The sequence below is a fragment of the Globicephala melas genome, chromosome 2 (assembly GCF_963455315.2).
Source record: "Globicephala melas chromosome 2, mGloMel1.2, whole genome shotgun sequence".
Taxonomy (NCBI): domain Eukaryota; kingdom Metazoa; phylum Chordata; class Mammalia; order Artiodactyla; family Delphinidae; genus Globicephala; species Globicephala melas.
This window is the reverse complement of record NC_083315.2, coordinates 25,443,831-25,508,801: the sequence shown is the minus strand read 5'-3', so window position 1 is coordinate 25,508,801 and position 64,971 is coordinate 25,443,831. Positions and strand designations below refer to the sequence as shown.

At 51.7% G+C, this 64,971-nt stretch overlaps 2 protein-coding genes across 2 annotated transcripts; one reads left to right on the top strand and one right to left on the bottom strand.

The window, feature by feature from the left end:
• Positions 1-4,983: 4,983 nt before the first annotated feature.
• On the bottom strand, positions 4,984-5,427 carry LOC115842197 (calmodulin-like). The gene has a single exon (XM_060293689.1). It carries the CDS (start codon positions 5,425-5,427, stop codon positions 4,984-4,986), a length of 444 nt encoding a protein of 147 aa, XP_060149672.1.
• An 8,693-nt stretch (positions 5,428-14,120) lies between these two features.
• On the top strand, positions 14,121-19,491 carry CALML3 (calmodulin like 3). Its single transcript, XM_060293509.1, has 3 exons — positions 14,121-14,186; positions 18,112-18,166; positions 18,737-19,491. Exons 1-3 carry the CDS (start codon positions 14,121-14,123, stop codon positions 19,489-19,491), a joined length of 876 nt encoding a protein of 291 aa, XP_060149492.1.
• The last annotated feature ends 45,480 nt before the right edge of the window (positions 19,492-64,971 follow it).

The window sequence follows — 64,971 nt, the reverse complement described above, 5'->3', positions numbered from 1 at the left end:
CCTACCAGTTACCTGCCCTGGAATCTATTTCCCTCCTACACCGAGAGGGAAAGAACTTTGTGATGGTTAACTTTAATGTGGCATCTTGGCTGGGCTAAATGGAGCTGGGGAAACTGTTAATGGGTGCGTGTGTGAGGGTGTGTCCAGCAGCCCTGAGCATGTGACCGGGTTCAGCAGATTTCTCTCCCCATTGTGGGTAGGCATCACCCAATCCACTGAGGGTCCCAAACAGAACAAAAAGGGAGAGGAAGGGCAAGTTCACTCTCTGGTTTGAGCTGAGACATCCACCTTCTCCTGCCCTCGGACATGGGTCTGGTTTGAGCCTTCAGACTAAGATCAGGACTTACCCTGTCAGCTCCCGAGGCTCAGGCTTTGGTTTGGACTGAACTACGTCCCCAGGTCTCCCGGGTCTCCACCCACAGCAGGCAGGTCCTGGGGCTTCTCTGCCTCCTCCGTAATGCATGAGCTGATTCCTATAACAAATCTCCTCGTGTCTCTACAGACCCTACCGGTTCTGTGGCTCTGTTTCTCTGGAGAACCCGAATACAGAACAGCTGGGATGTTATCATATGCGGACTGTCTTCATGGTTCTTAGAAGCCGGGGCATAAGGTGCCCTCTCTCTCCAGTCACACATCTTCCCGTCGAGTGTGAAGTTGTAGAGATTCCTTTTCACCCCATCGGCAGCACGGGAGCCACCTCCTCCCTGCAGAGGTCATGCCTCTTGTGGGAGGGAGCCTGCCAGGTCTCCGGGCATCTAGTGCAGATGGTGGGAGGGTTTGTACTAAACCAACCCCAATCCAGAAATCCACACGCCCTGAGCTCAACGGGTTTACAATCTAGGGTAAATGTTGATGAGTTTTATTTTGTTATGTGGGGTCCTGAGGAAGGAGACTTGGCCTTGTTCACAAGGAATTACAATACGAGATGCACTTTGAGAGACTCATATTAGAGGGAGATGTTTAGTATATGTTAAGGATATGTTAAGGGTATATGTTAAGGATATATGGGTATATATGGGTATATGTTAAGGGTATATGTTAAGGATCCACAGCATGCTAGGTCCTGTTCGGGAGGGCTTCCTGGAGGAGGAGGCATTTGATATGGACCTTAGAAGGCCTGTCAGGAATAGATATAAATTAAGATTTAAAAGATACAGGGACAATTCAGTGAAGAAAATGTATTATTTAGTATATGGAATTTGAAACATCTGTTTTGACCAGAGGTAGCATAATTCATTAAAATTAATGCCTGGAAGGATTTGGAGGAATTTTTGCTTTAGTTGAGATTAGTTTTGTTTTCACCAAAGTGGTTTCACCCCAACCAGTTCCCGTAAATGTATCAGTTCAGTTCTGCTTAGCCAAATGTCAGTTTTGTGTGTGATTCACATTCCAGGCACTCGGGGTGAGTGTCGGCTCCTGTTTGCAGGACAGCAGCGAACAGGTCAGCTCCGCTCTGCATCCACGCTGGCGATGAAATGCGACTGTTCATCTCTGTCAGGTGATCGTTCGATGTTTAGGTGAACTGACAGCAACTCAAACAATTTCCAAGCCACAGTCACACTAAAAACTGAAATATCGAACTAAACAAAACTTCAGAGAAATATTCAACAACGGCTAAGAACATCTTATCCAATGTGAATCCCTGTAATCCTGTGAAGTGTCTTTAGAAATAATTTTCTGGGAAATTGGGAAATACCAGCAAGCGGACCATTTGCAGAACTAGTCTCAGCAAATGGATTTTCAGAGGTGGCTTTCGGAGCCCCTGGTTTCCTGATGTGACCTCGAGCCGCCTTGGCTCCTGGGAGGCTTCTAGCTCGCTCTCCTTATCCTCTCGGGGTCTAGATGGGGCAGGGAAGCTTCAGGACTAGGGGCTGGGTAACCTGGGCCACCCCCCCCACCACCACCAAGGTTATCCAGGCCCCCTGGAGCCAACGTGAAGCTCTTTTTCTGTCCCCTGCAGTGTCCGGTGTAAAGAGAAAGTCACTAAAACACAGGCCGGCAGATTTAAGAAGATGGTGAAGCCCTGGTCCCCACCAGACCCCTCCCCAGGGCTCCTTCCTCCAAGGGTGGGCCCACCGGGACGCCCCCTGGAAAGCAGCTGCGGTCCATCCAGGTCCTTCTCTCATCCGAGGCCTGAAGTAAGTCACTTCCTCTCCCAGACCCCCAGATTCCCGTTCTGTTCCCCAGGCAATAGATGAAGAGATATTTTTGCTGCTTTCTTCCTGCCTTGTGGCCCCATCGAACACTTTTCGGCAACAGCTCGGCAGGGATGAGCCTCAGGGGTCCCACCTCTCACCCCAGCCTGACCCCCACCTCCCTGGACTGCTGGTGGCTTTACCTCTCTCCTTCCCTCTGTAAGTTCTAACCGTCCATGAACTGCTTGCATTGTTCTCCGTAGAACATATTTTACACACACGAGAATATGGAGAATAAAGTAACATCCCTGTATTAGCATCCTAGAACCAGGCAGCCTAGGAAGCAAAACCTGGAGGCATTGATCAAGAGCCTCCCGGATCCCTCCTCCTCCTCCAGAGGAAGCACCAGTCCTGAACTTGGAGTTTACTGAGTAGTGTTTTTTTTTTTTTTTTTTTTTCTGTACGCGGGCCTCTCACCGTTGTGGCCTCTCCCGTTGCGGAGCACAGGCTCCGGACATGGCTCACGGGCCCAGCCGCTCCGCGGCATGTGGGATCCTCCCGGACCGGGGCACGAACCCATGTCCCCTGCATTGGCAGGCGGACTCTCAACCACTGCGCCACCAGGGAAGCCCCCTGAGTAGTGTTTTTAAGGAAAGAAAACCAGTTTTATACTCCACAGACTTGAGCCACTGTCCACAGAGCTTTGGGCCTCATGGGACAGTAAGATGTCAAAATTAATGTTGGGCACTTGTGGAATTCCCCACACTTCAGAGGAAGTACGTGAAAGAAAAAAAAACTCACAAAACTATCACTTATCATCATAGTCACTTCATGAAAGAAAGGACATTTAACACAAACTATAGAAAGAGCATATTCTCAGAATTTAAGAAACTGAATACATTAGGTTCGTCAAAACGTCTTTATTTTTCTTGTTTCCACACAGAGCCTGGAACACTTCCTCCTGGACCGGCCTGGCATTTAGGAACCTCTCATTTAGAAACTAACTTCTATGACCTGCGTCCCTAAGAGGATGGGGACTTTCTTGGCGGGGGGAAGCACCTGGGGGAACCACCCCCATCCAGGATGGGTGCCTGCTGCTGCCACCGTCCCCTCCTCTGATTGTGCCCCACTTCTGTCTCCCGTCTTATCTCCTCCAGATGCTCCAGCCCCTCCCCCCCAGAACCCTCAGGGACAGGAGCCTCCTGCCTTTCTTCTCTGTCTCCCCACCCTCCAACCCAGGCCCAAAGAAAGGACTTCGGCCAGACCCTGAGTCAGGGCTAGGATGGACGGGGCAGCCCTCTGTGAGGTCACGGGAGGCTGAGTGACCCACTGAAAATGTCCCCAAATGGAACAACTTCATCGATACCATAGCTGCACCTGGGTAGCGTGATACCGCTCCCACTGCACTGGGACAGAGCTGTCACTCACCCGCCCACGTGCCGGAATGAGGGGGATGGTAAAGGGCCGGGCAGGTATTTTGCAATAACTCCTCAGGTAAGCGGGTTCTGCCTCTCCCCACCCTGCGCTGAGAACCTTTGCCTTGGCTCTGGCTAGGATGATTTTCGTTGCTGTTTTTTTTTGGTTTGTGTTTTGTTTTGTTTTGTTTTTTTCTTTTAGCCGTGCTGCATGGCTTGAAGGATCTTAGTTCCCCGACCAAGTATCAAACCCACGCCCTGGGCAATGAAAGCACAGAGTCCTAACCACCGGCCTGCCAGGGAATTCCCCGGCTAAGAGAGTTTTTTAAAAACACAGCAACAGCACAGAAACCCAAGTTCAAATGGTACCTCAGCTTGACGCGGGGGGCGGTGCTGCAGGCAGACCCTCGTCTCCCATCTCCATGTTCTGGACTCCCCCCACCCCTCCATGGGCGCTCCCCAGCCTGGGAGCCACTTCAGAGCCCCCCACCACAAAAAGGCCCTGAGAGGCTGCAGCCAAGGGGTCTGGGGGGGCCCCTTCCTCCCTGAGCCGTGTCCTCCTCAGATCTGACTGGGAAACGCCCCCCCAAGTGCAGCCCCCTGCCCTTTACCCATCACAGCACCTCTCGTCCTTCCCGTTCCCACCTGTCCTGCCCTCCTTCAGGTGGGGCAGGGCCGGTCCTCCGGGGCCACCACCTTCACTGTAGAAGATCCCATGTCTCAAAGGCAGGACAAACACACGCGTGCGTGCACGCGCTCACATATGCACGCATGTACACACGCATCTTTTTCTTTTAGCTCGAGCCTGAAGAACAGTTGGCTACATGCAAAGGATGATAAACTTCGTTTGTGGTGCAGGTATGTCCCAGCCCTTGGTCCAGGCTCCGGCCTCAGGTCCTGACCAGAAGCTTAGGCAAACCCTCGGGTCCCCTCCATCCCCCTCCATCCCCCTCCATCCCCCTCCATCCCCCTCCATCCCCCTCCATCCCCCTCCATCCCCCTCCCACCCCGTGGCGCTCACCAGCCTCCTCGTCCACGGGCATCAGACGGGGGTCTACTGGCCGTGTCCCCCACTAGGGCCAAGTGAAAGAGGGAGAGGCTCAACAGAACCCCATCATCTGGGGCCCTTGGACACCCCCCATTCAAGCGCAGTGTCACCACCTCGAAGCTCAGATCCCTTTTATTCCAATCACCACGTCACTTTGGGGTCCTCACAACAGCCCTGCGAGGTACGGAGCACCCCCGTCGTACGAGCACACGAGGTCTCGCCGGACAGAGAGCAGATCCCGGGCCCAGGAGAGGCCAGGGGTCCCCACGGGGAGGCCCCTCCCACCCACCACCTAGACTGTCCCTTGGCGTCCCCGGCTCAGAAGCCGGGCCGGACCCCGCAGCAGGCCCGGCGTCAGGCAGGAGGGGGCGGCGGTCGGGAGGCTTCACTTCAGCATGAGGACGCGCACGAACTCCTCGTAGCTCACCTGCCCGTCCTGGTCCACGTCAGCTTCCCGGATCATGATGTCCAACTCCTCCTGGGACACCTCCAGCTGGGCCATGGCCTGCTTGAGCTCATCCATGCTGATGTGGCCGTCACCATCCAGGTCAAAGGCATGGAAGGCTGTCCTCAAGTCATCCTCTCTGGCCCGGGCCTGAACCCCCTTGGCTATCACTGCCAGGAACTCCTGGGAGCTGATGACACCATCCCCGTCTGCATCGTCCCTGGCGATGAACCCTTTCAGCGCGGCCTCTGACGGGTTCAGGCCCCGCTCCTGCATCACGGCGCCCAGCTCCTGGGTGCTGATGGCACTGTCTTTGTCCTTGTCGAACCTGTGGAAGGTCTCCAGGAACTTGGCCGCCTGCTCTTTGGACAGCTGCTCAGCCATGTCTCTCGCATCTTCTACAGAGCTTGCTGCCAACCCGCCCAAGGGGCTCACGTCAGAGCTGGGACAAGCGGCGGGACCGAGGCTCTGTCGGCATGAGGACAGAGCTCCAGCGGCAGCCTTGCCACAGGATGGGAACCTCTCCTTTTCTGAAAATCCGAGCAAAGGGAGCAAGAAGACTCCCTCCCCACCCCACGTCCTAGGGTGAAATCCTCCTCCTAGGGAGGGACAGCCGAGAAATGCAGGAATTGGAGCGGCCGGTCTGCCCAGGAGAGGTGGCAGGCACCCCGGGCCTCACCTACTCCCGATGGCCAACCACGGCACCCCAGAGGCTTTTGCCCATGTGACTCCCACAGGGACCCTGGCCAAGCTGGGGAGGGGGGCTCAAGAGGGATTTCCCAATTTTAGAGACGGGTGGGAAGGGGAGAGGAGCCTCCCTCAGTGGACATGGCAGACACTGGAGGAGTGGAAGGGCTGTGTCCAGCGTTCCTGTGCTCTCTCGGGGCTGCTGGCCAGCTCTCATCCCATGGGGCGGGGCTGGTGGAGGGCAGATGGTGGTAGAATTGAGTGGGATTCTCCCAGAATGGCACTGCGGGCGTCATCGCCCTCCAGCCCAGTGTGGCTGGCAGATCCTTAGGCGGGGATGCGGCTGCCTGCCTTTTTGCTTAGGGAAAGCGGGGAGCCAGTTGCATGCAGAGCCTGGTGCACAGGTGGTGCTGAGACTTGTTTATTAACTGAATGTTCAAAGTGTGATTTCAGAGCTGAGGAGAAGCCTTCCTGTCCCTGCAGAAGACTCCTCCTCTAGCTCCCCAGTTTCTCTGATTCCGTTCTATTAAGACCAGGGTTCTCTACAGAGACACCAGGAAGGAGGGGACCCTTCATTTACGATCTCAGAGGGGTCCTGCCTGGGAGCTGCGGGAAGACTGGAAAGCACTGGGCTGGAGTAGGCAGCCCCTGAAGATGCCAGGGGGTAGGAGGATGTAGAATCGGGTGGCTGAAGCTGTGAACTTGGCCTGGCTCGTGGGTTTACTAAGTCAGCCCCAAGCGCAGAAACCCGTTTAGGAAACTCCCTGGACCCATGGTCTTACCTGTTTCATCGCTGCCCACTGCTCTGTGTAGCAGAGTTTAGATCAAGAGCTCGGGCCGTGGGGACCCTGCAGGAGGAGGGGCATCCCCTTCCTGGAGGATGTTGAGTCCCCTGCAGCTGTGACAGGACGGGTGACCCCCTCCAGGGCGGCTGGGTGAGCCCTTGGGGCGGAAGAGGCTTCACGTGCAGTAGCCGTGTGTCTGTGTGAGAGTGACGTGTGTGCATGAGTGTGTGTTGGTGGGAGGTGTGCAGGCCTCCAGAGCCAGCGCGAGGGCAGGTGGCTTCAGCTTCCCAGGGCCCTGACCCGGGAATACACGCCAGTGCGTCCACTGCTGTTTGGGTTTTGTGGGTGAAATACCGAGGAACCTGCAGGACAGGTCTTGGAGGCTCCTCTGCCTCCCCCGACTTGCAGGGACCTGCCCGTCCCTCCCCCTGTGCCAGTCTCCCCGGGGACGGCCCTGCCCTGCCCTTGCCCAGGGAGATCCACCCCGGGAAGCGAGAGCGGACACCGTGTGGGAGTCGCTGTCATCCCGGGAGACTAACCCTGGCTCCGTGCCCTTCTTCAGGCCAGTAGAGATGGCGGGTGATCGGGCTGCCCTCCCAGGAGCCCTGCTGGGCCCGCACCCTGAACACAGGGCTCCCACCGAGGCCACAGAGCAGGTGGTTGATCACTGCCTTTGGACCCAGGAAGCTGTGGGTACGGGGCTGGCTCCCCACAAGGCTGGGGCAGGTAACTTCGCCTCCCCTGTGGTAGATGTCGGGTCCTGTTTCCCACCAGCCATCTCATGGTTCCCAAGCTCACCCACCCTTATTGTTATCCCGCGTCTGAGCACCACCGCCCTGGGTCCCTTGAGCATCTTGCTTCCAAAGCCTGTACATAAGCCACAGATACGTTTCCAGGTCTCTTCTTGGACAGATGTTTAATTATTAAAACCATCTACATATTTGCAGTGATTATCCATCACTGCAATTTTCCCAACCGCCGTGGTTCACGGTCTCACCAATCCAGACGCCCTTTACCTCTCACCCCTAACTCGAATCTCAGCCTTCTTTTTCCTCTGATGGGATTCATTCCTACACCCACCTCCTCTCGTAACTCTTTTAACTCTTTTACATTCTAAGAAGTGGCCCTGAGGCTTTTGTCTTATCTACACAGCTGGTGTGTCTCCTTTCCATCCTCCCTCATCATAAGACCCTAGGAGCCCTTTCTATGCCACCATAGCTGTGGTCTCTCTGCCACAATCCTGTCCAGCCAACCAAGTTTCCTAGAAACAGAATGTGTTTCCCATACTGCTTCTTTCTTTAGGGAAATTGCTCTTTCCTGCTCTGGAGCCTCGTATCAGCTTTAACTGGTCGACAGTGAGGGAGAGCTCTGTACATGATACAACACGGCCCCTGGTACTCTGCCACCCTCGGGGATGGGTTGATGAGGACCTTTTGCATCTGTGTTCAGTGATGTCAGTTGTCACCAGCTTTACCCTTTCCTTGGACATCCATCCCCGCCTGTCAACACCTCATTGCCTAACCTGGTAGAGCCACGCCTATGCCTCTGCCCCATTTATCTGGGGGAGAGGGTGACGTTCATATTCACACCTGAGCTCCTGTGTGCCAGGTGCCATGCAAAGGGCTCTAAAGGGTGATCTCATCTTGTCCTCACTGTTTATTCCTATGTTCCAGATGAAGCAACTGAGGCTCAGAGAAGTCACAAAACAGGTTCATGGAAGAGCCGGGAATTTGCATCTGGATTTGCCTAACTGCAGAGCCCAACCCCTTCTGTCCCGCATCACGCATCACGGCACAGCTCAGCTTCTGATAACCGACCTTCACACGCCAGCTGCTGAGGACAGCCAGGCCCTGCCCCCGCAGCCCTTGGAGCCCTGGTGAGAGCTGGCAGCCAGGCTCGACCACTCCATCAACACCTGACTGCATGAACTGTGGCAAAGCACGGGCACAGCTCTGCTCAGGGACCTGGCTTTGCTCTGGCAGAAGGGCGGGGGCTGTGGATTGATGGTAAGACCAGAGACGAGCCTGAAGGAGTTGTGTTTCAATCCCCACTCTCTGCCTCTCACCAAGTGCCTGGCTGGGCGGCACAGCCCAGATGATGCTGGTTACCTGATTCGAGTCAGTTTTACAGTTTCAATTAGCTAACTGGGTCAGTGGATTTGGTGGTACACAGGCGGTTCTCAGGACTTCTCTATGAAGCCCTTGGAAACAATTTTACCGAGAACGCCGTCATTTTGCAACATCCTTTCAGCATCACCTGCCGCCGTCAGTACTCATTAAGTCTACCACTGTTCTCCTATCTTCCGGAACATTGTGTGACAAGCTGCCCTCTGATCTAGCTTGACCTCCTCTCTATCTTGAGACCCTCATCTCTGGCTCCGCAGATTCCTTTGAACTTGAGGTTTTCCCCCTAATTTTATTCCAATTTCTTCACCCGTGTTAGTAATGGCTGTGCTTGGTGAACAGGTGGAAACAATGCAGGTGTTTTGAAGATCTCTAGCCTTTAACTCTCCTTTCATAGCTTTCTTCACTTTTTAAAAGCATGCCTGACCACTTTCTGGCATCTTGAAAAGAGAGTGGAGCTTTTTCTCCTTCCTTGGTCCTCCGTTTTATTATAATTTTAACATCCTTCTGTTCTGTTCTGGCCGGAGTTCTCCTTGTCCTGCTCTCCACGCCCTCCCCCAGATCCTGGCTTGACTCGCCTGCTTGATTCCACAGCCCGCAGGATCAGAAAAGGCAGGTGTTTGCTGTTATGTGATTCTCTCTTTTTCTTGTTCGTAGAGCCTGTCATTTATACTGGCCCATTTCCCTTGGAGTATATTCCAAGCTGTTATCATTTACAGTGAAAAGTGCTCTAAACCAGTTCTAAATATTGGGTTCACGGTTTTTTGTTTGTTTCCTCAAGCTACACCACTTTCCCCTGAGATGCATTTGCAATTCCTTCCTCCAAGTGGACTTTATTTGTATCTAGAAGCCACGGTTTTGGAACACCCTGTTTCATTTTTAGTAAGGTGTTGGGTGGATTGGGGCACAGCCTGGGGGGCCCTTTCTCTTACTGGCCACCATGAAGAGCTCCCCCCCAACCCAGAGCACCCTCCCCTTCCCCAGCACTTCACGTGTCATGCATCATCCATGTCCTTTCTGGAATGAAAACAGTGCCCGCCCAGGGTCTTCTCTCCCGAGGCTTCCCTCCGAAAGGTTGCCTTGGCCTTCATGCCATCAGGTCTAGAGGTCAGGGGCTGCCCAGGCCCGGGGATGCTCTCCAGAGCTGACCACAGAGCAGCCAGCTTTCCCAGCTGCCAGGAGGCCCGTCTCTCCTGCATCCAATTGGTTACAGAGACCACACAAATGTTGGTTCTGCTAGCGCCCCACTAGCGAAAATAGCGATTCCAGCTTTTAGTCCCTTCTCTCCCAAGAACTCAGATCAGGCACGAAGCCTGTGGTCTGGGTGAGGAAATGGAGGATGGAGGGGGTAGTGGAGGGTGGGGTGCCAGGTCCCCAGACAGACCCTGCACTGAGCTCACCCCTCCTGTCTCAACGTCCCCAGGCGGGCACATGGAGGGCTTTCTGTTGGTGGCTCTCAGAGCCAGGACTGGACCTTGGTTCTCCCTGGGATGCTGGGACCACACAGTTGATGACACAGCGTCATAAGCCCTCTCGCCCCATCCTCCCCATCACACAGGCCACGTGTGGCACCAAGCCCGCCCCCCACCCCCGCCTTCACCCAATTCCAGTCGGTCACTCGTCCCGGGAGACCTGAGTTCTATCCCAGCACAGCCGTGTGACCTTGGTCAGAGCCTTTGTCATCCATTCAACAGATGTGCCGGAGCCAAGCTGGACCTCGAGAGCCTGCAGTGACCAGACACTCTCCCTTCCTCCAGGGAGACCGGGGCTGGAGAGAGATTCCCTCTGCAGCTGCAAATGCCCTCGGGTCCATTCCCCAAGGACAGCCGTCCTGGGCAGCACCAAGAGGACCTGCCTTGGAGCCAGGAGATCCTACTGCGAGGCCCATTTTTGTCCCTCACTAAGCAGTAGTACAGACCTGGGTAACTGCTCACACTTGATGGGTTACAGTGTCTGGAAAATGAGGGTGTTGCACTGGATGGTAGCTTTCAGAATTTCATTAGCAGTTGAGCCACGTTGCAAATGAAATCTTACTCGTATGACAGATAATCGTTAATATTCATTGGGTTCTTACTGTTCCAGCTACCCTCCTGAACCTTCCATGCATTGACGCACAGTGCCCTGGGCCACGCTGCGCCCAGTTTACAGGTGAGAACCGTGAACCAGAGAGCTGCAATTTGCCCAACACAGATGAAGCAGTTAAAAGCAGACTTTCCTGCTTGGCGGTGGGGAAAGGAAGGAAATCGAGTTGCTCCGCTTCACCTTCTCCTGCTTCCTTGGCGTCTCTGGAAGGACCTCTGCAGAGTCCAAGGGTCTCCGAGACCAAGTTCAAGTCCACTGGATGAATGACCTCAAAGGGAGCTGGAACTGTGATTTTCCAAGCCACTTTGCTCCTTCTGATGGCTTGTCCAGGTGCCCAGCTCACGCCCCAAGCCTCCTGCTTCCTCCACACCTCACGGGCTCACCATTAGGTACACGCATTCACACATGAAGGCTTGAGCCTCGTGCATGTCCTCGCGCACGCGCGCGCACGCACACGCATCTTCCTGTATTAAACACAAAGGTTTTCATCACCACCGTAAACTTCAAAGGCTTGGAACTTGGAACCAACACCTTTCCAGCCTCCTAGTGAGTCCCAGACCCCTCGGGGGAGAGCAGCTTGTTCTCCTCAATGTAATTAGCACCACCGCCACCCAGCCCCCCACCCCCTCGCGATGGGGACTTAGAGGAACTGACGGGCCGCCTTAACCACTTACCAAGTGCGTCTTGATATCAAAAGATTTGTAGCACGGAGTTCTAGCGCCTCCGCAATAGCAGTCCCTGTCATCATTTCGGTTTGTCAATTTTTTTCAAAACATCAGATAGAAGTTTGAAAGGTGGGCGGGTCATACACGTGAGCCCTGGCCCCTCCAGCCTGCTCTCCTCTGGACTCTGCCCCGGGGCCAGCCCGGAACCCCTTCCCCTGCCCACGGACAGGGCAGGCAGTGAGTGACTGCAGGACGAGCTACTTGGGCAAGATTACTGAGCCCTCAGGAATCACAAAACATCGTCCTTTTCCCAGGAAAGCAGACTTTGACTTGTTCGGCTACTTTTATTGTGAGATTTAGCACCGATGTGCTTTGGTTTTTGGTGATGGTTTAATCCTGAATCAAAGTGGCTCTCAGCAGTTAAACACAGGCCACTTTATGTCCCTGTGTCGCCTTGGGCATGAAAGCACGATGAGGCCCCCAGAGACTGAGGGTGCAGGTGGAAGGATTAAAGGCAGGTGGGGCCCCGGGGTGTACCCTGGAGGCTGACTTGAAGACCAGACGCCTGGAGAAAGCAGCAGGACCTGCCAGGAGGACCCACCAACCCAGGAAGACCCAGGAAACGCTCAGAACAATCCAGGCCTTTGGCTGCCTCCGCACTCGGCGGACTTCATTCCGCAGGTGAGGCCTCGAGTCATAAACGCAAACCACCCGGCAGCGTGTGATCCCTGAGTAGGAGGCACAAGGCAGTGCCTGTGTCCTGGAAGATGACGTACCTGGTTATTTGTCAGACTTCAGTTCAACGATGCACAGCTCCGATCCCAGATCAGTGGTCTCCTCCCTGAACTGAAACTGCAGCCCAGCCCGGGACAGGCCTGGAGGAATCTTGATGATTCACACAAGACCAAGACTGAGCAAACGTCATTCTCAGAGCTGGCTCAGGCTCTGAGGCTGGAATGGCCTTCGGTGGGAGGTGAGAACGGGCCAGGACCTCTGGTTCCCACACAAGGAGCCCCCCCCATCCCCCCAGCTGAGAAGACCCTCTCCTGGCAACGAGTGTGACTAAGAAAGCATTGCTTTTCCCGTGGTCAGTGGAAGTCGGAAAGTAGAGCAAAGCGTCGCCATCCCCTCCCGGCCTTGAAAAGTAAGAAGCAGTAGAGGAGCTGGTCAAGAATACGTGCGCGGTACAGAGGCCACCGCTGTCCCCAGGTGAGCCTGAACTCCACTGTCGGTGTCTCATCACCACGTCCCGTGTTTGTCTTTGTCAGTCTTGTTGCTTCTTAGACTGTGAACTGCAAAGATCCCAGAACAGCAATGCAAGCTGCATGCCCCCCACAAACCCAGGTGTGTCTCATCATTTCTGGGAGATTTAGGGATGGAAAGTCAGAGGTAGGAACTTTAGCTGCTGAGACCAAACACCCCAAAGACAGCCTGAGACGAGGGATAGCCCTGCACTCACCCTGGGAAGAGTGGGTTGGAATCGGGGAGACCCCAAGGAGCTATTGGGAGTTTCCAGATTGTCCCTAAAGCCACAGGGGAGAAGATGGAGGCCCTACCCCAGGTCCTTGGGCCACGCTCCGCTTCCCAGGACCCTCTCCCACCTCCGTCCTGAGCCCTTCCTCCGCCTGGTCCCTCTAGATTCACACTAGTCGGACATTCGGCTTTGAGGGGAGAAGTCCGCTCTCCGCTGGATCTGCCAGGCCTCATCACCCTGACTGTGCTCGGGCCTCTCTAAGGAGCTGGGCCAGCATCCCATAATAAAGAGCAAGTCGGACAAAAGTGCCAGGTAGCAGACGGCTTGCAGGGAGTTGGGAGGTAAGTCCATCCTCCTGAGGCCCAGACAGCACGACTGTGTGCATGGGGGCGGGGTGCACCTTTCTAGCATCAGTGCAGGGCTGTGAAACTGGGGAGAAGCCACAGGTGGAGGTACAGAAGGTAAAGCATCAGCAGCTGCTCCCAGGGGTCAACACAGAGGTCACCCATCCCCACAGAGCCACTCGGGAAACCTGCGAACAGTAAGGGGAGATGACAGACCACACAGTGGATAAAGTGGGCACCTGGGCAAGAGCATCTGAGGCACCCCATGGGGTTTGAACCACAGGGAAGGGCTTGAAGAGAGACACGGGTCCAATCCTCTTGCAGGTGGAGGCAAGGCGGACCCTCCTGTACTCTGTTCATTCAGCAAATATCTCCTGGGCGCGGGGGCCATCCTACCGCAGAGGGCTTGGCAGGGGAAGAAATCAGAAGCAGCCTTGCCTCTTGTGAAAATTACATGGGAAGAAACAGAAAGGAAGCAGGTCCACGGGCAAGATCAATGTAGAAGTAAAAGTTATGAAGAAAATAAAGGAGAAGAATAAGACAGGAGAGGGATGAGGTGGAGGAGGGTGGTTAATTAGAAGTGGGCGGTTGGGGAAGGCTTGGCAATGAAGCGCTATTTGACTTTTGACTAAAGTGAAAAGAGAGAGCGGCCGCTTGAATGTCGGGGACAGAGTGTCCAGGCAGCTGGAGCAGCTCGTGCAAAGATACCAAGGTGGAAATCAGGATGGGAGTGTTCAAGGAGCAGAAAGTAGGCCAGTGTGCTTGGAGCAGAGTGTTGTGGTGATGTGGTCAAGAGGGCCACCGTAGGGAGTTTGGATTCTACTGAAACCCAAAGAAAGCCCATTATAGCGTTTCAGCAGAAAATGACATCACTGAAGAATACCACAAAAGGGGAGACCCATTACGAGTCTGGGGCCATGGTCCTGCCTGGAGATGACGCGGCCTGGCGCAGAGGATGTGTCGAGGTGAAGCTGAAAGATGGGGTATGAGGTGTGAGAGAAAGGGAGGAATTAGATGTGGCTCTGGGTTTGGTTCTGAACAACCGGACGGGTTTTTTTTAAGAGATGGGGAGATTGAGGGGAAGCAGGTTCAGATGAGGACCAACGGCTCCACTTTGTCATGTTAACTTTGAGGGTCTCTCCAAACATCAAATGCAGGGGCTCAGTTGGCAGGTGGATCCCCAAGGAGCTTGGCAGGAGGGCTCTGCACCAGCAGGTGTGTCCCAACATTTCCCATAATGGAGGATACCTACTGCGCGTGAGTCCCCCGCCTCCCGAGTGGGTTTTCCAGGTGCCGAGTAAGAAGGTCTAAGACTGAGTTGGGGAGAACCGCGAAGACAACAGCCACAGGCGGGGAGCGGTAGGAATTGGAAGGTCTAGGTCCTGAGTTTTCAGCCTGCTGGTCATCTGACCTTCATGCATTTGCTAGTTCTCACATCCTTCATCTGTAACGTGGAGACATGAGACAATAGGAATGAAAGTGCCTGATACATGCTTGCTACAGAGTAACTGCCCAATGAACAGGCAGTTGACCCATAAATATTCCACTGGAAAGGTGTACTATGCTCTGAGTGTTTGTGTCCCCGCCAAATTCATATGTGGAAATCCTAACCCCCAGGTGATGGTATTAGTTGGCAGGGCTTTTGGGAGGTGATGAGTTCCGGAGGGAGGATCCTCCATCAGTGGGATTAGCGACCTTAAAGAGAGTCCAGAGAGAGCCCAGGTCCTTTCCATCCAGTGATGAAGGACACAAGAAGTCTGCAACCTGGAAGAGGGCCCTCCCCCCGCCAGGCCTCCCCGGGGCCTCAGACTTCCTGACTCCAGGACTGTGAGCAATAAGTTTCTGCTGTTAACAAGCCTCCCCGGGGTGGCATGTTGTTATAGCAACATGATAACACTAAGACAAGGTGTTTGCGTTTTGCTGGGGGGAAAGGAAGTAGATAAGTAAATATTAGGGCTGGTGAGTGGCTGTATGGAAATAGGGGGGTGGGAGAAAAAGAGGGAGAGAGAGAAGGAGAGAGAGAGGCCCGTGGCCACACCCATTCTAGGAGGGCACAGGAATGGAGCTGGTTGAAAAGACTAAGCATCCCAATCTATATCTTTCTCTATAGCGCCCAGCAGGAGAGGCACAAATTCTGTTTAACAGAAGCTGTAGTAGCACCATTTCAGGGGGGAAGGCAACACCCTGGGTCATCTGCTCTTCTAAGGAAGTAGCTGCAGCAGGCCCTCCCCTGTTGTGGGTCTGTTGAGGTCCTTATTAACACTATACTCTGTGAGGCCAACCCCGCTGTTCCCACCAGGGTCCCAGCATCCTCGGTGCCTCTCACCTCCAGCCCAGGCAATTCTACACCGGGTTCACTCCTGATTCTCAGCTCTACCACTGTGGTCCTCCAAGTGTGTTCCACGGATCTATTTGAGGGGAGGGTGTCCCCAGTACCCTTTCAGGAAGCCTGGGTGGTCACAACTATTCTCGTAACACCAGACACGGTTTGCCACTTTCACCGTGTCAGCTTTTTGCACTGAGCTCAGAGCACTGGTGGGTGAAATCACCAGCCCCTTAGCAAGAATCAAGGCTCCTGTACCAGCAGTCATTATAGCCTTCACCACCACATGGTCTCAAGTTTTTAAAAAGCCAGCTTCATTTAAGAACGTTCTTGCAGAAGTAGTAAAATTATTATTTCAACCCTTGCGTGCACATCCTTAATACTCTGCTGCGTAGTCTAGTATGATTTGTTGTAAGAAAAGCACTTGTGTGCATACGTAAGTCACAAGGTAAGCTTTTTTCATGGAACACCAGTCTTTGGGGAAAAAACAGCTGATAGACAAACTGCGGTTACTCAGACTTGGTATTTGGCATTTTCTCAAAAAGCGATGAAGTGAGCCTAGCACTTCAAGGAAAATAACTGACAGTATTCGTTGCAATAATAAAATTTCAGCATCCAAATGAAAATTAGAACTTTCTAGATTTTGTATTTGCCACTGTGAGCTTGAGACTTCCCAATACTTAAAGACTTTTCTAATGGGATTGGTGGTAATATTAATGAATGTGATTTTTTAAAATTATACATGCAATGATTCAACATGCAGAAGATCTGCAGAACTCAGGATTTTCCAAATGACCAATGCATAGCATCACAGAATCATGCATGAGTAAAAGATCCATTCAAAGCACAGGAGTGAGCGATGGATTTTAATGGAACAGGATGAAAAGTTCGTTGGCATGGTTTCAGAGTTCACACTACAACCAACCTTTAAGAAGCTACCGCCTGTCAAATTTTGATATGGTACCGACGAAGAATAACCACAGTTACCTGAAAGGGTCATTAAATGCTCTCTCCTTTGCCAGCTGTGCATAGCTGTGTGAAGCTGGATTATCATGCACTTCACATCAAAACATCTTCCCACAGATCAAGTGCGGAAGCAGACATGCTTTCATAAATCCAGGCATTAAAGAGATTTGCAAAATTATGTTTTTAGGTACCACTCTTATTTTTTATACAGTGTAATTAATTTTTTTATAAAACTACGTTATTTGTATTGACGTGTAATGGTTTTTTTATTTGTTTTTTAAAAGTTATAAATACATAAAAATATATTTAAATATTTTAAAATTTTATTAGTTTTAATTTCAAACCCAGTAAATATTGACAGACATTTTAAAAAGCTCTTTAGAGTCCCCAGTAATTTTGAAATGTTTAAATAGGTCCTAAGACCACAAGTATATGCTGGAGGGAAAGGAATCAGTGCACTGAGAGGCCGCAGGGGGAGAATACAGAAGCCTAGCAAATTAAAAACATTCCCTCTGTCATAGTTTCCTAATCAGCGAGTTGCAACAATTTAGTTGTCACAGCCCTGTGCCTTGTGAGTCATGAGCAGCTCTGTTTAAAACCCTTACTGAGCTCCCTTTCAACGTGTCTTTTTGAAGAACACAGGCCATGACCCAGAAACCTGCAGATACCTGTTGTCCACTTACCCTTTGTAGGTGAGGCAGGATGCAGTCCATCAGTGGGACAGTGTCAGGCACAAGTTTCATCGTGATGCTGGCCCTTGGCTCCCCAGGGCGCTGTCAGCTACACGCCGTTGTCCAGTGGTTCTCCTGCTCCTGCCCTTGCAGCATTTCATGAATACATCCCCCCAGCATACGAATTTGAGGGGAGACACATTAGGACTAAAGCATTCAGTTTGTCATTTCTTTCTTTCACAGGTCATCATCTAAACCCAACCCAAACTCAAACTACAGACCATTTGTTGAAGAGACCGTCTTTGCTCCATTGTCGAAGCTCAGGTGACTCTCTTGATAGGGGTCCCTCTCTAGGTTCCCTATTTGGTTACACTGATCTACTTGTCTGCTCTCCAGCCAGCACCACACTGCGTGGATCGCTGCAGCTCGACAGTAAGTTTCGAAGTTGGGCAGCATCCGGCCTCGTTCCTCCCCTTCCGTCCTTCGCTGGCTCCTCTGGGTCTCACCACTTTGGATCTGCATGGATTCCCACAGGCAAAGCCACCTCTTCTCACTCCGTAGCTGGTCCTTCCCCGGGCTTCCTGGGAGTCGCGCTCCGAGCGTGTGTGCCTGGTGGGCATCCCACTTCACCTTCTCGAGAACCTCCTCTTAAAAACACCCCTTTCTTCAGCTCTGTCCATTCCCATTCCCGAAACCAGAAGCTCAGACTTTCAGCCATGGCCTTGCTAAAATGTGCAGGGGTTCCCATGCATTGGAGGATAAACGTGAATTCCTCTCGCCTCTGACAAATCTCGCTTGTCTTCCTTTCTTCATCTCCCGCTTTCTCCCCTTCACCCTGGGCTGCAGCTGCACCAGCCTCTTTTCTGTCCCTTGGCCACACCGAGCCTCTCCCACCTTTGGACCTGGAACCTGTTGGCCTCCGCCTGGAAGGCCCCTTCTCCCCCTCAGGTCACCCTTGTGTGCCACCTCTGCAGAGAAGACTTCCGCACCCATCGCTGCAGAAGTACCCTCCCACCTGCTGTCCATCACCACCCTTTATTTCCTTGATAGCATTTATTGAAAGTGTCTCATTATCTTGCTTGTTTCTGTTAGTTTCCTCGCTAACTAGCTGTGTTGTGGTTGGAATACATATGAGCCTCTGGAGGATCTGGGGACAGCCTGCTTCTATCTAAAGAAAAAATATTTTTCTTTTCTCCTCCTCTGAAAACCCTCTTGGGAACCCTAAGGTTTTCAGACTTCGGAAACCCAAGAAAAGGAAAGGGAGTTCTTTTCAGGCAAAGACAACCTCTGTTCTTCCTCCTGCCAAAACCCTCAGCTGCAGGCAGGGAAGAGCTCAGAGCCAGTGGTTTCACTGAGTGGAGGGTGTGAAGACTGGGGGGGGCGGGGGGATTCCGGTAGGCAAACCCAGAACTCATCTCTCTAGAGGCTGTCTACCAGCCTCTCTGGAGGTGTCCCCACTGGTCCCGGGGACTCTGGGCGGTGGGGAGGAGAGCCCAGCCTTTCCCAGAGCTGCTGGCGTCAGTGCAACTAGCCGGCCGGCCCACTGCCTGGGCCTGGACTCCTGTTCCAACAGGACCTGGACTTCAGGCAACCGCAGGGCCGGGCGCGTGCACGGTGAGGGGCATCCCAGCTCCTTCTTCAGCACCAGCAAGTCAAGCCGGGGCCAGAACACCAGCCGCCGGCCCTGCACCTGGCCACCTCCCGGCGCCCGGCCACGTCCGTGTGCAGGACCTCCTCCCCGCAACGGTCAGGGCCAAGCAGCTGACCGAGGAGCAGGTGGCCGAGTTCAAGGAGGCCCTCTCCCCTTTCGATGAGGACGGAGACGGCGCCATCAGCACGCGGGAGCTGGGCACCGTCCTGCGGTCGCCGGGCCAGAAACCCACTGAGGCCGAGCTCCAGGACCTGGTGGGCGAGCTGGACCGTGACGGCAGCAGCACCGTGGGCTTCCCCGAGCTCCTGGGCCTAATGGCCCGTAAGGTGAAGGGCAGGGACGCCAAGGACCAGATCCGGGAGGCCTTCTGCGTCTTCGACAAGGACGGCAACGGCCTGATGGGCACGGCCGAGCTGCGGCACGTGATGACCCGGCTGGGCGAGAAGCCGAGAGACCAGGAAGTGGACGAGATGATCCGGGCGGCGGACGTGGACGGGGACGAGCTGGTACGCTACGAGGTGTTCATGCGCTTGCTGGTTTCCAAGGGCGGCCACAGACCCACCTCCACCCCCACCCCCATCCCCACCCAGGGTGTCCGGGCTCTGCACGTGGCGCCGGGGGACCTGCCTCCGTTCCCCCGGCCCCTCCGGGCACTGCTCCTCCGCTGGTTGACCTGATCCAGCTGTCTGTCCCCCTTTCCTCTCCTCTCCTCGTTCCTGCCTACCTCCCCACCTTCTCCTTGCAGGATGACACAGGCCGCTCCCAAGCCCAGCAAACCCCAAATGTTCCATCCCTCGGGAGCAGAAGCTCAGGGATGTCCCTGTGCACCGACCAGGGCAGGAGGATGGTCACAGCCTCACTGGCCGCTCATGCCCCAGGGAGGGCGCGGTGTGCCCTCCGGGAGCCCTCCACGTGGGATCCCTAAAGCGCACCCGGTACCTCCATCCGCTGCGGACCAGGGCCCTGGGGCGAGGGGCACTCTTGGAGGCTGACAACCAGGGTCTGGCCTCCTGAGAAACACCACCTCCTTTCCCCGCCCCCGACTCCCCTGCGCTCTCTTGTTCCCTTCTGTCTCTGTGCCAAACCGCGGCGAGGTGATTTGTCTCTTAAAGCTGGGAGTCAGTTGTAACACGTTTGTATTCACCTTCTTGGAGGGAAATTTGAAAGGGAGAAAGAGGCCACAGGGGAATAAAGAAAACGTCTGTTTTTCTCTGGTTCCAGTGGAAATGACCCTTGTTAAGTTCAGGGTTTAAAAGAGGCAGGAATCTCTCTTTTTGTGCTTTTTGGAAGTGCGGTGAAATCTTGTATTGATGGGCGTAGCGAACAGAGAGGAGTCTAGGCAAGGTAAATCTTGAATATTTATTTCAAATAAAATGGAGAAGTTGGCAGCAAAGGGTGGTTAAAAATCCATGTAGAGCTTCTAAGATCTGAGTCGATTATGGTGGGGAAGGAACAGTGGTCTGTGTTCATGGATTTCTTACATTCATGATCGAGTTGTTGGGAAGTGCGGTTTGAAGAAAGTCAGGGCTGGAGAGGGCCCGTGTGGTGCAAAAGCAAGAGACAGTGCTTCCCGCGTTAAACCCTGGCTCCCAGAGGTGGCATCAGATAACCCCAAGGCCGAAGGGGCTTGTCGGAGATTATTTCAGTGTTTTCGTGGGGTGGACACTACACCTGGGGTTATCAGAGAGGGCTACCAGCCCTGGGACAGTCACAGAGCAGCTGGCCCATCTTGACAAGTCCTCTTTCCTGACGCCCTCCCCACCATGCACGTTTCCTCATATGTAAAGGGAAGAGCATGGGCTCTGGGGCCGGACAGACTGGGAATGTAGTTATTGTTGCCCTGCCGACTGGGCCCAAATCACTCGTCCTCCCCATGGTGACAGCTGACACTCTGGCGGCCCTTCCTGGGCGCCGGGCCCTGCTGTGAGCACACTGCCTGTGCAGTGACTCACTACCACCCTACAGGGGGCCACCCTCTGCAGCTTCCCTGTCTACAGATGAGGAAGCCAAGACACCGAGAGCTTAAGAAAGCAGCCTGTCCCACAGCTGGTAAGGGGCAGAGCTGGAGTTGGATGCAGGTCTGTGCCCCTGATCTCACTCACAGCCTCCCTAGAGCTCCATGGCCTCCACCGTGACCTGATGATGAGAATCGCGCCTCCTCCAGCACTTGTGAGGATCAGAAATCATCTTAACATGCCTGGTATGCAGTAGGTGCTTAATAAATGACAGCTACCATTGCTATCATCCTTCCAGCACCAACACTCTGTATTTCCACCCGTCGGAACAGTCCAAGGGAAAAGCCAGGGTCTGGTTTGGGAACTGGCCCCGGCAGGGCAGCTGCAGAACCCACTTCGTGCAGGAAAAGAAACCAGTGCTCTGACCGCGGGGCCTTGCAGGCTCGGCCTCTTTGGGCTCATCCTTCCACAGCCTCAACAGTCGGGGGTGGCTGAACTCCTGCAGGTGCAGGCTTGGGAGCAAGCCCGTAAGAGTGGACGGAACGTCTAGGTGCCATGAACGTGGCTGCCCCGGTGCCATGAGCAGAGACCCAAGCCTGTTGTCACCTCAGAGGCTCAGATGTGCATCATGGTCCCATCTGCCAAAAGAAGCACTGACGTCATCCCCAGGGACCTTGTGTCTTTCATGGAACGTGTGCTCAGTGCTGCGGGAGGGAAAGAAGCAGAGGTAAGGAAGGGGAGGTTCCAGGTCTCCCTGCACAGTGTCCACGGGTCTACAGTTGCCAGTGTGGGCCTGGCTGGGGAGCTGGCATTCAATCCCCTCTCTGCTGGTGGGTGCCCTGAAGTATGGGGACCTGTGTGCCTGCCAGCACTTAAGCTGGAAGGGGTGAGGTGTCTTTCTGCATCTCTGTCCGGCCTCCTGGCATCACACCCGGAACCACCCTGCCTGCATTTAACTGGCTTTAGAACCTGTCGTGAGAACCCCTGGGGCCAGGGCAGGAACACAGCTGGTGTTGGAAAGACCTCCTGTCCCTCCCGTGGGTGTGCCGGTGACACCCAGAAACCAGGCTGCGGATGAGGGGTCTGAACAGACTGGAACCAAGATGACAGTTTCTCCCCCGTCCCCAGAGACAGCAGAGCCCCTCAGACCACCACCTGCTGTTTCCAGTTTCCAGCTTGGCTCTCGTGACCCGGAGCACTGGGGGGAGTGCATCCCATGGGGGACCGGCACACACAGGTTAGTGATACATGGGCCTCCCTTCTGCGTGCAGATGGGAATCAGGCAACAAGGCTGAGGGGACCACAGAGCTGAATGTGCCCCCCTGGGTTTTACTTTCCTGACACAATTTTTTTTAATGTTTTCTGTTGTCCTTTCTCATTCAAGCAAGGCCATCAGCCAGCTCTGCCACGTGGCTGGATGCTCTCCCAAACTGCTAGGTTAGGGACAGGGATGCCAGCCAAGGGGCGCACAGAGGGTGGCGCTCTCTGAATCTGGGGGTCCCCTGCCTTGGTCGGTGTGTCCAAACTGCAGTGGGTGCAAGTCCTTCACGGTTGCTGACAGCCAGGCGAACCCTTCACAGTGCCCACCTCCATGCCGGGCACCGGCCACTCCCACTCCGGGTGTCCCGTCGTCACACCTGGGCCTCGGCCAGGGACTCGGGCTCCTGGGGCACACCCGCGTCTGTCTTCAGCCTCCTCTCCACCCCCCTCGCCACCCCCCCCCACTCCATCTTCTTTTCCTTCTCCCTCCCCACAGTGCCAGGACTTGTGCTGTCCCCAGACACCTAGATAGACGTTTTGTTGGTAAAGTGCAGTCACCGTATTGCCAGGTGTAGGTCCTTGGCCTTGTTGAGTAGGACGGGGCAGGGGGGAGGGAGGAGGTTGGGAGTGGGGCCCTGAGGACCTGAGCGAGGAGTCCAGGCCTGCAGAGCAGCCTGCGTTTCCGGAACAGACTTGGAGCAGCCCCTCCAAGCTCAAGTTCCCTTTTCCTTTCAGTCCACGAATAACTGGACTTAACCTCCCTTCATCCCCCAAAAAGGTGCTTTCTGACTGCAGCTCAGAACATTCCATCCATCCTTGGGGAAGGAATTTATAAATATTACCTCGGCTTCCATGTGCTTTCGGCAGGCCTGTCATAAATCAGTGCAGGGCTCCTGGACCTCCCAGGCTATATAAAGCCACTCTTCTGCCTCCTGTTTCCAATTTTAAATCAAATACAGCTCAGCCCCGCAGGCTCCTGCGGATTCCAGGAGCCGCTCAAAGTCTCCCCAAACCAGCCTGCTAAAAATGACTCCGTTGTTCCCCTGGAGAAATTTAAAATTAAAACTCACGTGTGGGGTGGAGACTGCCCACGATGAATATGAATGAGGAATACAAGATGTGTTTCTCCACCAAAAAACAAAGCAAAAAAAAACCTGTCTCTGAAAAAGGTCTGGGCCCTACTCACCTGCCAACCTCCCCACCATCCTGCCTTTTGGGTGCTTGTTTCTATAGCAACCAGGTTCTCAGATGCCTGGACACCCCGTCCCCCCACCCAGAGGGGAAGCAACCGGTTAAAGGCCTCCCCTAGCCCTCTGACCAGGTGCCAGGGGCTGGGGGGCTGGGGCACCTTCCGCCAAGCGTGGGGAACGGAAACGTCTTGGGGCTAGTCCTGGGAGACGCGCTTGAATTGACCTAGAAAGGATGGCGGGTTTCCATGCCCGGGGAGACAGTACCTGTGGAGACAGTCAGTGAAGGAATCTCACACCGTCCCCTAAGCACCTCCTCCACTCTTCCCACCTTTCTAATGGCCTCAGAATCTCCAGGGAGGGGAAGGAGCCAGGCCCTTGGTACAGAAGGAGGGGTGGCATCTGGAGTCTAGCGTCAGGTGGGCCCAGGATGTCCTGGCTGGTCACCTGGTGCTGCCCTGCAGGCTTGGGATAGCTGAGCATTGGTGGAGGGACCCCACCCTCCCCCACCCTCCTCCACCCGCCACGGGGAAATGGACCTCGTGCGACACTGCCAGCCTATGAGTAAAGCTCATCTCCCTGGACACTGAGCTGGCCCATCTCTCATCCATCACGTGCCCTGCAGGCTGGTTGGGAGGGCTCCCAGGATAGATGTTCAGGTCTCACTGAAGGCAGGCTTCCATGCCGAGACCGGACGGTGTGAACTGCTCACCAGGCATTGCATTTTCAGCTCCTTAAATCCTCAAAACAAGCAAGTGTGGCAGCTGCTTTAATGAGCCCATTTTAGAGAAGATTGAGGCCTCAAGAGTCTAAATAGCTTCCCCCAAATCATGCATCTAGTAAATCAGAGTTTGAACCTGGGTCTGACCAGCTCCAGAGCCAGCATCCTTCCCACCATCACAGAGAAGCTTCTCGGAGCAAGCAGCCTGAGACTGACGGCAGCCTGACCTTGCAGAAGTCTTGAGGCTCCAGCAGAGCTGCAAAAGGCACGTCGATGGGAAAGGCCTGCAAGTGGGAACAGCTGCTGGGCAGGGTGTGGGCAGCCAGGACGCAGAGAGAAGACAGACATCAGCTGGTGTTGAGGGAGCCATGAGAGCCGCTGTGCCAGCGCCTGGATGGCTGCAGAGGGAGTGTTGTGAAGCCTCCCACAGCACTGGGCCCTGCATGGGGTCCTCACCGCGTGGCCCCCCACCCTTGCCCAGGCACTGGAGGGCAATGCAGTGTGGGGAACCTGCTGCCCCAAGGAACTGGAGGAGGCCGCCATCACCAGGAGAGAGTTCTGCCCTGGCCCATGTCTTCGTGACAGTAGATGCCAATCAGTTCGCAGTGCTGAGCAGGCATCCCTCTGGCCAAAGCTGGGCCCAGGCCTTTGTCACTGGAGAGAGGAGCTCGGGAATGTCTGGGCCTCCAAGCTTCTGTTGTGGGAGAATGCTGCCTCCCCCCAGACTCACATCGTGGGGTGATGATGGGCAATCATAAGAGACTCATGTCCTCGTGGGTTGAATTATGTCCCCCCAAATTCACATATTGCAGTCTTGACCCCCAGAACCTCAGGGTGTGACCTTATTTGGGGATAGAGTCATTATGGAGGCAGTCAAGTTAGAGTGAGGCCATTAGGTTGGGTCCCAACACTGACGTCCTTCTAAGAAGGGGAAATTTGTGGAGGGTTTTTTCAGTTTTTATTTATTTCGTTATTATTTTTTTGACCATGCCACATGGCTTGTGGGATCTCAGTTCCCTGACCAGGGACTGAACCCAAACCAGGGCAGCAAGAGTGCAGAGTCCTAACCACTGGACTGCCAGGGAATTCCCAAGATGGGTAAATTTGGACACAGTTGGACGATCACGTGAGGACACCAGGAGAAGACGGCCGTCTAGTACCCAGGAGAGCAGCCTCAGGAGGAACCAGCCCTGCTGACTCCTTGATGTTGGACCTCCAGCCTCCAGGACTGGGAGAGAATAATTTCTGTTGTTTAAGCCCCACAATTTGTGGCTCTTGGTTACAGCTGCCCAACAAGTGCACAATACTCCCTGTATAAGGCGGGGTTAGGGGTATCGCAGATTCGTGTCTTAGTCTGAGTCCCCGAACTGGTTTTCTCCTGGTCCAGCTCTGATTTCATGAGTCATACACACTAGACTCTGAGAGAATCCGAGGAGAAAAGAGATCTTGCCACATGGAAAAACACCTTCTGATGCACTCTGTTGCCGCTTCCCAGACACTGGTACTGCAGACTCACCTCTCCCAATCTCAGCGCCTCTGAGAAGTAAAACAGTCACTGGAGTCGGCGTGACAATGCACAGTGCTTCAGAACCTGAGGGTGCGTTCTCTCCATCCCCCTGACTGAATGCAACGTGACGTTCTTACCAGGGAGCCTGAGGTAGGGATAAAATTTTAGACTTGAAGAATCTTGGGTCTGTACACCGCCTTAGGAGTTATCTGGCCTGATTTCCCACCCAGGATGAAAGGCCTAAGTATGACAGCGCCCCGGAGAGACGGCTGGTTTGCATCTCCTTGAAAGTGTCCATTAGAGAGTTCAAGGTCAATTGGCCAACAGTTGGATAATTCTTATGCTTAGAAAGTGTTCCCTTATGTGGGTCTGAAATGTGTCTTTCTTCCTTCTACCTACATCCTGGGTAGATTCCACAGCCCCAGAAAATATGCCGAACGCCTTCTCTCTGTCAGTTCTTCAAACAGCTATTGAGACCATCGGATCCTGCCCTACACTCTCTCCTCTGCAAAGTAGCTCTAATTCCCTCCAGAGTTTCTTATGTGACACACGTTCAGGCCGCCTCACCTCTTGACATGCTTTAGCGTTTCAAAGTCTCTCTTGTCGATGTGTCACCGGGCCCTAGCCAGGTGTGACCAATGCCAGTGGCGGTGGGGCCACATCTCCCTGTGCTGAATACGGCCCCTCTAAGCATGAAGCTCGTGGTCAAACCAGACTTGCGCGCAAGTGATATGCTGCTCATCTGACAAATATTGTTGAGCGTGTGTGTGCGTGTGTGTACGTGCTGGACTTCAAGGGACACAAAGATGATTAAGACTCAGGACCTCACCATAAATGGAGGGAAGATCAGTAAAGAAGTGGTTACAAGACAGTGCCGGGGGGTGGAGGAGAAAGTGGATGTGTGGAGGAGGAAATGCCTCGGCTGTCCAGCCAGTGGAGGGGCAGGGGAGGGCAGGGAAGGACTACACACAGGTGACTCACCAGCTGAGTCCTGATAGCAGCCAGGCAGTGTGATGGGGTGGGGGGGTAAGCAGGCCTGGATTTGCTCTTCCCAGGCTGAGTGTACAGCATGGAAGAAGGCAGAGAGGCACAAAGGAGCGATCACCTCCTGTCCTTCCTTCTAATCCTGTTCAATCCTCCAGGAAGGCTGACTTTCCAATCCCTCCAGGTTGGGTCAGATCCCTTCGCTCTGTCCTCTGTGACACTTGCTGCAGACCTGTGACCTCTGCACTTACCTTGTGATATTGTCATGATCTGTGATCTCCCCACGGGGCTGTCACCTCTTTCAGTTCATCAACTTCATCTCCGAATGCCTCGCAGAGAACTGGCAGAGGGTCATTGTTCAAAGCAAGTGTGTGGATGGATGGATGGATGGAAGGAAGGATAGATGGATGGATGGATGCAAGGATGGAAGGATGGATGGATGGATGGATGGATGCAAGGATGGAAGGATGGATGGATGGATGGATGGAAGGATGGATGGATGGATGGAAGGATGGATGCAAGGATGGATGGATGGATAGATGGATGGATGGATGGATGGGTGGAAGGATGGATGGATGGATGGATGGGTGGAAGGATGGATGGATGGGTGGAAGGATGGATGGATGGAAGGATGGAAGGATGGATGGATGGATGCAAGGATGGATGGATGGGTGGAAGGATGGATGGATGGGTGGAAGGATGGATGGGTGGAAGGATGGATGGAAGGATGGAAGGATGGATGGATGGATGCAAGGATGGATGGATGGATAGATGGATGGATGGATGGGTGGATGGATGGATGGATGGATAGAAGGATGGATGGATGGAAGGATGGATGGATGGATGGATGGATGGATGCAAGGATGGATGGATGGATGGATGGATGCAAGGTTGGATGGAAGGAAGGAAGGATGGATGAATGGATGGATGGATGGATGGGGACACCAAGTGTGTCCCAACCAGAGATACTGGAGCTCATTGTGGGGAGGCAGGATGGTGAGGCGTTGAAGACCTGCCCACCCTTCTCAGAGGTCTGGTCTTCACACCGCAGGCAGTGGGGAGGCAAGGGTTACTTTTACGCAGGGGATTGATTTGGGGGAGAAAACATGCTGGCGGCCATTCGAAGATGAAGATTAGAGGTGGAGTAAACAGAAGCAAGTCATGAAACCTGGGTGACAGCCCAAGCGAGAGAGGACAGGGTGTGACACAAGGCAGTGGCCACAGGGAGTGAATGGCAGAAAGAGGGAAATGAATTAAGAAGATAACTAGACAGAGCTTGGTGGGATTCAGGAAAGGAAGAGGCCAGAAGGACTCGGGCACCTGGGCTGATGGCATAATCCTTGTCTGAAAGTGAGAATTGAGAGAGAGAAAGATTTCTGTTTCATTTTGACGGCTGGAGGACACGAGAGAAGGGACAGATAATAAACTCCTTTTTTTTTTTTCGGTCTTGTTGATTTTTCAGGTAATGGGCCTTCCAAACTCATTCCAGAAGCATGAGTTTGGGGCCAGGCTGGGTGGAAGATCTGGAGGTCATCGGTGCCCCTAGGAAGCTGCAGGAATCGAGGCAGCTGGGAGAGGATGGAGTGTGGGGAGAAACAGGCTGGAGACAGAATCCAAGCTCTCAAGGCATCGCTCAGAGCCCACGCTCAGAAGAGCCCCGAGCTTAGTTCGATGCTATGCTGTCGCCACCCTTCTCAGAAATTCCTACCGATTTTTCAATTATTAAGAATCAGGGGCCACATTTTCGTTTTGCACTGGGCCCCCTGAACCACGTGCCCAGTCCTGCCCCCCATGCTGTCCTTCACTCCTAGGGCAGGGCTGCAACATGGTGGGCACCAGGTGCCCACGGAGACGGAAGCATGTGGTCGGATGGAAGAGGTGCCAGGAGCCAGCAGAGTGGCAGAAGCAGAGGAGAGGTTTTCAGAGGGGAGGTGCGTCCCTGGTTTCTTTGCCCTGGACCACAGTGAGGATGGCAGAGCATTTGCCCCCAGGCGTGCGGTCCTGCCAGTTGAGGCCAATGCCCACCAGCGAGCGGAGTGGCTGCTATTCCCAGACTCTTTTTCCACTCAGACCCCTCCATCCTTCCAAACTGAAGACAAAGCAGGGTCTCTGATGAGGGGCTGATGTTTGTTTCCACCCAGCCCGTTGACACAACTTCGGATTTTTCTTTGGGGAGCTTCTTTCTCCAGAAAGCGCTGCTGGTACTGATTACACCCTGACTGGGGGAAATGACCACCCTAAAGATATCAATCCCCATGGACTTCCTCGCCCCTGCAGGGGAGGTCTCCAGCCGGGCCAGCTCAGGCCCCATCCTCAGTACCCCTTCTGTAGCGGGCTGGAAGCCCCAGAACTTCTCCCTGAGCCATCGCAGCCAAGGCGACAGACCTGGTTGGAAAACAGGTGCTAACAGCCCAGAATGTGTCATCAGCCTGGGCTGAGATTGTAACTTCTCCCCACGGACCCCTCCCCCATCACCATCGGCACCACCAAAGGAGGGAAAGAAAATACTCCAGAGGGACTGGATTAAGGTCTTTCAGCTCAGAAAGAGGGGGATTAGGCAGAAGCTGGTAAAGAGATGGTCTTCTGGGAATTCCCTGGCGGTCCAGTGGTTAGGACTCTGCACTTCCACTGCAGGCCCGGGTTTGATCTCTGGTAGGGGAAGTGATATCCCACAAGCTGTGCAGCATGGCCAAAAACAAGATAGTCTTCCTTTCCAGGAAGAACTGAGCCACAGGAAATGGTCTTAAACATCCACAGGGAAGATTTTGATCAGGGGTGAAAAAGAGTTTCACAATAAGCACAGATCTTGAGAGGCGTACAGAGAACACCAAATGAGAAAATGGACCTGTGCAGGAGCGTTGGCTACGTGGGGGGAGCCTCTGTATTCCATGAAGCCCCTCTCGCAGGCTTTGCATAGGTGGTTGGTAAGTAAACGCCTGAAGTTATGCATGAAAGCTTTTCTAAGATATCCCAAGAGATACCAGCTGCATTTCCAAGAACCAGGCTCTCCAAACAAAAATCTGGGTCCAAAGTCCTCTACGTAATTTTGAAAGTAAATTTTCAGTTCTTGGATCTGGAGGCTTTGTGGCCTCATCTAAGTCTCAGATTCTGCACAGTCACAATTTCAAAAAATAATACAGTGTTCCCAGCGGAGACGCTCCGGGACTGGAGGAGGACTCTTTGTAACCCAAAACCTGTGAGGAAACTCAGTTCTGGCGCCAAAGAGAGGTTTCCACTGAAAGGGAACAAAAACAGGCAAAGAGGTTTTGCAACAGGCAAGTTTAAAAAAAATGCAGGGACGTCAGGAAACTCCAAAGAACTGGCTAAAAACAAGATTTCTTTAACCTAGAACATGGGGACTTCAACAAGGCGTAGGAAATTGGATGCTGGAATCCGGCCCCACCAACATTCTCAATTCTAACCTTCGTCGACCTGCTGGAAGGGAGGTGGTAGGTGAAGAAAAGGACATTTCCTTCATCTGGGATCGCATCTTCATCATGACTGGTCTCTGCTGTTGTGCAGACAAAGCTCCATTCATGGTGCTTGGAGAAGGAACTATCAGATACTGATTCCAACGTGAGTTTCATTCATTCATTTATAAATCTTACAATTATTTGTTGACTGTCTGCTCCCTGCCAGGCACTAGGCTGTTCACTGGAGATGAGAAACACCTGCCTTCAGGTAGCTACTGTTCAGTGAAAGCACCAACAGGTGGGCTGCAGAACTGAAACATCTCCAGGACCGGAGATCCCGAGTCACCCAAGAGATGTGGGGTGCATCACAACTGCCCAAGCTACATCATTGTGTGTATTCCCAACACATGAAAACCTCAGTGTTGATTAGGCTTTGAGAGGAACCAAGTCCATCCCTTACTGTGTTACATCTGATGATTGCAAGATTTTTCCCCAGCCCAGCCTCAAGCTCCATAAATGTCGAGTCTCATTTCTCTTCGCCACCCCGTCCTCCCGTGCCCTGGAGTCATCGGATGTCTTCACGTGGCACTGAGACTACAGAGCGGTGGTGGGAGAAGCATCCCAGAGGCCGTTTCTCTACCAGAATGTGTGTGGATAACGTGACTGTACATGGAGTGACTGCAGCCTGCCTAAATCAGGGAGGAAAGTGAGGGCAGCCGTGACCGACTGCACCTACAAATTGTCTGCAAACACACCACGGGAGCACCTTGCAGGGACAATCCCAGGCTGTGGAGGGAGTCACCCTACGAGGGTCCAGAAGCAGAAGCTTGAGTCTACTTTTCCTCAAGGTCAGTGCAGGTCTGGGGGAAGGTCTACATGTTCCGAGAAGTCATCTTGGTGGTCGAGATTCTCAGCCCCGCAGGTCACCTCGGGTCTGTGTCCAAGAGTCGCAAACATTTAAATCAGGCTCTTCCTAAATGCCAAGAAAAGATGTGGTGATGCCAATCCTGTACCCTGTTTTTAGATCTAACTTCCTCTCTCCCTCCATGCCCCCCCCATCCCCTGATGTGTGGGCTTCTCTCTGCCAGACCTCTCGTGCTGTCGGTTTTCTGTTTCTGATTCTCGATGTGTTTAACTCTCTTTCGAAGCCTTCTCATCGTTTTCTTTCCATTCTTCCCTCGTTTAGACCTGTATTGCCCTGTCTTCTCTCCTCCGTCTCTTTCTCTCTCCTCCTCTCCCCTGCTGTCACCAGCATCTCTCTACTTTAAGATCTGCCCCCTCCATCCCTCCTTCCTTTTACTCTAAGCTTTCCCTCAATTACTTCTGTCTCTGGTCTTCACATCCCATTCTGGACTCTCCCGCCCGCCCCCATCTTTCCCTGGAGCTTCCACTTCTTTCCAAATACAACCAACCTCCACTTCATCCTGACATATTTTTCCCCTCTATTCAGTAGTTGTTTAAGAACTTGCTCTCGGGACACAGCCTTATTGCAGTCTGTTTTTCCTTCCTGTGGCCTGAAAGCCCTGAGCAGGCTTTCCCTTCAGGCTGCAGGACGGGAGCAAGGCCAGGAACAGCAGGAGCTGGTCCAGGGCCCCTCGCCCCTGTGTTTGCAGGCACTGCCCTAGAGGGAAGGGTTTCTTGGGATGTCCTCTCTCTCAGACATGATGGAGAAGAACATGTCTGTTAGTTGGAAATCCCTCTTAACTCTGTTTTTTCTCTAATTCCCTCTAATTCTATCTGTTTTTGTCTGACTTTCTACGGAAACCTATACCTATATGTTCACTACTCCACTAACAGGTTCTACTAGAACACCCTCTATGAGCCATAAAGAGAAAACAACGTCCCTGTCCTCAAGAAATGTACGGTCCAGGGTCTATGGACACAAAACTATCACCTATAAATAGTCATCTAAGTAATAAAATGTACAATGTTGAACATACGGGTGTACGTCAGGGAAGGGAGAACCCAGCCTGAGCCTCAGGACTGGAGGTTCCCAAGGAGACAGTGAGAGACAGGGCAGCAAGTCCCCTGGGAGCCAGCTCGGGGCGGGGGGGTGGGGGTTGGGAGTCACAGAGAGGCGAGGAGAAGGACCTTTAAATTAAGTGGTAGTGGAGGGAACCCATTCACCCCCAGAGCTCTCGGTCCCTCCCTGACACACCTGCAGGTTCCACTCCCTTCCGGCCACTAGGAAATTGGGTTATAAAATCCAACTGATATCCTGATTCTTGGGAACTTCTTGATTACAGCCACCTGCTTTGGGGATTACGGACCCAGAAGGGAGGGGAAGAGCCCGGAGGAAGGTGTATGGCAGACATCCGGGGATTTGTCTTCCCCTTTCGGGTGAATCTTTGGATTTAATATCCATATTTTCCTCACCGGAAATGAAATTACATGGTGCGGTAAGTACTCTTACACTAAAAGAACAAATTGGAACTTTCCCAAAAAATCCAAATTAGTTACCTAATAATCCCAATTATATGCAAAGGCTTCCAGAAATACCTGAAGAAGAGCAGTTTTTGCAGAACCTTACCCACGGGCACAGCACACTTCAAACTCCTTTTAATGCCATTGTCCTTCTATTTGCTCTTCAGTGAGAGAATCACGGACGCTTAAAAGCAAATCATTGTAGTGACCCAAGAGATTAAAAAGCCCAGTTCCCTCATGAGGAGAAGAACATCACTGTAACATGTACACAGTTCTTAGCATTTGCCAAGGGCTTTAACAAATGCTGGCTCTGGCTTCTTTAATACAACAACTTGGATATTATTATTCCCATTTTATAGATGCTGAAAATGAAGCACAGTAAGAATAACTGAGATGGCTGGATTGCTGTGTTAAGTAAATGATAGCCCAGTGTTTTGAACCTATATCCTATACACAAGCCACTGCTCTTTTTATTAAAAAAAAAAAGTTTCTGATCATAAAAGCGAGATTTTTTTAAACTTTAATTCAGAAAAAATAAGGAAGAAAATAAAGAGCAGTCAACATTTGGTGTATAGCCTTCCAGGATTTTTCTCATGTAGATATGTGTATATTTAAAAAATAAAACTGGGATCACACTGTGCATACATTTTATAATTTATATATTTTATGTAACAGTACATCCATGAGCATTTTCTTATAGTCCAAGATATGGATACCAAGATAGATCATATTCTGCCCCAGAAGACAAATCTCAACATGTTCAGAAAAATCTTAACAGAATATGTTATCCAGCCATATGGAATCAAATAACAAAAAGAAATCAATAACAAAAGGATAATAGGAAAACCTCAAATCACTAAATACACATCTAAACAATCCATGGGTCAAAGAGGAAGTCTCAAAGTCAATTTTAAAGAAACGCATTGAACTGGATGAAAATGAAAACAATACTTTGAAACTAGTGGGACACTGCTAAAGCAGCACTGCAAGGAAAATTTATAGGACTAAGTGAATATATTAGAAAAGAGGAAAAACCTCAAATTAATAACCTAAGCTCCCACCTCAAGAACCTAGAAAGAGAAGAGCAACATAAATCCAAGGAAAGCAGGAATAAGGAAATAACAAAGAGAAAAGCCAAAATCAATTAAATTAAAAACAGAAAAATGGAGAAAATCAACAAAACAAAGGGCTAGTTTTTTGGTAAGATCAATAAAATTGACAAACCTCTAGCAAGACTGACAAAGATAAAAAGAGAAGACACAAATTACAAATAGGAACAAAATAAAATAAAATACCACCGCAGACCCTAGAGACATCAAAAAGATATTGATGGAATGCTACAAACAATTCTCCCACATAAATCTGACAACTGGACGAAATGGACCAATTCCTTGAAAAACACAAACTACAACAACTTACACAAAATGAAATAGATAATTTGAAGAACCCTATAACTATCAAAGAAATTGAATTTGTAATTTTAAAACTCCCCCAAAAATAAATCTACAGATCCAGAAGATCTATACAATCTCTTACAGAGAAGAGAAGGAACATTTCCCAATTCATTTTATGGAACCAGCATTACCCTAACACCAAAAGCAGTGTACAAAAAAAGAGGAAACTATAGACCAATATCCTCAATGACTACAGATGCAAAATCCATTTTAAAATAGTAGCAAATAGAATTCAACAATATCTAAAAAGAATTATACACTGTTACCAAGTGGGTTTATTCCAGAAATACAAGACTGGTTCAATGTTCAAAATCCATTGGTGGATATTAAAAAATTAATTAAATTAATTTTTTAAAAAAATTCATTGGTGCAATTCACCATATTAATAGGCAAAAGAAGAAAATTCACATGATCATATTAATTGATGCAGAAAGAAAATTGACAAAATTCAACACTCATTTATAATTTTAAAACTATCAGAAAAAAAGGAGTAGAGAAGAACTTCTTCAACTTGATAAACAGCATCTGCAAAAGCCTACAGCTAACGTTATACCTAACAGTGAAAGACTGAGTACTTTTCCCTAAGGTCAGGAATGTCCACTCCAGACTGGGAGAAAATATTTGCAAACCACATATTTGACAAAGGACTAGTATCTAGAATCTGTAAAGAACCCTCAAAAGTCAACAGTAAAAAAAATCCAATCAGCAAATAATGGGCAAAGAACATGAGGAGACATTTCATCAAAGAGGATGCACAGGTGGCAAATAAGCACATGAAAAGATGCTTAATATTATTTATTAGGGAAATGTCAATTAAAACCACAATGAGACATCATTATGTATCTTCAGGATTGAAATAAAAAAGAGTGACAACACCACATGGACAATGATGCAGAGAAACTAGATCATATATGCATTGTAGGCAGGGATGTAAAATGGTACAGCCACTCTGGAGAACAGGTTGGCAGTTTCTTAAGAAAAAAACTAAAAACCGGGCTTCCCTGGTGGCACAGTGGTTGAGAGTCCGCCTGCCGATTCAGGGGACATGGGTTCGTGCCCCGATCCGGGAAGATCCCACATGCCGCGGAGCGGCTGGGCCCGTGAGCTATGGCCGCTGAGCCTGTGCTCCACAACGGGAGAGGCCAAAACAGTGAGAGGCCCCAACAGTGAGAGGCCCGCGTACCGCAAAAAATAAAAAATAAAAAAAACCTGAAAACCTAAACATGCAACTACCATACACCCCAAGTAGTTGCACATTTGGGCATTATCCCAGAGAAATAAAAACTTATATTTAAATTTTAAGTACACAAATGTTTATAGTAGCTTTGTCATGCTCTAAAACTGTAAACAGCCTGATGTCCTTCACTGGGTGAATGCGGTCCATCCACACCATGGACTATTACGTGGCACTAAAAAGGAATGAATGATTGATACATGTAACAACCTAGATGAATCTCCAGAGAATTATGCTGAGTGAAAAAAATTGAATCACTAAAGGTTGTATACTGTACAATTCCATTTATGTAACATTTTTGAAATGACAAAATTATAGATATGGAGAACAGATTAGGGATTGCCAGGAGTTAAGATGGGAATGGGGACAGAAAGCGGGCATAGCCCTTAGAGGGCATCCTGAGGGATCCTAGCAGTGATGGGAACGTTCTGTGCCTTATGTATTAATGTCAGTATCCGTTGTGGTGTTGTACTACTTATAGTTTTGCAAAACATTACCATTGGGGAAAATTGGTGAAGGGTACACAGGACCTCTCTGTATTATTCCTTAAAGCTGAGTGTGAACCTACAATTATCTCAAAATAAAACATTTAATTTTTTTTAATTAGATAAAACTGGGATCATGCTTTACATATGTTTTATATTTTATTTTTTATAATATATATATATATATTTGTTGACTGCTTATATTTCATCTATGGATATATTATAATTTTTTAATTATTTGTTTTTCCTAGGAATCTGTATTATTTTTAAATATTTTGCTATTATTATTTTAAAATGCTGAGAAGAGCATCCTGGTGTCCATTTTTTTAAAAACAGCTCTAATGAGATACAAATAACATACCATATAAGTCACCTGTTTAGAGTGTACAGTTTAATGTTTTTTAGTATTTTCAGTGTGGTACAACCATCACCACAATCTAATTTTAGAATTTTTTGTTCCCCCTAAAATAAGCCCTATACCCATAGCAGCCCATCTCTGTTCCTCCCCGCTCACCTGCCCCAGCCCTGATCAACCACTAATCTACTTTCCGTCTCTATCAATTTCCCTATAGAGACAAGTTCTGGACATTTCATGTAGATGGAATCATACAGTGTATGGTCTTTTGTGAGAGGCTTCTTTCATTGAATGTTTTCCAGGGTCATCCGTGTTGTGGGAAGTGTCAGGGTTTCACTCCCTTTATTGCTGAATAATATTCCCTTGTATGAATATGTCACATTTTATCCACTCAACAGCGGACGAACATTGGCTCGTTTTCATTTGAGTGGCAAATATAAACAGTGCTGCCATGAACATTCCCATATAACATTTTTTTTACGGACGTATGTTTTTATTTCCTAGGAGGGGAATTGCTGTGTCATATGGTAATCCTATGTCTAACTTTTTAACCTAGTGTCCATTTCTGATTATTGCTTTAAGGTACATTCTTAGCCATGAAAATAACTGGTCAAATCATAGCGCATCTTTCAAGTTTCTCATGCACAGTGCCAAATTATGCTCCTAAAAATTCTGCCCCGACCAGAGCAGGAGGACACTTTGACAGTACAAAGCCGGGCTCCAGAGGTTCTTCCAGGATTGGTCCCACAGTTATCTGCTTGGAGCTGCAGCAACTGCCGAGGCAGCCCACTCCTTTCCGGGACAAGGCTTAGTAGAAGGAACCAGAAGACCCGCCTTCCTCACCCAGGCCTGCTGCTTGCTGGCCATGCAACCTCCGGCAAGGTATTTATTTCCTCTTTTTGCAAAAGGAAGTTAACGCTCGTCTGCCTACCCCACTCAACGTTGGCAGATCAACGTAGCAACTCGGTGTAGGAATGCTTTTCCAATGTGGACATACCCAGACACGAGTGAGTCTGGCCAAAGGGATCACTTTTTGAGAAGCGCTGCTTAACTGGGTTGTCCACTGAGCCTTGATTTTGGGGTGGAACTCGGTAGTCAGGGGTCAGTGTTTGGTTGGCTCAAGATATATCTACTTTAACAGAACCTGAGGACAAAAAAGCTTCCTTTGTTTTTACCATGAATGTGATTGCACAGCACACTTTTGATGTGTCATTAAGCTATACACACACACACACACACACACACACACACATCCCAGCAGTAGCTCAGTTAGGGAGGGACAGAGAGGGCCGAGATGCCAGGGAGTCCGTACCTCGATTGTAGGGTTTTCTTATTATTGATAGAAACTTCTTCCCACCATTGGGATAAAATGTGCCCTCCAGAAATTCTCACCATTAGTCCTTACTCTGCCCTCGGTCCTGCGGCCATGGCAAGGTTGCCTTTCTGAGACTCTTCCCACAAGGCCAGGGCCTTCGTCCGTGGCCCAGTAGACAGTGGGCCTGCACATGAGCCCGAGGAGAGCTCTGTTCATTTTAACAGATGAGGAAACGGAGCTTATAATGGAGAGGGAGGAGAGCTCATAAACTCACAGGGTTGCCTCTGAGTCAAGACAGAAACGACTGAATTCTTCCTCCTCTAGCTGCCTTGGGCCTGAGAGCTCTGCCCCATCAGAGCCCCCCAGAAACACTCTCCTGTCTGCCCCCTAAGGATGGTTCCCCTGTCCACACATCCACCTCCCCCTAAGCCCAGCCTGGCTAAGAGCACAAGGGCCTCCCCAGCCAGGGTGTCTGGGACTGAGAAGCCCTTACTTCCTCGTTTCTTTCCACACGGCTGGGCCCAGTTATACTAGATTATGTGCATTTGGAGCCCCAGTCTCAGGAGCAAAGGCATAATTTCCCCCCAAGGGCACTGTTCCATGCATGCCAGAGGGATGAATTGACACTATTGGATTAACCCTGGAAGCAGGCCCGCCCTGTTCCCTCTCACAGGTTGTGCGCGGCACAACTTCAGGGGTGCCGGGCATACAGTGACCTGCCTAGAGGGATTTATGATTTCATGGGAACAAACAAACCTTAATATAGATCTCTCTTTACTGTAGACAGAAGGGTCGGGAACAAGCAGACTGTCCACATCAGTTCAGAAATGACAGTGGAGGATCCCAGGCTAAGCCCGAGCTGAGTCCCAAGTGACCTGCTTCCAGCCCCAGCTCAGCCGGGGACCAGCTGGTTAACCTGAGGCAGGAGCCTTAGTTGCATTACTCCCAACAATACAAAACATGCACAAGTACTGCAGAGCTATATAATTTAATAAGTATCACGTATCATTGTTTGGAAAATTAAAATTCAGCTGGACTGAAGACCTCAGAAATCCCTGCTGGCTGCGTGGCTCTAGCGTTCTCTACGGCAGAGGAAGAGGGTTAATTGGTAGAGGACTCGGGGTGGGAGGTGGGGAGGGAAGCCAGGTGGTTTTACCTAAACACTAAAAGCAGAGAAACAAGCACACACCCTCTCCCAATTCTGTGATTTTTTTCACCCGTCTCAGCTGGAACAAAAAGCCTTTTGTGAGCTTAGTGGAGCCTGACTTCGCACACTTTTCTGTCTCCTTCTCCTTCTGTGTGGGAAAAAACAAGCCGTTCCATCCGGGTTTGCTAGGTTCCTTTGAAGGCCTTGCGGCTTTGGTTCAGGCAAACAGGAACCTGGCCGGGCCGCCTCCGCCCTGCTGAGGGAGCTTTTTGGCAGGACTTTCTCCCGGCCTCCTCGTGCAGAGATTGCAGAGGGGGAGGGGAAGGGGAGCACGGGATGGGCGTGGGGGGAGAGCAGGGCTGCAGGTGCTGTGCCAGGCGAGGGACCTGAGTGCTGAGCAAGCAGGGCGCTGGGCCCTTTCTTGTGTGATGGGAACCCACCGACATCCCCTCACTGAATCCTCTCCTGCGCCCAGGGAGGCGGGAACCACGGCCTGGTTCCACATCAGGAACCGAAGCTCGCAGGGCGGCCTGCCTTTGCCGGAGGCCACACGGACCAGGTGAGTCTCACCCCGTGGCCTTTGCTCCTTCATGGGAGCCGTCCGCTCCCCAGAAAGTCCCGGCCTCCCTCATCCTTCGCAAACCCAGAACCGGGGCCTCCACGGAGGCAGCGAGATAGCGGAGCCTGAAATCACGTCTCAGTGACTTGAGACTGGGGTCAGTTCCCCAGCATCGGGGAGGAGAGCAGGTTCACGCTCAGACTCCAGGTGCTGTGAGCCCGGTGCACTCTGCTCACGCCCCCGCCCCGGGGCTGCTTCCACTCGGTGCCGGAGGGGGGTTGGCCCCGCGCGGCCTGCCCGTTGCACGCTCACACTCTTACGCTCACTCACACTCATATATTCACACTTATGTGCACTCGCACACAGCCGCTCACCCACAATCACACACACACACCCCTCCCAGCGCACCACGGGGCGCTAACACCCAGGCACCTTCCAGGAGCGCGGAGCCTCTGTCTGCACGTGGGGTGCGTCGCGGCCAGTGCACAGCTCAGCAGTCACGCAGGCTGACTAATGCTAGGTCAACCCGGAGGATACACGAGGGCCTCGGGTTGGAGGGATGAAGTCAGTTTCACGCAGTATCCTCTCATCGGAGTGGAGTGCCTGAACTAAGGGGGAGGGAAGGAAGGTCTGTCAGGAGCCCACATTTGGGGCAGAGGTCTGTGAGGGGCCCTTGCGGGAAATCAGGACCGCACTGGGAGATTCAACGGCCTCATAGCGCCCATCCTTGTACACACGCACGCATGCTCACACACACATGCACACTCACACAGCAGCCGCACGGCCTGGTCAGCTCCCCGAATGCTGCAGGGCTGAACAGACGAAAGAGCAGAGTTTCTGAATATCCTCATTATGACCAGCATTCGCTGAACCCTCAGTAAGTGCTCGGCTTTCTGCTGAGCTCTTTCCATGCAAAAAAGAAATTTCCAATTAATTCGCATGACAACCCAGTAAGGTAGGCACCGTTGTCCCCATTTTCCAGATGAGGCCACTGAGGCTTAGGGCTCTGGTGACTCCTCCAAGCTCCCACCACTGATAAGGGGCCAGAGAGCCACTTGGTAACCAGCTCACTCATCCCTCCCCTGTGGGGCCTCTCGGGCACCGTGAAAGCCCCTGCCGGCTGAGCACCTGCACTCAGAGGGCAATGCCCAGAGCCTGACTTTAAGTCACTGCTTTTAGCTGTTCAGCATTTCTGTGCTACAGCGGATGGACTTGCAGAGCAGGACGAGGCCTTTCTTCTCACTGGCCCCCCACTGTGGAGGCCTAGTGGGGACGATGTGGAAGCAGTGGCTGGGTGGGAGGCCGGGAAACCTCCTATCTTTTGCTTCCCCAGCAGCCTCTGATGATTTGTAAGGAGGCATGAGTTAGGGAGCCAGAATGGAGAGGGGAGTGGGGCTGAACCACACCATACCTCCCCAAAGACGTCATGCTAATCCCCAGGACCTGGGACTCACAAGGCAACAGGGACTTTGCAGATATGACGAAACTAAAAGTCTTGAGCTGGGAGAATCCCTGGGTTATGCGGTTGGATTATAGCCAGTGTGACCACAGGGTCATCGCACATGGGCCTCCATCCTCCCTGCCCTCGGACAGCAGCTCCCCTGCTTCGGGTTTGGACTGAAACTACACCACCAGCTTTTCCTTCCAAGGGGCAGGCAGGAGGGTCAGGTCAGCAGCAGGAGCTCACAGATGTTGGAGTAGGTGAGGAAGGGGCCATGAGCCAGGGACTGCACAGCCTCTAGAAAAAGCCAAGGAAACGGACTCTCCTCGACACCTCCAGAAAGAACCAGCCCCTCAAAGCCTTGGTTCTAGACTTCTGATCTCCCGGACCATCGGAGAATGCATCTATGTTGTTTGAAGCCACTGAGTTTGTGGTAATTTGTCACACGCAGGAAACTAATACAGAGGGAAACCAGCGCAAGGAGGATTCAAATCAGCTGGAGAAGATGCTGGGGACCGGTTTAGTCCACTCGGGCTGCCATACCCGAGCACCACACGGGGTCTTAAACAACAGACAGTCACTGTCTCAGTCTGGAGTCTGGGAGTCCGAGATCAAGGTGTCAGCACAGCTGGTCTCCTCGGAGGCCTCTCTCCTTGCTGTGTAGGCGGCCACCCTCTTCACGTGGCCATCCCTCTGGGCACACGCACTCCTGGCTTCTCCCTGTGTCCTAATCTTTTCTTATAGGGACACCAGCCAGATTATGGGCCTCATTTTAACAAATCATCTCTGTAAAGACCCTGTTTCCAAATAGTCACGTTCTGAGGTGCTGGGGGAGGGGTTAGGGCTTCAACATGGGAATTCGGGGGCACGTAACAGGGAGCCTCCAAGCCTGCCTCATTCCCACAAGGCCCTCACTTTTCTGGCAGCTTCCAGACCTCCCTAGGGCCCAGCTTGAGCCCAGGCAGCCTCAGCCTGTAGAACCAGTTAGAGCTGCCAAGAGAACAGGTCGGGGCAGTCCAGGGGGTGTGGGTTTGCAGAAGGGACCTGGAGTTCCCTGAGGACTGGTGGTCAGGACAGGACCCAGGCACCAGGCATGGAGGAACTCAATCTCTCCCAGGCCAGACCCCAGAGCCACTCTCCCAGTCCTAACAAGGGCCGCTGAAGGCACCGGGGAACAAGCGGCAGTGGCGGGTGGCAGGCAGTGGGATCAGGAGTTAGACCTGCTCTGGTGACTTGGCTCTTTGCAGGGACATTGACACAGAAGGGCCAGAAGAGGCAGTGAAGCATGCAACATGCAGCCCCCAATGCAGCCCAGGACTGAGAGGAGAGGTCTCCTGATTCCTCCCTCTCCCGACACCACCCAGGCCCCTGATCACACGTGGCCCCAGAGCCTCAGGCAGCAGGAGTGACGCAGACTGCCTTCCAGACTCCCTCCTCGCTGACCTGTATCCTCCAGCCTCCACTGGGCTCCCCTCCCCACTTCTCCAGGCCAGGATGGACTCGCTCACACCCACAAACTGCAAAGGTGCAGGGCGTGTTTCAGACAGAAGACAGCCCACGCCAGGTACGCGAATGGAGAAGATTCGATACATATAGTTACATAAGGTATAAAATTGCTATGCTGGTGACTCAAAAGGTAAAGAGAACTTGACAGTATCATCCCCGAGGCTGAGGCAGCAAAGGGAACGGCTGGGATTATTAAAACGCGGAAACATGGGCCTGGGACCCCAACCTCGGAGGGAGGGGGTCTGGCGGATGCTGGCGTGTCTGAGGTGCCATGAAGTTGTTTTTACAAGCGTTGGAAAAGCCACGAAGGGATTCAGCTCCCCACCCCGATCCTCTGCCTCTGAGACGCTGAGTGTTTCTACAGCTTCTTCATAAAAACACAACTCACATCCACGCGGAGAGAATCACATCCTTCCCGAACTCTTTCCTCCTGCATCACCACCGGCCTGTCTCAGCCAAGGGTGAAAAGTCTTGGAATCTAACAGGGTGACCGTTGAACCCAACCCTGACCCTTTTTCTCTCTTGCTACTTCAGCTTGTGTGATGGTTGATTTTAGGTGTCAACCTCATGGGGCTGACTGATGCCCAGGTAGCTGGTAGAATATGATTTCTGCCTGTGGCTACGAGGGCGTTTCTAGAAGAGATTCACATTTGAATCAGTGGGTGAGGAAAGCTGACCCCCCTCCCCGAGGTGATGGACCACGTTCAATTCTTTGAGGGCCCACGTGGAACCAAAGGTGGAGGAAGGGGAATCCACTCTCTCTGTTGAGCTAGGACGTCCATATTCTCCTGCCCTCAGACGTCGGTGCTTGTGGTTTTCAGGCCTTTGGACTTGGATTGAATCACACCCCAGCTCTCCTGGGCCTCTCAGATGGTGGGACTTCTGACTTCTCAGCCTCCATAATCACGTGAGTCAATTCCTAGCATGAATCTCCTATATCTCTATATACCCTGTTGGAGAACCCTGGCTAATACGCCAGCAGTGTCTCTCTTTGCCTTGAAGACGTTCATTTTATTTTATTTTTTATTGAAGTAGAGTTGATTTACAATACTATATTAGTTTCAGGTATACAACACAGTGAGTCAATATGTTTATAGATTATACTCCATTTATAGTCATAAAATAATGGCTATATTCCCTGCGCTATGCAATATATCCTTGTAGCTTATTTATTTTAGACATTAATAGTTTGTATCTCTTAACCACCTACCCCATCTCACCCCTCCCTGCTTTCTTCTCCCCAATGGTAACCACTAGTGTGTTCTCTATATCAGTGAGTCTATTTCTGTTTTGTTATGTACATTCATTGTTTTTTACATTCCACATATAAGTGGTAACAGAGTATTTGTCTTTCTGACTTATTTCACTAAGCATAATACCCTCTAGGTCCATCCGTGTTGTTGCAAATGGCAACACTTCATTCTTTTTTATGGCTGAGTAGTATTCCATTGTATATATATACCACACTTTCTTTATCCATTCATCTGCTGTTGGACACTTGGGTTGCTTCCATTTCTTGGCTATTGTAAATAATGCTGCTATGAACATTGGGGTGCATGTCTCTTTTCAAATTAGTGGTTTTGGTTTGGTTTTTATTTTTGGATATATACCCAGGAGTGGAATTGCTGGGTCATATGGTAGTTCTATTTTTAGGTTTTTGAGGAACCTCCATACTGTTCTCCATAGTGGCTGCACCAATTTACATTCCCACCAACGTGTAAGAGGGTTCTGTTTTCTCCACATCCTCACCAATATTTGTTGTTTATAGACTTTTTGATGATAGCCATTTTGAAAGGTGTGAGGTGGTATATCATTGTGGTTTTGATTTGCATTTCTCTGATGACTAATGATGTTGAGCATTTTTTTTATGTGCCTGTTGGCCATCTGTATGTCTTGTTTGGGAAAATGTCTATTCAGGTCTTCTGCCCATTTTTAATCAGATTGTTTGGGGGTGTGTGTGTGTGTGTGTGTGTGTGTGTGTGTGTGTGTGTGTGTTGAGTTGTATGAACTGTTTATGTACTTTGAGTATTAACCTCTTATTGGTCATATCATTTGCAAATATTTTCTCCCATTCAGTAGATTGTCTTTTTTGCTTTGCTTGGTTTCCTTTGCTGTACAAAAGCTTTTAATTTTAATTAGGTCCCATTTTGTTTATTTTTGCTTTCATTTCTTTTGCCTTAGATGACAGGTTTTTTTTAAATGTTGCTTTGATTTATGTCAAAGAGTGTTCTGCCTATGTTTTCTTCTAGGAGTTTATGGTTTCAGGTCTTACAGTTAGGTCTTTAATCCATTTTGAGTTTATTTTTGTATATGATGTGAGGAAATGTTCTAATTTCATTCTTTTACATGTAGCTGTCCAGTTTTGCCAGCACCACTTATTGAAGAGACTGTGTTTCCTCCATTGATTATTCTTGCCTCCTTTGTCATAGATTAATTGACCATATAAGTGTGGGTTTATTTCTGGGCTCTCTATTCTGTTCCATTGAGCTATGTGTCTGTTTTTGTGCCAGTACCATGCTGTTTTGCTTACTGTAGCTTTGTAGTATAATCTGAATTCAGGGCCTGTGACGCCTCCAGCTCTGTTTTTCTTATCAAGGTTGTTTTGGCAATTTGGGGTCTTTTTGGTTCCATATAAATTTTAGGATGATTTGTTCTAGTTCTGTGAAAAATGTCATGGGTATTTTGATAGGGATTGCATTAAGTCTGTAGATTTCTTTGGGTAATATGGGCATTTTAACAATATTAAATTCTTCCAACCCATGAACACAGGATATCTTTCCATTTCTTTGCATCATCTTCAATTTCCTTCATTATTGTTTTACAGTTTTCAGAGTGTGGGTCTTTCACCTCCTTGGTTAAGTTTATTCCTAGGTATTTTTTTAATGCGATTGTAAATGGGATTATTTTCTTGCTTTTCTTTCTTATAGTTCATTATTAGTGTATAGAAAAGCAACAGATTTCTGTATATTAATCTTGTGTCCTACAACTTTACTGAATTCATTTACTAGTTCTAATAGGGTTTTTTTGGAGACTTTAGGGTTTTCTATATATAGTATTGTGTCATGCAGCAGGGTCTCTCTGGTCTGGCATCCCCCTACCTGTGGCTGGGAGGCTGGGTACACATAGGACCATGGGAGGTTTTCAGTGTAATTATCTGGGCTGGGTCCCTAGGACAAATGATTTCCAGTTAGTCGCCTGCACTCGGTGAGGGATCCCAGGAGATAGGCTGGCAATCCTGTTCTCATCCACGCCCCTGTGAACCCAGTCATGTGCCCACGTGTCCTACCCAGCACCAGTCCAGAGTGTGGGCCGTAATTCCATATAATACAGCGGCCCTGAGCCCCAGGATTTTTTTTAACTTTTCATCACTTGTTTGCTCTCCAGCACATGTGTTTGAGGAGCTTTGTTCTTAGAGCAAGACACTGTCAAACCTCACTTATAGGAAAGTCCAGAAAGGATGGTTTTCCTATTAGGATAATTTGAGGAGGGCATGATAAAGGGACTGGTTATGAAGGGTTAGAGGGTAGGTCCCTGGAGAAAATCTACCTTTCTGTAAACTATACCTCTTGGAAAATGGCATTGCTGCTCCAAGGTGACCCCAAGGGCTTTCACCCCAAAAGCCCTGATGGACACAGGACAGCCCAGAGTCCCAAGTGGAGTCCTAGGGAGACAAGGGTGGTTTTAGGGTCTGCGAATGATGTGGACCATTCTGTGGGTCCCTAGCGATCCAGACCTCGAGCTTGAGAACCAGTGGGTTTCCCTGGCGTTATCCCCTCTCTTTCCAGCACATTCTCTGTGGAACCTTGGGATTTCCATAGGCTGCTTTGATTTAAAGCCAAATCTGAGATGACCCGGTGGGACCATCCACCTACCTCGCTCTGTGTGGCTCGGTGACCCCCATGGATTTCCCTCTGAGGCTCCTGCCCTCCCCCACATCAAGAGCTGCCGTAGGGAACACGGGTCCCGTAATTGATGGGGGTCAGCTCCCCACAGGTCATTCTCCTGGAGTCACCTTCCTCTCCAGCTAGCAGTCCACACCCAGAGAGCAGCACCACTCACCCAGGAGGGACGAGTCTGTGTGGCACTGCCCCCCGGGGCCGACATTACCCAGCGCCCCTTTGCATGTCCCTCGAGGCTCCTCAAGTGCACTCGGCACTGCCAGTCGAGGGCAAGCACAGGGCCACGTTTCAGCCTTCTCCGGGCTGGCATTCGGGCTGGAGCCCAACACCCATCGCTCAGTTCAAAACCAAAAACAGTCCTGCAGGAAAACTCATCAGGCTCGGCTCCAGGCCAGCCAGTTAAAAGTGGATGCTGGTCCCTCAGAGGCTCACACAGATCATTTCTGCTAATGAAACAAATATTTTTCCAGACCAGTCTCGGTTTCCGCTACCGCCGTTGGCCCCAGTTGCTGGCACGCCATTGGACCTGTGCCCTGAGGAACAGCACAGATCAGGGACAGACAGAGCTCTGGGGGCAACAGAAAAGACGTGTCTTCAGAGCAGAGGAGTCTGAGTCCAAACAGAAAGAAGGGCGAGGGAGGAAGCACGGATGCTCCAGCCCTGAGTCACAACCAGCTTACAAATCCCAGCTCATTCACACACACACACACACACACACACACACACACACACAAGCAGTCTAGGGCACAATAACGATTCCAAATTCCGAGGCATGAGGGTATTTTGTTTCCCCCCTGAAGGAAGCGCGAGGGCAGCTCAAGAAGTTACTTGGAGAAAGGAACTAGGAGATGAGGTTCAAGGTCTCCATGTAGCCAACATCAGTAGGGGTTCTGAACCCCTCTGGGAGTGTAATTATCACAGTCAGCCCCCACTTACCCTCACCTGACAGCCCCTGCATCCCAGAGAAATGTCCACACACATCACGTTTCCGCACAAGGTCAGGAAGTGCAGGACCCTGAGGCCGGCCAAGAGCAAACCACTGATGGCAGGTCCAGAATCCCAGTGCCAGAGCGGTTGGTCCCTGAATGGGAAACGGTTTGTCCTCTTTCTGCCCCCCCAAGACCCTGACTGGAAGCGCTCAGCTCTCCGGAGCCTCCCACTGCCATGTCCCCACAAACCCTGAGCCACCCTTTACACTTGGGACCCCTGGCTTTTCTCAGAAAAGGCGGAGCTTCTCACTGTCCCATCCCCATGAAGACCTGCCAGGCCTGGCTGCACGGAAGGAGTGATGCCCGTGAACTTTTTCCTCTCTTGAACCAGGTCTGTAAAGCAGAGCAAAGCAGAGGTGCTCCGGTTGAAGAGGGGGGTGGGAGAAGACCCCCCCCCCCGACTCCTAGGTCTCTGGGAAGCACAGTTAGAAAATGCTGGACTAGCAGATTCCTAAGTGCCCTGCAGCCCAGAAATGTTATGATCAGAGACCCTGGATCTAAAACACCCCCCCCACCATCCCACGACCAGTCACCCATAAAACCAACACTCGCTTGACTAGTTATGCATTCCTTCTTTCCAGATCATTCCATTGTAGTGAACTGATGAACTAGCCATGCTTCAGGGTTCAGGGGGTGTTATTAGGTTAATGACCCAGTCCAGCCCCTTAAGGGAGCTGCATAGTAATGGGAATCACTTTGCTGTAAGTGAGAAATGTTAAAATATATTTTTTGCATTTTTTAAAATGTTATAAGCAACTGCTGTACCATAGAATTACAGTGCAAGAGAGGTGAAAACTCCCGCTCTCCTCTCCCTCCAAATCCAAGGCCTGGGATAAAGCGGTACTTAAGTGATGAGCATCTTGGCAGGCCTGGTGATTCATGCTAGGAGAGCTGGGTCCCTCCACCCTCCTGGGGCTCTGGCCTGTGCACGTGCTGCTGACCAGGGTTCTTGGTCCCCTTAATCAATAGAAATTGATCAGAGGCCACACAAGAAATTCAGGCAAGCCTTTATTGGGGCCCCTGCTGCAGCAGGGAGGAGCGAGAACAAACAAGTTCCCTTGCTTGCTTCCCAAGGTGGGGCGCGAACCTGTTCTTTATATGGGTGAGGGTAGGGGTGTGTCCATGGGTCCGGCTGGAGGGGGGCTTAGGTGTTCTGCCCACCCCTTTGGTGTTGTTGGGTGCAGGGGGCACGCACAGGACCCTGCTTTTGCTCCCGACGCCCTGTTTTGCTCCCTGGCTCTTCGGGGGTGGCAGTTGGGTTTTTTTGGTCTCTTTGTATCTTGTCCAGAATTTGCCCAAATTCGCGAGCAGGCAGGCATGCGGTTATTTTTAGTCCCTTATAGTTTCTTTGTATTTTGTTGCTCGAGGAGACGAGGAGAAGTGTGTCCAGAGGCAAGCATTGCAGCACTGCAGGAAAGGGTCCCAGGCCCCAGCCTGTCTTACAGGTGCTGCCATGACAGCCTTTCCTGGAGGCTCATAAAACATAGGGTTGTATGAATTCCAGCCCTCACTCCCTAAACAAGTGCAACTCTGAGCCTGTCACTTGCTCCTACTGCCTTCCTGAGATAAAGGGTTAACCTTTATCTGACCCCGCAGGGAGAAAACCAAACCATAAAAGCATCAGTCTCATGAAGACCAGACAATCAGGGCTGAATAATCATCAGCGCTTCCAAACCACCAGGGGTCTGAGGTCTCTACAGACCTACGCTTCCAGGAGCTTTGCATTTATCAGGACTGGCAAGAAGCATCGAGTCCAGCTCGACACGTTGTCTTGTGCAGACTCTACTTGAACACTTCTGGTGACGGGGAGCTCTCCACCTTGCGTTGGGAGAAGGTCTTGATAATCAGGAAGCCCTCCCTCACAGGGAGCCCAGACCCTCTTCCCAGGTTGTGCACACCCCCTGGGGCATCTACTGGGCCTCGCACGTATAGGAGCTCCCCGCACAGTACGCTGACACCTCACAAGATAAAAAATGCCCGTCTCACATCAAAGAAACTTCTCTGCATTATGAGTCACCCGGCATCTTTCAGGCTGGACATTTTCTCCCCTAATAACCAGACCTTCCCTGAGCTCAGCCAGGCCAAATGTTTCATCTCCATGCGTGTCCTGTTTGAGCACCAGGGGAAGTCGTCATGGGTACATCTGATCTTAGAGCTGGGAGCAAACAATACATCAAAGGCAGCTCCTTTTGAAAGTAGCGACTGCCCTGTTACAATCCAGCGACAAATTCCACCTGGCATTCCAGGAGGAAATCCCAGCTGACCTCTCCCTCCTCGAGATCCTCCAGAGCTTAACTTACGCCCGCACCGTCCATCAGACAGTTCATCACGTGCTCTTTCCAGGCGTCTTTTGTCCTGGAGAGAGTCTGAGTAGACAGAGCATTTCTCCTTCCCCAGCCCCACATTCTGATCACAAGCAAATTGTGGGGCCGCAGAGAACTCACTGAGTTTTCTGGCTGAGGAGTTACACCCCAGAGACCCTCGTGGTGCCACTGCTGCACCACAGCGCTGGGGGGCGTGGCCTGGAAGAAGACTGAACTCAGCGCCTGCCTGGGGTGGGGGGGTCTCCCCGCAGGACAAGGGGAGCCAGCTAGCACGTTCGGATGGCACTTGTGCATCGTGGCGTGGGAGGGTGGCACGAGCCTTCCCATGAGCTGAGCGGACGCGGCAGAAGGGACAGGCTAACCCGGAAGGAAGGCGGCTCCTGGGGTGCAGGAGCAGAGCTAAGGGAAGGAGACAGGAGCCCAGCTAGCGAGGGTGTCCCCCACATCGGGGAAAGCTGCTGTGCTAGGGACTCACCCCTGGAGAAGGCCAGCAACGGTGCCTGGCATGAAGAGACCACTCTGGACCACAGCACCACTGCCCCCTGCATCTCTCCTCTTCATCCCGACCCCGAGGAGCCCGGAACCGAGGCAGGAGGCTCCAGCCCGAACCTGGGAGGGCAGTGGCCAAGGCTGGACAGGGCTGGACCTCGCTCCTACACTTCTGGGCACACATGCCCCGACGCTGACAGGAGCCCCGGGCCCCCTCCTGGCATGGGGAAGGACACTGTGCCCTCCAGCTGCCTACTTCAGAAGCGGGGTCCTGGGCAGAAAGGAGGGGCAAGGCGATGGTCTCCATCTGGACGCAGGAAGGAGACACCATCCTAACCATCCCTCAACGACACCACCTGTTAGGGAAGGTTTCCCCTGGGCTCCTCCCAGGGGACTTGAAACTCGCTGTGTGTGGTATTGATCTCACCTTTGATTCCCAAATGCCCTGGAATGTCTGGCACAAAGAAAGTGCTTCCAAGATATTCACTGGATTGAGTTTAACAAGGAGCCCAGTGTCTGGAGACAGCTCTGGTGTTTTCAGCATCACAGAATCAGCCAGCTGTCTGGTTCTATCACCCTTTACAAGTGACAAAGGCATCCTGCCTGAAATCACTGTCTTGGAGGCGGGAGAGACTTTGGAGGAAGGAAGTGTAGTTCCAAGTCAAGATCGTTACATACTTCAGTGTATTGGGGCCCAGATAAATCATAGTTGATACAATCTGAAATTCTCTCCCAAGCGTCCTTATATGAGCGATTCATCCTACAGCCATAACTCAGTTTTACATAGATGCACTTTTTTTGGTAAGTGCACGAACTCTTTTATGGGTCTTCCCCTCCACAGAGGATGCCTCAGCAAAGTGCTTAATAAATTGAGAGAACCATGTCAGCACATATTTTAGAGTGTAGACCCTTGGTGCAGTTTTGCACTGACCATAGCCATGGGTGAACTTTTGATCTTTGATCAAGTGGGCTTTTTTTTTTTTTTTTTAACTCTTCCCCAAGATCCACAATACCTCTGGGTAACCTGGACCATATAAATATTTAACCAAGTTGTTCCACGTGGGATTTTCAAGTATGAATGATGCAATCTCCCTCGTAAGAAAAATCTATGTTCCCCTGATTTGCAGTCACAACCCACCACCCCTGCAGACCCACCCCCACCCCTCGCACACTGCCTTTTTCTTACCACACACACACTGTCTGGAGAGAGAGCCAAGGGACCTCCGGGGAGGAAACTGCGAAGAAACGGAATGTCTAAATAAAGTCAAGTCTTCTCAGAGCACCTCGCGTTCATTATTCAAAGAATATTTCACACATACTCTCTCGCTCTGCACAAAGCACACCTTCCCCGGTGGCTCGGAAAACTCACAGGCAGCCAGGCGTAATCAGTAGACATGCACATCCATAAATATCTGGTCCTTCAAGCCAGCCTCTAATGTAACTGCAGCGTTGGGAGGAAAATGCAAAGAATATTTAAACTTTAAACAATGTGACATCACCAAAACTAACGGGCAAGGGCCAGTCGGGTTCTCATCTAAAATGAAATGTAGTGTTGTTTGCAGAATCTTTACTCAAGTCCCTTCAGATTCTTCCCCGAAATAGATTTGAGTCTTTACCTCTCGCTCTTGGCTTTGTCTCCAGACAGCTTGCACTGATGGCAAAAGGGGGCGTGGGTGCAGGGGGACGAGTCTTGACCATAAGGCTGGGGGTAATGGACTGATCCCATCCAAAGATGCTTTGGAAACAAGTTGGAAATGATCTTCTTAAGGATTTGGACACCTTAAGAGAAGCACATTCTATTCTATTTAAAACAGTCTTGCGAGGCAAGCAATCCATCCGTGGCTGGTTGTTGAGATTAGCAGGAACATGACCACCCAAGAGTGGCTCTCACAGAGCCGGTGATACGGTTTCCGGTTTCCGGAGGTGAAGAGCTGAGTTTATTGGTCCGAGGCTGGGGAGAGGTCAAGGTCCAGCCCTGCCATGTACTAGAGTTTGTGCCTTGCTGGACAAGTTATTCAAGGTCCGGTTCCTCATCTGTAAAATGGGGGTGAGCTTTGTTGGGGAGGTTAAGTGCAGAGGTACCCAGGGGCCTGGCACGTACCAGTTCCCTATAAAGGTAGGTTATTACCGTCACCCATAAATAATGCTCCGAGGTACCAGGTGACATAGCAAGTAAGTGGCACCGTCATTACGTTCATGGACGCTCAGTGGTGGAGAGATCGGGGCGACACAGAGAGGGAGGAAGGTGTCCACAGAGGAAACGTTGAGCCGTGACTACGATTTCAGAGATCTGGTCACTAAACATCCCAACCATGACCCTCGCTCCTCCTTAGGCTTGGTTTATCCTACTCTTGGCCAGACGGGATGGCTGTCTTGTAAAGGGTGGGGTTTGGGGCCGTCTGCTTCTGTTCTGCTGGCCTCTCCTCCCACCCTGGACACCACATCCCAGTGAGTGACTCGAGATGGAAGGGGGGCGGTCCTCAGGCTGCGCCCAGAGCGGGGCTGCAGAATGTCTTCCGTGGCCTTACTGTGAGATGACCACCAGCTTCCTTTCCCGCCCGTGAGGAGGACCCAGAAGGATGGGCGGGCAGAGTGGGGAGATCCTTCCACACCTGCAGTTAGAATCCATTTGACCCATGCATTCCCACCCTGTGACCAGCCTGGGAAAGGACCCAAGTGGACCCTGCATGTCGTATGAATCCCGGATGAAGGGCTGGCTGGGGGTCGTGGTGCACAGCCATTTGGGGAGTGTCTGGGAGAGTCTGCGTTGGGTTCATTCCCTTCTTTGTGCAACCTGCTTGTTGAGCATCTGCTGACACGTCGTCCAGTTCTGTTAGGAGATGATGGGAAAGGTGAGTCAGAGCACATGGGGGCTCGAACAGGTGCCCAGGACGCTGGACATTACTCGGTGGACAATCTCCCTTCTGGCTTCTTACCACCGTCAGCATCCCATCAGTGATAATAGTAATGCAAATAACAACAGCAATACCTAGCATTGCCTGCAAGCTTAGCGTGAGGAGTTGTTTGAAGATTTTGCATGAATTAATCCTTCAGTCTTCAGTACACTCTATGGGGAGAGAGTTCCATTTTACAGATGAGGAAACCGAGGTGCAGGAAGGTTAATGACGCTTCCCAGAGGCAAAAGCTCCGAGTGGCAGAGCGAGGCTCCCGACTCTGCCTCTCCTGACAGTCCCCTCCCAAGTTCACATCACCTCCAAGGCCCCCTCCTTGCTCCCGATCGCGACCACCACCCCGTGCTCTCGTCCTAACCCTCCACCCAGGTTTATCTCTACACCCGGCCCGTCTTCCCCATAGCCGCTCTCAGGGCTGGAAAGCAGTCTGACGGCCCCACCCCTTTCACAAAAGGTGGAACATCTCTTAGAGTCATCTTGTATGCTCTTTAACTATTCATCTGCTCCCATCAGCGGCAGCGCCTGCCACCTCCTTGGTCCCCCAAAGTAAACTCAGAGGCCCAGGGCTGTGTTTACTTCACACTGTGTTGCCTGGCATAGAGAGCGGGGCTCAGCACAGGCCCTGATGAGTCCTGGTATAGAGCCCGTGCCAGTGCAGTGAGCCAGCCCCAAAATGGTTCCTCTTTCTCAGGGATGTGGACATTTTCTTCTTTGAAATCCTCGAGTGACAGCAGCCAGATTCCTCTGCTCTTCCTGTACCTCTGTCCCCAGAGTCGTGTCCTCACACTTCCTCCCCACCTGGTATGTCTCCATAAAGGAATGAGGAGGCCCTGAAGCGACAGCCCCCCAGCAGCAGAAAGGCCTGTCATCGCCACCTTCGTGACCCCAGCCACTGAGGCTTCATGACCCCACAGACCAAGGCTGACCCCGGGGAAGAGAGGACATGGACATTTCAATGAACACAATTGAAATCTCAATGAAATGAACACCAAAGGCAATAGCCCAGAGTTCCCCAAAGGGAAGGGACTTTGAAGTCGGGGAGATCTGTGTTTTTACTACGTATTCTTTTTGTGCCGTTTGTGTCATACATAAAGCGTGTATAATTCCTGCTGTATTCGTCCAAGGAAGTACCAGCTGCTGTAACAAGCAACGGCAAGCCTTGGTGACTAACTTCTGTCTCAGGCAAAGCAGAGTGATCGTGTGGTTCTCCAGGTGGCTCTGCTCTGCCCTGCAGCACATGCTCCTCCACCAGACCTGCTGCCTTAACCAGCTGACTGGGGGAGAGGGGAAGCTAGAGAGGAGGGGGCCTGGGTCCAGCCTGGAAGAGGCGTACATCGCTTCAGCCACGTCCCCCATCTGGCAGTAGGGGGAGGAGGGGCAGGAAACATGGAAAACGAAATGATTTGGAGAACGCCTGCACTGTCTGCTTCTGTCTCGTCTACCTGACAGAACTGTGTTTATCAGAACAACACAAAGAGGCGATGAACAGGGTCCTGGCCCGTGGTAGATGCCAAAATAATACATTTCCTTCTTTCTTTGCCTTTGGTGGTTGGTTGGGGCTGGACGGTTTCTAGAATGATGTCTGTGTGTAGATGAGCCCTAGGTCTTTTTTCGTTTTCTAAGGAGCTGCTAATGAGGCTTTTTGCTGCACTAGCCACTCATCAGAGGCCCAGGGGTGTCCGGGGGCGGGGGTTCACCCTGATTTTCCGGAACATTTGGAAAGCTGTGCGCTGCGGACCACGATGACGTGTGCTCCCACACCTCCATCCACCCCGTCAGCCACAGACACACGTCTGTCCTGCTCCGGAAGGAGACGGAGGCTCAGTTGACTGGATTCCGAATTTCCTCAGTGCAGATTAAAGAGGCTCGAGGAGTCTGTCTGTGTGGACGGGGCCAGGGAATGAGCTGTCTCTGGCTGAGAAAGTGTGACTCAGGGTAGAGTCAGCTGTTCCCTGCTGACTCTGGGAGGCTGGTGGGATGAGACACAGGGGAGGCGAGAGGCCCAGGCTCAGACTCTTCCCTCACCTCCCCTTTAATCCCTTCCTGCCCTCACCTGAGGCTTGTTGATGTAGTAGGGGAGGGGATGGAGGGGGCTGTTGGCCAAGGACCCGGTGTCTTGGTGGCAGAGACAAGGTGCTGGTGAGGATGGGTGGCCTACAGGGCTTCAGACCACCTCCAGGGAGCAAACGGAGCTCAGTATCGGCAGACAATCGGCTGCACAGAAAAGGAAGAGAAGCAACTCAACACAGCTTGTGGGGGAGCCCATCCCCACCGTGGCCCATGGTTCGTTGTCTCTGAGAGTCTTCCTGCCAGGCTGAGGGAGCTTTCTGTGAGATTCACAGGTTACCGGCTTCCGGGAGGAGCCCCAGTACTTTCTCATCTTGGTTTGGGACATCCCGTTGCTATTGGTTGCAGCAGCATCCAACAGCAGCTGTCAGGTGTCCCTTCCATAACCGTGTGATAGGCCCTCCTCTAGGCCTTCAGACGCTCCCCCAGCCTTCCTTTCCCACTGTCTCCCAGATCCGCTCGCTCCCTCCTTTTAAGACTCATATTTCATCTTAAGCCAGATTTCTCTTTTCTCCATAATCGTGATGACTGGCCATCACCATGACAACCCTCCCGCCCCGCCAGCCTCCTCTTAGGAATGGGCCCACAGGCAGGGGCTTGCCCTCGTCCTGTGTCAGTCAAAGTGAGTCACAGCTCAGCTTCCACCAGGATCAGCGCTGAGTGCACCTCCCATTTGTTTCCTCGTAGCTAGGATGACTCCAGCACTGGTGAGCTCTGGGTAGGGTAAGAAAATCCTTCCCTGGGAGCAGGAAATAGGTTATCTTCCTTTGGCGTTGGCTCATCCAGTGATAAAATGGGGCTGCTCTGGGTCCCTGCACAGCACAATTCCCACAATGCAAGATCATAAAGCATCTTAAAATATATATTTTTAAAACAAATACATATTTTAAATATATATTTAAATATAAATAGATATATATTTTAAATATATATTTAAATATAAATAGATACACATATACATACACACTATATATATAACAATAACTGTTTTGAAGATTTTTCTCACACACATGATCAGAAACTAATCCGACAGGTGATTTGGCTCAAAAATTAAGCTAGCCGTAAATGCACAAAAGACGGGCATGAATGGAAGTCATCTCACAAACCTTGCTGTGTCTTGTGGGAAGCAAACATACTGCACACGTTTGACTTCTCAAGATATTATGAAGATATTTGTGGGGCAAAAATACTCAGGTGTAGATTTAAATAAATTTTGTTAAAGTAACCATCTATAAATGTTTGCCCAGTGCGAAGGGGGAATACTCCCTTGCTCAAAACTTGTATTCCTTAAGGAATCATTTTAAGAGAATCAGCTAATTAAATAATACCAGTATTTTTCATTGTGGTTGGAGGGAATAACTCTCCTTTTCCGATACCTGTGTGCATTTTGTTTGTTTTGTGATAGGAATGATATCAAATGCATTTTATTAATTTATGGCCATGTTACTGAACCTAAATAGAAAAGCCACACCTGGATGTGGGTGTAGTAGGTGCGGTCTCTCCGACAGGTGAGGTCATTCCTAATATCACTCACCAGGTAAGAGGAGGTAGGTGGCTCAGATCGAAAATGATAGGAGGATCAGAGATCATTAAACCTTGATCCAGTGCTGATTTCACAAGTGTAGCCACGTGTAAAACTTCATCAACCTGTGCAGCTGTGTACACGGAACTGTATCACCTCACATCCCGTAGAAAAATAGAATAAGTGATCAGAGGGCGTGCCGAAGGCGAACTTCGGAGAGCATCTCAGTTCTCTTGGCTTTGACCATAGAGGCGTCAAAATAGCCCCCAAACTGAAGAGAGAGGCTGGAAGGGAGGAGAATGGGGCCCAGGCAACACACCTGTAAAGTGTTGCAACCTGTGAGGGCTGGGAGATGCATATCTAAGGAAGCAGTACGATATGCTAGTTTCTCTTCTCTTGGACTTTGTTAGCTAATTTGTTTTATGTGTTTTGGATTCTCTCCATCCTTTATTTCTCACTTAGTATTAGACAAAGTACGGTTGCTTATTGTTATTCACAGTAGTGATGTTCATTAAAATAGCCACGAACACTGAATTAGCAGACACTAAACCATCGCTCCTGGGCAGGGAGGAGAGACAGAATTAGGCTCCTACAGCTGCTGGTTAACACGCAACCTTGTTTTGTGCATTTCTGTGTAAAGACACCTTACTTAGTGGGTATTGTTAGGGCAGAAAGGCGGCAACAGTGTGGGCAGGTATCTTTCTCCCTCCTTCCTCCTCCCTCCTTTCTTCCTGGCATTCTCTCTTCCTCTCTCCCTTTCGTTTTTCTTTCTCACTCTTCCTCTTTCCGTTTATTTGTTTCTTTGGCTGCGCCGGGTCTTAGTTGCAGCATGCAGGATCTTCGTTGCAGCATGCAGGATCTTTAGTTACGGCATGCGAGCTCTTGTTGCGGCATGTGGGATCGAGTTCCCTGACCAGGGATCGAACCCGGGATTGCATTCCCTGCATTGGGAGCAAGGAGTCTTAGCCACTGGACCACCAGGGAAATACCTTCCTCTTTCCTTTTTAATTACGTCTTTCCTGATAAAAGTAATTGTATCAGACACCTGGGCACATCTCACTCTGGGTAACAAGGACTTGACCTTCCGTTCTAGAAGCAGAGAGGCCCTCTGGGAGGCTACTAATGATCGACAGTGGAGATTGCAATAGGTGGTCATATTCATGACATATTTGGAAGGGAGAGCTGGCCGAATGTGCTGGAGGACTGAACGTAGGGAGAGGAAGAGCAAGGGATCAGGGTCTCTAAGTTTTCTGACCAGAACAACTGAAAGTTGGAGCTGTCAGTTACTGGGATGGGGAACACCGGTGTGAGGGAGGGTCAGGACTGCAGGGGGTGCCCAGGAGCTTGGCTTTTGATGTTAACTTTGACCTTCCTCATGGGTCTTTGGGTTCAGGTGGGATCCCAAGTAAGAACCAAATGTATTTGCTCTGCCTCTGTCTGCTCAGGCAGGCCCTCAGCCTGTGAGAAATGCCACCCACCCCACCCCTCCACTGCTGAGAATTTCCAAGGGTCCACAGGGAAATGCCGAGACGAAGTCACAAAAGAGTGGGGCATGGCCGCCAAATCCTGAAAGCCCTCAGGTGCCCAAGTGAGCACGTTTCCTATGCAGATGAGAGGGGAACACATACACGCCTCTCTCCTGCTGTAGTAAGATTATGAGGGGGGGGGGTGATGACATCACCAGATGGCAACTTTGCTCCCCATCATGAGATACTGTCCTGAAATGTCTGTCTTTCTTCTGTTTCCCCTGAGTCCCTTTGCACAAGATTCTCCACCGAGTCAGAGTTGCCCACTTTGCCTCAAAGCGTGTTCAGGTTTCATACAAGAAAGCAAAAAGGAAGAAGGGCTCTGGACCCATTTCTCACTTCCTGATAAGCCACCAGTGCCCATCCCGGAATCTTCAGTTGGAGAGCCGGAACTTCGGATTCCAAGAGGAGGCTTGCCTCCAGAAGAGGCTCTTTGATGATCGGAGGGGGTGGCACATGAGGAAGTGGGTAGAGCTCACCCCTCACGACAGGCTGGGGAGACTCTAGAGGAAAGCCGGGGCCACTCACCTCCCGGGAGGACTGGATGACAGTCATGGTCTGAAGGATGGGGAGCGGGGTGGGCACATCCGAGGGACCTGAGATAAGGCATCAGATCTGGAGAATCACATCGGTTTCCGCCAGGCGACGGTCAGAGGCCAGGAAGCCTCATCAGGGCACCAGGCTGATGCCCACATGTCCCAGTCTGTTCATGCTGGCGAGCCTGCTTGATCCCCACCGAGAGGGACACTCATTGTCCCTGTGCCGCACGCTGCACCGCCCCGTGGGTTTCCCCCAGAAGGGACACAGCCGCTGCCTCGCTTTCCCAGGGACCCATCAAAAGTCCTGCCTGTGTCCCTTTCTGAACAGCTCAGAATGCCTTTCAGCTCCAAAACAGAAGGTCAAGTGTTTGTTACCCAGAGTGAGAAGATGTGCCCAGGTGGTGTCTGATACAATTCCTTTAATCAGAAAGGAAGTGATTAAAAAGGAAAGAGGAAAAGTGAGAAAGAAAGAAGAAAGAAAGAGAGATGAAGAGAGAACGCCAGGAAGAAAGGAGGGAGATGAAGGAGGGAGAGAGAGATACCTGCCTGCACTGTTCCCGCCTTTCTCTCCTCTCTTTCCCTTTTCTCTGACTGAGTCAGATCAACACCTGCCAGCTAACAGCTTAGAGCTTGGCTTGCCCAGGAAGGACACCCACTGCGGAAGTTTCGGGGCCTGAGCAGGAGAGAACGTGGCCCCCACCTGCCTGGGTGAGTCGCTCCAGGCTCCTAGAAGCAGGGTGATGAGCAGGACTTCCCTGGTGGCGCAGTGGTTAAGAATCCGCCTGCCAGTGCAGGGGACACGGATTCAAGCCCTGGTCCGGGAAGATCCCACGTACCGCAGAGCAACTAAGCCCGTGCACCACAGCTACGGAGCCTGTGCTCTAGAGCTCGTGAGCCGCAACTACTGAAGCCCGCACACCTCAAGCCCGTGCTCCGCAACAAGAGAAGCCACCGCAATGAGACACCTGTGCACCACAATGAAGAGTAGCCCCCGCTCGCCGCAACTAGAGAAAGCCCGCGAGCAGCAAAGAAGACCCAACGCAGCCAAAAAAAAATACATAATTAATTTTTTTTTAAAAAAAGCAGGGTGTTGAGGACGATTCACAGCTGTGTAGCCCCTCATTTCATTTTGCTACTGAGTGTGAGGTAAGCAAGGAAGGCCTTTGACTCTGCCTTCGGCCGAGAAATGAAAACCCCAAGAGGGGAGGTGATTTGCTCAAGGTCACACAGCTGGCAACTGTCCTCAAGTCCCAGCATGTGACCCCCAGAGCAGCTGTGCTTTTCTCTGCGGAGCCCTGTCGTCCAGAGATGTGCTTTGTAGCCTGCCCACTGGCACGGACGGTGCCCACCTCCTTGTAAATTCTACACTCAGTTGGCAACAATCTGGTGGTAATAAGAGCTAACAGTTATCATATACCAGGTCTTTCTCTAAGCATTCTGTATTCACTATCTCATTCAATCCACAGAACAATCCTACTGACAGGTGAGGAAACTGAGGCACAGAAAGTGAACAACCATCTTGTGTACCTAAACGTGGACCCCAGAGTCAGGCGTGACAGTGGGACTCCAAGTCTGTGACAATTACATTGTCAGGGGCCCCTTTAGAAAGGGCCCATTTAAGGTGCCTTAAAGTGGAATCTTCAAAGAATCTCAACCAATCTGAACCGACTTCAAGTAGTGCTTGAGCACAGACACCCCATCCTGAGCTCCACACCCTAACGATAGCCCTGATTCCTATCCAGTCCCACCTGGGGTCTCACCTGCCCAGGTGTGATGTTGAGCTTTGCCTTGCAGATGTCTGTGCACACAGTGGGTATTCAATCAATGTTGGGTTGTTGTTGATCAGTTGGTTGGTTGAATGAAATAACAACTATTGTAATCTCAGAAGCCCACCTTCCCAAAGTCCCTTCTCCAGCAGCCTTAAGACCTGACATTTCCAACGTGAAGATCACCAGTTCAAAAGCTTGATGGCAACATAAGTATTTTAATGGGATCACAAATAATTTTGCCAGGGAAGATAGAACCTGTTAAGCTAATGGTTACCCAGCACTCATTTCTCCAGTCCATCTTCCCTTTCCTCCATGGCACCCATTACCAAGCACAGGCACCTGGTGGGTGTGCTTTGATGGAAAAGAGGGAAGAAGTCAGAAAAGGTCTGGAGCAGAGCCTCCGAATTAGCTCTAGAAAAACTGTTGTGAGGCCATCTGCCCCTCAAATGAGCTTGCTTATTCATCTTTAAAGGATGGTTATCTGCTGTAAAGGGACATCCACTCTTTAACGTGTTACCACGATCACAAATCTTCCCAAAAGACGGGAAGTCCTCAGTGTGAGCTGGGCTTCTGGAGGGGAAATGAGCATCTGCAAGCCCCCTCCCCTTTAGTCCGGGGTTAGATCGGTTCCGTGTGTCTGTGGAATTATTTGCCGTGATCACTAGGGGACAACCCTGTTCTGCAACCCCTCCTCTCCATGTGAACAGGGGAGCAGAGCCTGGACATTCTTGCCTCTGTCTGACCTGGGGAGGGGGCGTGGGGCATCGCAGTTCTACCAGTGGTCTGGACAGTAGGGCTGAGGCTCAGCAAGTGAAGGGCTTGCACGGAGCCCATCACTCTGTGGATAAAGTTCTATTGACCAATAAGGACGCGGCTCACACCTCACGCGTTTATGCAAATGCGTGTTTGTGCTTGTGGGTGGGGTGCATGCCAGGTGGGAACGTGCACCCTCCCACGTGGACACTGCCAGGCCCAGGTCCCTCCAGTACAACGGCCCAGGGCCTTGTCGTGAGGGCCCTGTGCTCCTGAGTCACGGCCTCTGTTCTCAGGACCCCGGGGGACGTGGATCGTGTAGCTGCCACTCCTCAGGTGGCAGGGCTGGAGGGGAGAATTCTTGCAGCAGGAGTTGTTCAACAAGTATCTAGTAAGCACCTAATGTGTGCCATGCACGGGGGTTAGAACCCTCTTTAGGTGGATGGGGACAAGGTCAGGGAGCCAAAGTTATTGACACAAGATTTTTTTTTTATAAATTTGATATCTATTCACACAACATATGGAATGCTCACTGTGTCTGGGATTTTGAAAGCAGAGGAAGAGGAAATCTAGCCGTGACCATGACTGGGGCCAAGTTTCCACCAGCCCTGTGGGATCCAGGAGCAAAGGAGAAGGGCCGCTCCTGCCTGCACACCCGTGGAGGTGGGCACACCTGCTCATACCTCTTCCACACCCGGGGCCCAGGAGTGGGGTTCAGAAACTCTGCAGTTGGAGGAACGCAGCCTGGACAGTAGATTCTGGGTGGCGGACAGGGACAGGGGAGTGACCACAGAGCTGAAAGCAGTCCCATCTGTGTGTCCTCTTTCTCCTGCCTTGGGCCTTGGGCCTCGGGCCATGGACTTGGTAAGGACAGAGCTTGCGGTGGCCTCCCTGGTTGCAGGACTCACACCTGCTGAGTTGCTGCCCGGTGGCCTTGGCCTTGAGCTGGCGGGAGCTCCGAGTGTGTGCGGCGCCTCCAGGGCTCCCAGGCTCAAGGGGCCTTGTTAGCCCTCTCCCCGCCCTGTCATGGCCACCTTTGCACTTTGCAGGCCTCTGAACCGATAATCACACCTCCCTGGGTGAGCTGGGCCTCAGAAGGACCAGGATCCCAAAGCCACAAGCTCTTTGCAGCCCTGACACTGAAGAGGGTGGCTCTGGGCCTCCCTGCGGGGTTGGTTCCTTCTCCTCAGGGCACTCACAGGTTCCCCGGGCCTCCTCCTGGGTACATGCTCTCGGAGCCCTTATTCACGTGGCTTTCACACCCACAAACCCCGGACCTGGTCACCTTGACCACACCGTCTGCATTACAGCATGAGAAACCCAAAATTCAGGGAGATTAAACACATCGCCGAGGGCAAGCGGATGACTGACGTCTGAGTCATTCTGAGGCCTTGCAAACATGGTTTCAACAAGGACAGAGCCTGAGGCCAGGCGCCCCCCAACAGAAATGAGACGCAGGGAGAGAGAAACCCTGCGCCGGGCAAGTGGCTAGGTTAAAAGCCAAAGCATAAACTGAGATGCACAACACTGCCCTGGGCCCCTCCCTCATGAGGAACACACTCCATCTGAGACTGTTCCACACGTGATGGGTACTTTACAGAGGCCAGCCAGGGAGGGAAAGGGCTTGGAGGCCGGTGGACTACGTTGGTATATGTTTAAGTCAGCGTGGTTGGGTCTTCCGTTGGAAAGATGGGAAATTAATGAGTGTTCATTCGACCTGTCAGGACCTGTGCTAAGGGTTTTCTGTGCAGAAAATGCTCATAAGAGCCCTGGGAGATGGGTGTGGTTGAGGACCAGGGGCTCCTGGTGACTGGCTTTGGGTGGTACATCCGGGCCGTTCCATCGCTCCCAGCGGCACATCCAGCCTCCGCCAGGCCTCAGAGGCCCCCAACACCGTGCCCATCTCTTCCAGAACAACATCCCGCCTGCAGACTTACTGCAGTGCCCAACCTGCCCCACTCAGCCCAGGCGGCTCCTCCTCCCAGAGCCGAGGCCAGCCTGCAGGAGGCTGGGGACAAAACGCAGCTGCTCCTTCTGGAGCAGGCCGCACACAGCGTTCCTGGGCCTGACAAATGTACTGGGACTTCATGATCTGACACTAACGTGCAAAACTCCTGGCTGCCCACGCCTGCTGCAGAGGAGGGGGCAGCGGGCAGGAGGCTGGGCCCGCCCGCTTGAGCGGATGCCCGGTTGAGGCCGCCAGGGAAGGCTGCTCTGGAGCAGTCCCAGCTCAGCATAAAGGACCGCGGGGACTTTGGAGAAGACTGGGGTGCTCAGAGGTTGTCGGGGGTGCCGTCCAGCCGGGCGAGAGTCAGAAACAAGCTGGAGTCCAGGATTCTGACCTTTGTAATGATAAGAGTGCCCAGCACTTAGAATGTTCCAGGGAACTAAGAACGACCAGGGGCTGGCGGGCCCAGCTGTTCACTCACCCACTCCCCTCAGTGGCCCTGCGAGGCCAGGCCTGCTGCCGTCCGCGTCACACACGAGGAAACGGAGGCAAAGGACGGGAGGCTGGCCCCAGGTCACACGGGCCTGGTTAGGCTCTTGCTGTCACATCCCCTGTGCCTCCCACTAGGAGGGCCGCCTGGTTAATGACCGACATGGTCTCAGGTCCAAAGTGTGCGGGCAGCGTGCCCAGCCATGAGCTCACCAGCACCTGCTGTTCTGTGGATGGTCGTAAACGTCCTGTGACCATAAAAACAATGCTTTGTAGACTCTCAAGGCACGTCCAGACACACAGCCAACAAGGTGGACTCTCAGACACTTCCTCCTGATGCCAGGCGTCCCTCCACACCCCCCTGGCGGCAGGAGGCCGGCCCGCCATCAAGACAGACACCACGGGCATCCCCTTCCCACGCCTGCCTTCTGCACGACACCTGCCACCGCGGCCTCACTGGGATGACCCTGACTCTTGAAAAGCCTTCTCTGACCCTCCATTTCCACTTCTGCGTGATTCCTCTGATCAGGATATTTTGAGAAAGACAAAGTTAACCCAAAGAACTATTACAAAATCAAGGAATTAGAAACGAGCCTGCAGGGTGGTGGGAATGAAGCAGAGAGCACCTGAAGAAGTGAGCCCTGGTTTAAACCTGTGCTCAGGCGAAGGGGCTCCATAAGTACCTGGACCTACAGCATTTTCCTCTTCCAGAAGGTAAAAGAGCTGGGGCTGGACACGCATGAAGGCTGCCTCCCGAGATACGGCTGCTCGGGATGGGCCGGAGGGGCCCAGGGAGCGAAGGAAGGGCCACGTCTCTCAAGGTCTTCAAAGGGCAAAGCCCCTCTGATTCTCCAGGGAGGACACTATCGAGGGGTCCTCACGGGGGTGATCCCACCGATCGCTGGTTCCAACGTTGGTGGGACTGGCCCTTCGGAGGTCGAGGTGCTAAGGCTACAGGGTGAACCTGCCCAGGTGGCCACCATCCATCCCTCCCCAGGCCTTGTTTTCATCTGAATTTAAATTTATGTCTTACTGTTTCAGTCTTTCGATGCTCATGTTCTCATACCTGGGAAAGGAGGGAAAAAGGAGTCCCAACAGAGGAAGAGAGAAGGGGAGGATGGGACTGAAGACGGGCGGGTGGGAGGGAGGATGTGTACAAAAGGAAGGGCTCTGCAGGGCCAGGTGGACCCCTGATGTGGCAGATACTCAGGAACACCTGTCGGTGGGATGCAGCAGGGTGCTCGCTGCGGGGGGCGCTGGTCATCCTTAGCAGGCAGAGGGACCCTCGGTTGACATTTGGGACACTTGCTCCTAAACAGTGGACCTGGGCCCGACCCTTGGCCCTCCCCTCCACTCCTTGACCCCTGGAGGCCAGGCCAGAGCCTCTGGTCTTTTCTGCACCCCTGGTTGCTTTGGCAACGGCTGCCGCTGGCCCCTGGCCTTCCAAAGCCCCGGCTGTAATGTGAATCTCAGGCAGGCTTGTTCGCTCCCCTGGCTTTGAAGACAATACGGGAGGGAATGCAGCAGCTCTGGTTTCAGAACCTGTCCCCGAGGACACCCCCCAAGTGCAGGAACAGGATCTGGGAGGAAAGGTAAAGAGAGGGCCACAAAGCAGTGCAGCTGGGGGAGAAGACCCCGGGGTGGGGTGGCGGGGTGAGGACCTTTCTGAGAACACCCTTTGGATCAGTGAGCAGGAGGGTCCACAGGCGCCGGTCTGTAGTTGATGAAGTAACGGCAGCTGAAGAAAGTGTCTTCTCCCTAGCCTGTTCCTTTGCTGTTTCATCAGAGACCAGAATGAAATCATGCTGTTCAGATCCACAGAGAATACCAAGCTACAAGGCAGAGCTAATGGGCTTCAGAGGACTGAACTGGTAAAGGAGACTTCATTACCTTAGAATCATGGGCCCAAACCAATCATTTTAAGCAATACCTTATGGGGGAAGTTTGACTGCCCAGAAATCGTCTGGAGGGTTCTAGTCACTCA

Bases quoted from the DNA above. Each gene is read 5' to 3' on its own strand.
- LOC115842197 (XM_060293689.1), bottom strand. From the start codon at position 5,427: ATGGCTGAGCAGCTGTCCAAAGAGCAGGCGGCCAAGTTCCTGGAGACC.
- CALML3 (XM_060293509.1), top strand. From the start codon at position 14,121: ATGGTCCTGCCTGGAGATGACGCGGCCTGGCGCAGAGGATGTGTCGAG. The intron at 14,187-18,111 runs GTATGAGGTGTG...TCTCCCCCTCAG, and splicing joins AGGTGAAGCTGAAAGATGGG to GTCACCCTTGTGTGCCACCT. The intron at 18,167-18,736 runs GTACCCTCCCAC...CTGTTCCAACAG, and splicing joins CCGCACCCATCGCTGCAGAA to GACCTGGACTTCAGGCAACC.